This window comes from Phaethon aethereus (genome assembly GCF_964289735.1).
Source record: "Phaethon aethereus genome assembly, chromosome: 13".
Classification (NCBI taxonomy): domain Eukaryota; kingdom Metazoa; phylum Chordata; class Aves; order Phaethontiformes; family Phaethontidae; genus Phaethon; species Phaethon aethereus.
Window position 1 is genome coordinate 20,739,012 of NC_138589.1, and position 60,693 is coordinate 20,799,704.

General features: G+C 55.5%; 1 protein-coding gene across 1 annotated transcript; it reads left to right on the top strand.

Moving 5' to 3' along the window:
• Positions 1-1,454: 1,454 nt before the first annotated feature.
• JPH3 (junctophilin 3) lies at positions 1,455-59,212 on the top strand (the record flags this gene model as incomplete). The annotated part of the gene is made up of 5 exons (XM_082005742.1): positions 1,455-3,210; positions 19,131-19,908; positions 40,554-40,681; positions 45,880-46,799; positions 59,132-59,212. Exons 1-5 carry the CDS (start codon positions 2,829-2,831, stop codon positions 59,210-59,212), a joined length of 2,289 nt encoding a protein of 762 aa, XP_081861868.1. The 5' UTR covers positions 1,455-2,828.
• Positions 59,213-60,693: the final 1,481 nt, after the last annotated feature.

Sequence of the window (60,693 nt, forward strand, 5' to 3'; positions counted from 1 at the left end):
CACTCGTCAGACACAAAGGTGCTGTTCCCAAAATAATACTCATTTTAAAAGCCCGCACCATCCCGACAGCCCTGCACTAGAGCTTGTCGCTAGTAAATCTCATTCTTCTCTCTGCTCCCTCAGCAGATTGTTATTAGTGATTTCTTTTTTACCAGGTACCATTAAACATGCTGTTATTTTAAACACCCATTTTATTGGGAGCAGCATCCCGCGTTCGCACCTTGGTGTGCGCGCAGGCATTAGCCTCTGGTCTCTATACCCCATTGAGCTCCACAGAAGGAATAGCTGGCCATTAGTTAACGTGCCAATTAACATGTAAAACTACTATAACTGTGTGAAACTACTGAGAAAACAACAAAATGGGGCTGGAATTTCTTTTTTTCTCTGCCAAAATTTTTATATGCGTTTAAGCAACATCAGTTGTAGTGTTGTTCTTGGAAAGTTTGGGGGGTTCCAGCCAAAGTCTCTCTCCATGAAAAAAATGGGAGTTTGCAGTCACCAAAAATGCAGTACTTGAGGTGTGGGATTTTTAGGGAAAAAACCCAACAACCCGCCCCAATGTGCAATGAGTACAGTTCCTGCATTCACAAAGGACTCAGTGTAGTTTGAAAAGACTGAAAAAAATGCTTCAGTGGGAAAATTTCCCCCCACTTCTGGTTGCATCTCTTCCCTCCAGCGCTGAGGGAGAGGAGGGTTTTCTTCTTGACGAGGGTGGTTCTGTGTTTCAATGGATGGGTGAGAAAATGCATCAATAGAGGAAAAAAACCTGAGTGGGAAGATGCAGCCTGAAACTAGGTGTGCAACCGAGGCAGGTACTGAGCGTAGCCATCCCTTCCAGTAGGGATGCACGTACCTAAACCCCGTGGGTTTCCATCGCCAGGGTTTATATGGCTCATTTTTTCCCTCGGAGTCCTGGCCGAGCTGGGTCTTGAATCCGAGTCGATGGTCTTGGCTCAAAACTAGTCCTCCAGTAACGCCGGTGGCGATGGCTAGATGCAGATACGAGCCGGTGCGCCTGGCAGTCCTACGGCGGATTTTCCAGAGGAACCATGTTTTGCTTTATAGGCACTCGTGAGCACCTTTCTAATTTTTGTTAAACAGAGCTCCCCCTTTAATACCTCTGTATCGATACCTTTGTGTATAAATACAAATATGTATGTGTATGCATGCACACAGACCTGCACAGACACCCCGATGCCGCAAATATTTGGCACGCGTACAAACAAGGGGATGCGTCGCAGGACTGGGACCCCGCGTGCTCCAGAGGCACGAAGCGACCTGCCGCCACTGCCGGGGGATGATTTCACATCTTTAGCAATCCCAGGGGAAAAAAATAATAACCAAATAAAATAAATCTGCGGACAGGACTGGCGAGGGCTTCCTGCTGTTTTGCCTCTTCCCGGTGGGTGGGAAGGACCCCGACGAGATGCTCTGTGTTGAAGGGAGGGGACCGAGGTGCGCAGCAGCCGGGAGGGGACACAGCCCGGACCGCTGCCGTAAACCCCGAGCGACAGCACGGCCTTTTCATGAATAAATAATTCGTGTTGCAGTTGCAGCGTGCTGGGCCAGGCGCGCAGCAACGCCTGCCCGGAGGCTTGGCGCTGGCGGTGCTGAGCGAGGCCTTTGGCCCTTACCCGTTGTCCCCCCCAACCCACCCGCCTGCAAACCGCGGCCCCCCCCCGCCGCGCCGGGGCTGGCGAAGGACGGCCGCCCCTCGCCGCATGGAGATGCAGCGGGAGAGCGGCGGGAGCGGGGCAGGGGAGAGATGGAGGGTGAAATAAAAACCCGGGTGGGTCCCGGCGCCGCGGCGGGGGGCTGGCGGGGGGCTGCGGCCCAGCCGGGGCGGGAGGCGAAGGCGACGCAGTTCCTGTCTCTTTAAATCCAGCCGGAGCCGGGAGTCGAGGCAGAGCGGAGAGCTCAGCATCCCTGCTCATTAATAAGCAGGATTTATCCCCGTAGGGAACCGGGAAGGAGGGGGGGAGGCCCTCTGCTGCCCCCCCGCAACTCGTCCCCGACCCCCAGCCCCTCACCCCGGCATCCAGCCTCGCTCCGAGCATCCTCCGGCCGAGATGTGGGATCCGCTGGGCGAGGCGAGCGGGTACCCCCGGGAGTGAGGTTTGCGGGGGGGGCGGGGGGGAGAGGCGGAGGAAGAGGAGGGAGAGGGGTGGTGAGGGAGGAGGCGATGGCGGGTTTTTAGGGCGCGGGGTGCGTGCCGCTGCGAGGGCCGGAGCGGGAGAGGCCGGGGGGAGGCACCGCATTGCTGCTGAGCCGCCGCGCCCGGCCCCGCCATGCCGCCGCGCCCGCCCCCCCCGGCCCCGCGCCCCAGCCAGGCCGGGCGGCCGGGCAGCCCGGGGGGCAGGTCCCGGCGGGGGCTGTGAGGCGTCCGGGGTGCGCGCCGCTTCGGGCGGCCTTCCCTTGGCATTTGGCCTCTTTTTTCCTTTTTTTCTTTTTTTTTTTTTTTTTTTTCCTCCCCCCCACCCCCGTTCCCTGCCTTGGATGGTTTTTAGGTGGAGTCGTTTGCACCAAAACCCAATAGCTGCTGCTGTTCTTGCTGCTATTTTTTTTTTTTTTTTTTAATGATACTGTTTCCACAGCAGGGGAAGAGAGAACTGATCCTGAACATACTCCCAGAGAATGAATAATCACAAGAAACTGGCTTAAAGCAGCTCCCTGGATCTGGTGCATGATTTCGATTGAGTTTGATTTGATTTGATTTTTAAATTTATTTTTTTTCCCCAAATCATCGTTCGCATTTTATTTTCTGCATTTCTTTTTTTTTTTTTTTTTTTTTTTCACCTTTTGGGGGATTTGCAAACCGAATTACATGCATGTCCAGTGGGGGAAGGTTTAATTTTGACGATGGAGGGTCGTACTGTGGAGGCTGGGAGGACGGAAAGGCTCATGGCCACGGAATCTGTACCGGCCCGAAGGGTCAAGGTGAATATTCGGGCTCCTGGAGTCACGGCTTTGAGGTGCTGGGGGTCTACACTTGGCCCAGCGGCAACACTTACCAGGGCACCTGGGCGCAGGGCAAGCGCCATGGCATTGGCATGGAGAGCAAGGGGAAGTGGGTGTACAAAGGAGAGTGGACCCACGGATTTAAGGGACGGTACGGGGTCCGAGAATGCGCTGGGAATGGGGCCAAGTACGAAGGCACCTGGAGCAATGGATTACAGGATGGCTACGGGACAGAGACCTACTCGGATGGAGGTAGGTGCTGCATTGATACCTTCCCGGCCGGGGCGGGCGGTGGCGTGGGGGTGCAAGCCTCCGAACGGGGACCCCGGTTTTAGGCTGGAGTCTGTGAGTTTGCAACCTGCTGGCTTGGAGCGAGGGATGCTCACATGTACCCCGCAGAAGATACGGAACCAGCCCAGCACGACATCAGCCCAGCTCTTTGCCACAGGTAGCCCCATATGTTCAGCGGATCTCTGGGCGCGGGGTCCTCCCCCCATCCTCTCCTCGACCAGCCTTTTTTGGGGTGGGGAGGCGGTTGCGCTGCTGGGGGGGGACGCCCCGCTCTCACCCAGGGGGGTCGGAGGACGGGGTGGGCCAGGCCGTCGGGAGACGACCCAAGTTGCACATGGGCTTCGCAGTTCTGGCTGCACCACTGGAACCTGTAGGATTTGCATGGAAGCGAGCCGGGGCAGGGGGGAGGCGAGCGTGCAGGGGGGGATCCTGGGCCGACGGATGCAGCTCTGGAGCCGCAAATGCTTCCAGCGAGGGGCTGGGGTCTTTGCACGCCCCGCAGCCCCTCCGAACGCAGCCCCACGCTTAATAATACCAGGCAAAAGACTTTAATTCAGACAAGAGTCTTACATTCCTAGTTTACGGCTTAATGCTTAGCGTAGGGGCTCAGAGGGATCACCAAAGCTATTCTCTGCCGTCAGCACGGCTTAACGAGATGTTGAGGGGAAACTAGGATTAAATAAAAAACAAGAAAACCCAATCGGAGCGATCGCGGGGCGGGGGGAAATTGCTGGACTAACAAGCTTTAAGGCCGAACTAGGAGAAACAGCTGGTGCTCTGCTGTAAGTGGCTGTATCATCCCCTCTCATGTTTTGTGGCTACTTCCATCTAAATTGCCACCATAATACGCGGCAGGCCTACCTGCCGGCAGCCGGGGGCATTCGGCAGCGCTGCCCCGTTGTTTTGCTGGCGAATGTGTCCATCTAAAGCAGACTCCTTTTGGTTTTTTAAGACATTATCATTTTCCAGGACCGCTACGTTAAGGATATTGCAGCGCTGATAAGCTCCATCGCAGCCTTCCCGAAAGGTGCTGCAAGACCTTTCTCTAGAAAACCCTGTTTGCTGCTTTGTGATTATACAGGGAGGCAAGATTAAACGTTACCTGCAGCTGCTCTTCTATGCTCTTGAAGGGAGAGGTGGAAGAATCTCTTGGGTTTTTTTTTTTTTAATGATAATTTTGTGCTGGTGGCTTTCTCCTAAAGGAAAATATAGCTGCAACCTTTTGTTTCAAGCTGCCTGGAATAACGCTGGGGTCTGAGCTGGAATGTCAGTGTTTGCAAGCCACCGGTAATTCCCCGCAGTCCTTCAGCTGAGAATAAACCTTGGTCAGGGAATAATCGTGGTCTCCCACGTTCAAAGAGGTCGGGGGGTGCACGGGGGGGGTCTCTGCGTGCTCCTAACGCGAGTGCCGTCTCCCTGCTCCCCTCCTGGCACCCAGCCCTCGCGGGGGCCGTCTGCGGGAAGGCAGACAGAAGTCTCGGCAAACTCCGGGTCTCGGAGGGCTGGGTGTTGCGGGGCTGGCCCCATCCCCGAGCGCGCACGTGCCCCCGCCCCGGCACGCTTCCCCGTCAGCTGCGGCGCAGCGGCTCTTCGGGAAAGCTGGGGAGCATCTCCCAATTCGGGGTGGCTTACCAGTGGTTTCACCATTTCTGAGAACCTACCAGAAGCGAAGAGCTTTTTCTTCCATCTTGTCAGGCCAGCTCGGCTTCTTGTTTGGGGACCAAAAAGCTATGTGGTGTGTTTATCGTTTTGGGAGGAGGTAAGGGGGTCAGGAGGAGGCGAGGGCAGGCTCTGTAGCGAAACGCTCCCCCCAGGGGCTCTGCAGACCGCCCGAGGAGGAGGGGACGGCCGTGCTGGGGAAGTGCAGGGTGGGGGTACCTGTGGCCGAGCCCATCCTGCTGCCGGGAGCAGGGACGCCCCGAGCGTGCCCGGCTGGGCTCCCCCACACCAGCTTTCCCCACCTTTCGGGTGGGCGCTCGCCACGGAGTGCCTGAAGCCGGCTGAAACCGCGCTTTCACCAACTCGCTTGCCAGTACCCAGAGGCCGCAGCCCTTTCCCACTTGCCTGTCTCCATTCTGGGTGGAAAACACCAAAGCTGGGCATCTCCAGCCTTTTGGACACCGAACCTCAGTGAACTTTCTGCGTTGGGGCACAAGAAGCTGGTGCGTGCAGGAGCTCTGCTGGAAGGGTGGCTGGGCCGCTGTTGCGCAAGGGGAGGCAACTGTTGGGAAGGATGTTTCTTATTAATCTATTCCAGTTATTACCTTCATCAAACTGAAGTATCCTAGAATCCTCGCCCCAGCATCTGTCACTTGCCACCCACAGATAAATATTCATCCTTTGCATTTATTTTTTTTTTTTTAGCACATCAACCAGGGCTAGGGGATGGGTCCCTAAATGCGCAGCGAGGCTCAGGAAGTGCGATGCCCCAAAATTCATGGGTTTCACTCCGATTTTACCACTTCCTTGCACAATAGTGGGTAAAGGCAAATCCTGACACTCCACCGACCGTTGCCGGCGCTCTCTTGGGGAGTGATATTTTGCGTGACCGACGCACACGTGTTGATGCGTCGGGCTTGGACGTAGGGTACGGCGTGCGGTGGCCTGAGCCACGCTGCCACCCCCCCGCCGTCCCGGCTCTGCTCGCCGCCCCGGGTGCCGTCCGTCCCCCCACGCCGGGTGCTCACGCCTGCCACACGCACACGCAGGCACGCTTCCCCCACACGCAGCTTGCAGATCTCGCACCTCCCACGCGGACACACTCATCGCCGTGCACGCACGCCTCTCCTCCCCACGCCGAGACGCCGCTTCGCCCCTCCGCTCGCATACCCACACGCACGTGGTCTGGCCCCGGCCCGGCGCCAGCGCGCTCTGATCCCCGTGCACGCGCCGGAGGAATGCGAACCGCGTTCGCCGAGCCGTGCGGTTACGTGTCCATCAACGCAAACCCATTGCACGGGGCCCGGATAAGCAAACGCGGCCTCGCTGTTCCCCTAGGAGCCCACACCCTGCCAAATCTCCCCGGCACCGCTGCACCCCCGACCCACATTCCTGCGCCGGCGGCACACGCGTGCACCGCCCTGTCTTTGCCACGCACGGACGCACGCGCTCGCTCGGCCCCCCACCCAAACCGCCACACTGCCGACGTGTCCTCATCCTTCTGCCAAAAATTCCTGCCCCCTCCATCCAGAAGCCCCCTGATATTACATAAACCGGCCTTCTGAGCATCGCTCCGCTCGGGTGCTGGGGTTGCACCGCTCGCTGGCTGGGCCTGATTCGGCCCCGAGCGGGAGCAGGGTCGCACCCTTGCGTGAGATGAAAGGGGCTGCAGCCACGCGGATCGGCACCGGTGAGAGCCGGGGCCGCAGCCGACACCCTTGCCGGAGCTGGTGGAGCCTCTCTGGAGCAGGAGCTTGCAGACCCCCTCCCACGGGAGACCCTCTCCCGAGCAGGTCTGGGGACCAGCAGGCATCTCAGCTGGTTCTTGCCTTTCTGTAGCTCCACAGACGCGTTGAAATCCCCCGTGATCTTACCCTGGGGACAGCCTGAGGCGTAGCTGCGCGCTTGCCGCGGAAATCCTATGGCTGCGCAACGGGTCGTGGGTGCAGCTGCCGAAACCACGCGAGGGTGGAGGAAGGAAGCCCCAAATCTGCTTCTGCCCTTTCTGTCCCTGCCAAAACTGGTTTTCTCCTCCCTCCACCTCTCCCCAGCTGAGCAGTGGGGATCCGAGACCGGAGGGGGGCTCGGGGAGGGGACCAGCCCCTCTCGCAGGTCCCCGCTGGCCGGGCAGCCCGTGGGGAGCGGCTCGCAGCGGTTCCCCGGCCTGGAGGTGTCCGCGGTGCATCGGGGCCACGCCAGGTCCCTCCGGCTGCCACCCCCTCGCCCCATCCCGGGTGCCCACGTGCTCCCCGCAGCCTTTTTTCTCGGGAGGGCTATCCCAAAAGGGACGGGCGGTCGCATCGCAGCGTTCATCTTGTGTAATCCGCCATGCCCACTCACCTAAATGAATCATCCCTTTGATAGGTGAGTGAAATATAATTAGTGTTTTCATTGTTAGCACCGTGCGAGTAGGCAAGTGGGTTCTCTTGGCCTCGGCTGGCAAATTTTCGTGCCTTGGAAGCGACGGGGAGAGGGAAGCGGCGCAGCGGGGGCTGCCGGCGTGGGGTGTCTCGCAGCCCGTCCTGCCCGGGTGGCGGCCGCGGCGGGTCCGTGCCGCGCTGTCCCCACCTCTGCAGCGGCACCGCTGACACCTCCGGCCGCTCTCGTAGCAGCTGCACCAGGAGCTACCAACCGAACGGCTTTAAGTGTGGTGGAGGGGATGAAACACGTGAAATATTCCGCAAAAGCAGGCCCCTTGCCAAGCATGAAGGGTCGTGGCGGAGGGACGGACCCCGGGACGCCGTGGGGGGACCCGCCTGTCCAGGAAGGGGCCGCAGCCCCTCGCCTGAGCCGAGAAGTGGGTTTGGACGAGCCACCACCGCTACGGGTACGCCTCGCGCCTCGCGCCGTACCCGGCTTTTCCACGGGTCCCTCCACGGCTGCAGGGAACCAACTAGCGAGGGCAAACCTCCATGCGGCCTATTCACAGCGCAGATGCCAGAATTACCTTAAAAGTATCAGCTCTCGTCTTGTTTTGCTGCCGGGAAGGAATTGTTGATGCGCTTTAAATAGTGGGTGGCAGCAAGCAAATACAAATGCGGCCTGATCCCCAGTTCTCCGCGTTCCCGCAGAATCCGGACGCAGCTCTAGCCGGTCCTTAATGACGCCCGCTAGGAACCTGGTAATTAAACAAACAAAAGCTATGAACTTTGTCTATGAAGCGTCTTGCCATCTAGGTTTGGTACGGAAGATGCTTGCAGCGCAACAGTGGTTATCGGAGAGGAATAACTGAAGCGTCGGGACACGCCGAAAAATGAATCAAAATACTAAATGAAGTTTCTGACCGGCGTCATTAAAAATGAATGACATGAACTCACGGTAATTACTTATCTCACTGGAACATGCCGCTTAGTTTCAGGTACAGCTCAGGACAGAGGAAGAAAGATTTTGACCCCGGGGAAAAGTACGGGAGAAATTGCCAGGCAGGCTTAGAGCCCAGCTCCGTCTTCTCGAGTACTTTGCCCGGTGCGTGATGCCCCAGGGGACGGTGTGGGACCCCAACCTCGGGGCGGTCTGACCCCCACACGCACCTCTCCCTGACCCATAACAAAGGGTGACTTAAGTCCTGAAGCACAGTTTTACTCTCCTTTTGCTGGGGACGCCGGGGTGGGCTACCTCGGGGGTTCTCACGGCTTTTAATGCAAATCTCAGGGTATTTGCGTGTGATTTGATATCCCACGGGGCTCCTCGTGGTTGGGTGAGATCTGCTCCTGTAGCTGAACATTTTTTTTTTTCCTTGAAGCTCCAGCTTGTAGAATCATGTGATTTTTTGCTAGATTTGCAGCTTCATTTTTAAAGCAAGGTTTCCACCCAGACTATTGCAGAAAAGTCATTCTTACAGGCTTGGAAACCAGCAGCCGAGAGCTAAAAATGCCTTCAATTTAAAAACGCCTTGATTTTAAAATGAACCTGATTAATTTTGAATGCTTTGAATCAGGTAATGCTGATGTAGATGAATGATCTGTATTAATGTAGGCACGACTTGAAGGTACAGAAGCCGCGTAGGATGGGGTTGGTGGTGGTCTTATAAGGGGCAACACTGTGGTTTAGCATCAGTCTCGTGAGATCTGCTGATTTTTGCCTGCTTGGTCTCTGGCTTTGGCATTGCCTGAAATCCTGACCAAGAAAGGATTTTTTTGGCAGGAGTTTGCAATAGTCACAGGAGAGTCTTGGTGCTAGTTTGCCCCTGCAATAAGCTGTTTAACTTACAGTTAAACTATTTGTTAACAAAATGGGAGAGCTTGGAGAAAAAAACCACTTGAATGGCAAGCGCTTATATTTTGGGGTTTGATGTTGGCTTTTCAAAGACAGATTCTGGCCTTGGAATCAAAAATCATTAAAAATTGCGATCGATGCATGAGCATACCATTAGAATAGCCGCTGCTTTCCCAAAATTATTCCCTGCAGAGGTTCCACTTACTCTTAACATACAGCAGAGCATCATGAATTTTCATGAATGAGTGAACAGCCAGAGCAAGATCCCTAAGTTTGCAGATATTTGCACCAAGATGATCGCTATAAAGATATCATTTCCTGCTCAGGGCAACACTTAGGGTCTGCAAGGTCTTTCCCTGGACTGAACAAGGGATTGATCATTTATTTCACAGGCAATAAATGAACCCTGCTCTCGCCTGGCCCCATCCTGTGCCGTCCCTGCTCCTGGTGCAGCCTCGTATCCCCAATCCGTGGGGAGCGCAGCCTCACCCCGCGCGGCTGAGCATCTCCCACGCCTCGCGAGGGACGCAGCCCTCCAAAACCCGGTGCTGGCACGCCGTGCCGTTTGGGAGTGCCGGAGAATTAGCCAGTGCTCCTGCGAGCTCTGCTGAGAAATGGGGTGAGATCGCAGAGTTTGTGACGAGGATTAGAGCTCTGGAGGATTAACGGGCTAAGCATTAGCCCGATTTCACTCTGCTTTGTGAGAGGAGCACATTAGCTGTAATAAAGGTGCTGAGCGATATGTTAATGATGTGTTTTGCATCCCTCATGCTAAAGCCTCATCCTGGTTTTGGCCCCAGTCGGTGCCCAAATCTGCATGGATTCAGTTGCCCTGGGCAACATTACGGGCCCCGGCTATGCTCCCTTGACTTTCCCTGGCTCCAGCGGACCCAGCCCTTCCCATGCCCAGGAAGACTGGAAATTTCTTTCTTTAGTTCTTTCCTTTTGAAGAGCTATATTTCCCCTGACTCCAGGACCTGGTGCTTTAAGAAAAATCGTGACCAGCCTGAGACGCGTTACGAACCCCATCAGAATTAGCGATGGCCAAGGTTTGATTGCCTTTGCAATGGTTTGAAGGGTTTCTCCGGATGCTGGCTGGAAAAGGCAATTACTAACGAAGGCGAAGGGGCTGGGGGAAGCAAGAGATATGGAAGCAATGAGAGGGAGGAGGCGGGGGATGCTCAGGATGGACTCGCGTTTTCCTGCACACGGTGTAGAGCAAATTGAGTTCTTCTCCCTCGAAGCAAACAGCCGAAATGCTTCGGAAGCCGTTGACGGGCGACGCTGAGCGTAGTCGTGGGTCTGGGGCGCCGCTCCTCTCGCAGATGTTATCGGAGCTGAATTTCCGTGTGTGATTTTTCTGGGGCGGCTTCTCCTTAATATTATAAGGGCACATATTCATCACTGGCCAGTCCCTGTGGAAAATGGCTTAATTCCTGCAATTGGGGCTATCTTCAGAGGTAGGACATCAGCCTCGGGGCTTTGCTCCGCTCCCTGCCCTGCCGTAGTTGCGCTGTAGGCTGCGCAAAGTCACTTCGCGCCCGCGGGAGGGGGAGGCACGCGCCTCATTTTGCTGGAGGAGCTCATCCTCCGTCTCGCTCTGTGCCTCAGTTTCCCACCTGGAAATGCAAATAACAGCAGGCTTCGCAATACCGTGATGCACGTTAATGTTTGCCAGTGGGGGAAGTAGCTTCGTTCTGCTGATCTCCTGCTTGCAAACTGTCTTTGGGGCAGGCGTCATGGCAATGAGAATATAAAGGACTCCCCCTCTTTTGGATGGGGTTATATCCCCCAGACAACGCCTTCTCGCCACCTGAGCGTGCCTCTCAGATGGTTTTGCCGATGGAGGGTGGCTGAGCAAGCCCCGTCCTGTGGTATTTCAGCCCCAGTCACTTTACGTTGTCGTTCGCGTCCACAGAGGAGGGGGCAGGTTCCCTGGCTGTGGCGTGAGGCTGTGTGAATCCGTCTCCCCTCTCCGGCGCCCGGCTCTCGCTCCCGCAGGGGTGCCCAGCGAGGCGCGGGTGCCCGGGCCAGCCCTGCACCCATCTCTACCCGCTTGCAAAGTCATCTTCTACGGTACGTCGTCCACACCCGCCGGCGCCACTGGTTTGCGTCCTTCGATGGAGGAAGCCGCGTAGCTGTTAGAAGCGCGAGCTAACCGTGCCGCCGGCTTTGTAACGACGTTATTTGTGAGCCCCAGCAATGGACTCAGTGGCACCCAGCACCCAGGCAGTAGCAAAGCAGCCCACGAGAGCTCTGCAGACCTCTCTCCTCTCTGCTCTGCTCTTCTCCCCGCTCCTTTCCCTCTTCCCCTTCTCTCCTCCACGGATGCCCAGGCTTCACTGTGCCCGTCGTGTTTGCATGCGCCCAGCCTCGCATTAAGCGATGTGACTAACATCCCTCACGTGTTCGTGCCTGCAGATTATATTTGCATACTCAAAAATCCATACTTTATTTCTTCCCTTGTGTAAGCAGTTACCAGAGCATATTTTTGGCAAATGAGCAGCCACAGCAGAAGCATCTGACTGTGTTGTTAGCGTGGCTCGGTGGTGGTCAGAGGCGTGGAGAGCCTTGGCAGGGCTGGGGAGGAGGCGACTTGCCGGCGATGCTGTATCCACGCGGCGTTGCACACATGCACCGTCGCGGTGGGCAATGCAGGTCTATTCCTAGACCTCCAAATCACGCCAGTGTGGGGTTTAGGTGAGCATTTGGGGGATGATCTGCTGCTCTCCAACCGGCAACCCGGGACGGGGAACGCAAGTCACCCGGCGCGACGCCTCGTCCTGCTGCCAGGAGTGGTAGCGCGGGAAGGGCGGCCCTTGGGATGTCTTGGCAGCAAACGTGCACCCATGTGCATGCTCGGGAGCACCCATATGTGCAGACAGCATGTTTGGGGGGCACGTTTTTACCGGAGAGGCCCCCTGACTGCCGCACATCCAACAAGGATGTCCCCGTCATCACAGTGCCAGGACTGAGGCTGAATTAGCATCCTCCAGTCCTCTCTCTTCTCTCACACATCTTCTCCTTGGCGTAGATGTTTCTGAGATGCTAAATGTGATTTTCGTACGAATCCTCCCTGGTTCTTTCTGATATCAACTAGCTGGAAAGGGATATCTGTAAAACTTGCTCCTTGTGTCGCAATTCAAGAGACAGGCCTAATTATTGCCATCAGACATCTTTAATTAATATGCTGCAGAGTCCGGAGATAAGAAGCGGGGTGAGCATACCAGGAAGGATCCTTTGCAAGATAAACTCACAATTTGCAAGGCCTAATTACTTTAGCTTGATTTGGAAACGTGGTGGACGGGCACTCCGGACAACTCAGACCTTGTTCCCAAATTTTGCTCGGTGGTGAAAGCGAGCTGGGAGGTTTGGTTCGTTGCCGTTGCCGAACACAAGTCACCGTAACAGGCGGGTCTGGCTGTGCTTCAAGGATGGGACAGAGGCTACAGAGAAACCTGCCCTCCGAAGCCTGCTGCTGCCATGTTCTGTGAAAGCCGGGGTAGCTGCGCCCGTGCCGCTGATTATTTTAACTAACCTGGAAATACCTTGCATTGACCCATGATGGTGGGTTATTTATTTGTGTGTTTTTTTTTTTTAAGTCGGTGTTAGTGATGGGTAAAGAAAATTTTTCTAAGCATTTGACTTTTCCCGAGGTCATGTTGTGGTAATAATATGATGTGTCCACGGGCCTCAGAATGCTTTACGACATCCTAAATAACCACTCGAATGTCTCCATTAGAGAAACTGAAGCGGAGCAAGGCAGGGCAGGTCTGTGCAAACCTCCCCGCGTGCTTTACCCCGGGTGCTTGCCAAGGCCTTCGTCCTGCAGGACGCGGAACTGACCGTCGCGGTTCGGGAAAAGCCTGTGAGCAGCCTTCAGTCCATAAAGCTTGTACTTAATGGTGTTCCTGGGCTGGAGCCAGAGGGCTCAGCAACCTGCAAAATGCCAGGTCCTTGGGTACACGGGGAGGGAGGAAAGAAAACGCAGCCATTCCAGCCCCAAAAATACTGACGTCTGTCTCCTTCTGATGCCACGGTGGAGATGGATCAGGTTTGTATCCAAGTACGTGATCCCACCTTCAGCCGAGGGAAGCCCCACGCACGTTGCTGGGCTGTGAGCAGCCCATCATCCCCCTTGGGGCTTCCTCTAGTATCATTCGAAGCCCTCCCATTGCTCTGGCGTGCCCTAAGGTGCCGCTGATTTGTCTGAAAGCCAGAGGCCCCTGGGCATCGTTGCTGGTCTTCGCCATCTCTCTGTAAGCAGGAGAGGACTGCGGTGGCAGGCGGCCCCTCGGTTTGGGGCAGCAAGTGGCAAAGCTTTCCACCCGGTGCCACTTCTCACCTTCACCTGCTGCGTGCAACGCTGTAGGCCACCTCCATCTGGGTCAGAAAGGCCATTTTCTAGATGTTTCAGGTCTCCTTTCCCTCTCCGTTTCGCTCTTCTGTGCAAAAGGCGCCTGGTACGGAGACAAATGGCATCAGTGAAGTGACTCTTCTTCTCGCACAAGGTTTCAGGCTGGTGTGCTGCCTGTGGAAAGAGCAAGCCATGAGTTGGTTACCTCTTCCCAGCCATGGTGAAGACCTCATCTGCAAGAGTGAGCAGTCCCCTCCAAGCTCCCGGGCCCACGAGCCTCCACGCGAGCCCCACCGCAGCAGCTGTACCCCGGGGAGATGAGCTGGAGCTGGAGATGGGTCTCCTGCTCCCCTGCTCCCAGGAAAATCCCCCAAAACTCTTTGGCAAAGCCAAGGAAACGAACGGGAACCCGTCGGTCTTTGTGGTGTCTGTAATGCCTCATATCATCCCAGAGCACTTTGCAAATAGGAGCTAATTAGTCTTCCCAATACCCAGCTGAATTGCTGGAGTGTTGCTGCAGTATCCCCGTTTCCAGCAGGGAACACGGAGGCACAGAGGTTGCAGCCAGCCATCTCGCCGCCGGCTTTGCACGGGGTCCCGCTCGCCTCCCCGTTTCTGCAAGGTGCAAACCAGAGTGAACCTTGATTTCAGGGATTTGGGGATTATGGGGACAGCAGGAGCAGCCCTGCAGACTCTCTGCTCTCTTCCCAGAATGAATTTTAGCCTCCCTGAGCCAAATGCTGAGAAAGCGCTGAATAACTGCAACAAATTAGATTACTTTTTGGTACTTGTCATTTCTCAAAACATATGGCCTTCTGCTTGAGCATCAGGAATGATGCTTTGGAGGCCAGTGACTTCCTACTTTCTGCTTTCAGCCTGGCTGGCTCCAGCCAAGGATGGGGCTCCGTACGGTCCTCAAAGCAATGGAAATTCCTGCAGGAGTTTTAAAAGCCATTTGGAAAAAACCCAGCCTTACTCCAAGGGGAGCCAGCCAAAAACCACGCAAAACCCAGGCTTAAAAACACAAGTGGCCAACAACCACATCGCCCATTTTCTTCCCTCCATGTCTCCATCCCATCCCGACTTTCCTCGTCTTTCTTGTGAGCCTGTTTCCTTTCTCACGCTCCCTCTGCTGTTTCCAAAAGAGGAACATTCTTGCCGATCCATCTTTCAGGATGACTTCAGTTATTTTCTCCCACTCTCAGGTGATGCCCTCTCCTTACCCCCGCTCCATGCATGTGCACGCACGTGGCCACATCCCCACCCTTCTTGGCATCACCTTTATCTTGGCCAAATCCTGCTGGAGTGATTACACCAGGAGTCAAGAAATCTTCCCCGGGGTAAAACCGCAGCGAGGAAGAGCACAACCTGCTTATTCCCTCGGGCTCTGATTTTGCTGTGTAATTCCCATTCCCAGGGCGGGATCAGGCCCTCTTTTCAGCAGGATCATGGTGGTGGTGGCTGAGATTTCTTGGCTTGGCTGTCCAATGCTCTCCTACTGTGCATCTGCTCTTGTCCACGACTTCCACCCGGCCCCAGCCCTGACCGCACAGCTCGGCTGCCCGCAGCTGCCTGCACGATGCTGCCCTGACCACGTAATGGATGCTGCATTTTCCCTGATACAATCACTCCATTAATCTCATGCAATTAATGCTTCGGGAAGCATTTTGCCAACGTTGATAGTAAGGAAAGAGTTACAACGCAGAAATGGCTGCTGCTTCGGCTGTATTACCATAGCAAGTCACAAATCACTTAGCTCAGGAGGATTTTCTGTCCATGTCCAAGACTTTCTTGGCTGCTCTTTGTCCTTTTTGCCCAAAAGGGCCACGCAGAAGTGGGATGGACAGTTGTAGCATCTTGGAGGCATCCATAAGAGTGACCTGCATGGCTGGGGGGAAGAGGTTGGCCCCTTTCCCTCCCCAGCAATTCTCCCCCATCACGGTGGCTTTGCCTCTTTTCCGCAGGGCCGCGGCTCGGGCAATGCAATCAGCTTGTGGCCAGGATCGCGGCAGCGCCGGCTGGCTCCCCGCTTCCCGTCCCAACGGAGGCTGGTCCCCCTCTTGCACGCAATTAGAGAGGGCATCTGCTCTTCTGCCCCGATCCTGGGAGGTGCTCAGCTCTCTACGTTTGCACTGAAGGCCTTGAGGACCCCCGTTCAACACCTCAGCCGATCAGACTGGGGACCTTTTGCATCAGACGTGTTCGTCCTGCTACACCCAGCACCATCCTACGGTCCCCACAGCTTGGGCTTCCCGTGGCATGCGCCCTTTTCAGCTCCCTAGCTCTGAAGCAGCTAGAGCCGGTCCATCCTGGCGCCTAAAGTGGAAAATCGTAAAATCCTGTTTCCTCCGCAGGGAGAAAGAGTCTTCCGGCTCCTTGTGAGATTAAGCTTTGTGCATATATCTGCAAATGTTAGGGGACAGAGGTTAAGCTGAGCAGTGACAACGCTTAGCAATGCAGATCAGATGGCTCTGAGACCTTCCAGTATTCATGGCCAAATCCTGGGATATTTAGGGGTTTGAAACATAATGAAGTCAGATGAAGGAAGGAGTGCTGTTTGGGTGAGGAAGGACAGATGAACTCAGCTCCCTGGAAGGAAGCTCTTTGATCTGCTGGTGGCCATGAAAGTGGCCAGTTGTCTTGGTGGCCACTGGGGAGGTGACTGTGCCCTCCAGGAGCAATCCATGCTGCTGCCTCCAGCGGGGAAGCGACCAGGAGAGCAAACGGCACCCCTGAAAGCAGGCTTGGGGCTTGGGTTTTGCTCTCCACTGGGAGTTGCTCCATGATGCTGGGAGGGGAGAAGCAGGACGGGCTGGCTGGCTGGGATGGCTCCTCGAGCCCTTGCATCCTCCGCTTAGAAAAATCCGCCTTGCCAAGGAGATGCGGCGATTGCTCCTGGCAGCCTTGCAATTCTAGGAGTAGGTTCTGAGGCCATGCAAAGACGACGGCTTCCCGGGCACCTCTGCCTTGCTGGCGATGCGCACCGGTGCTCGCTGCAGCTGTAACCTGCTGCGACCGATTTGCCGCCTCTGCTCCAGCGGAGCGATGCTGTCGTGCCGGCGCCGGGAGCGTGTCGTTCTGCGCTTTGCCGCTGCCTCTGGTTCTCAGCAAAGGGCCCTGCGTGCCTTACGGTGCTTCAGTTTAATCCGGTTTGTCTTTCAGCTGCAGATTTGCTAGGAGATGGGGAGGTCAAGGGATTCAGCCAAGGGAAAGGGAGCCCAGGACTGGGGCAGGGCAGGCTTTGACGGATCTCGTGCAGGACCTTTTCTCCCTATCCCCTTGCCCACACTGGCATCCCTCCCTGACACCCATAGAATCCATTTCTAGGGGAGAGGCTGAGCACGGGACATCCCGAGCCATCTTGGGGGCTCCTTTTGCTGGGGTGCTCGGGGAATTCTCTCACCCAGGGGCTGCCCATCACCCCCAGCAGGTTGTGCTGGCGAGATGCTCTGGGAAGGAGCTGGAAAGGGGAGCGAGGTGGTGCCAGGTCTGCAGGGGATGGATGGATGGCTTGGGGGGCTCTTCCCTGCCACAGGCACCGTGCCAGGGTGCCACTGGGCATGGGGAGAGCCGTGGGTGCATGGCTGTTGCCTGTTCTTGGGGACACCAAAGTGGGCTGCAGTGGGGCAAGCCAGACTCACTGCTCCCACCCAACCACAGGACATGTCTGATGTCCCCTCTGAGCTGTTTGCCAGCCGTCTTGCCAGTTATCCCCCATCCTTCTCCTCGCCGGCACTGCCACCACCTCCTTGCCCTGCCCTGCCGGTACCTGCCGTAATCCCAGTGCTCTGCCTCCCTCCCTGGTCCTAATCCTATAAATCCTCAGCAAATCCTGCCCGCCTGGCCCTGCCTCTCCATGTCCCTCCTCCACAGCAGTCTTCGTGGGGTCCCCCAGCTTGGGGCTGGCATTTTTTTGGGGTGCACAGGGCTGCCACCCAGATAATGTAGCACCTCGGGGGGTTGCTTGCACAGGAACATCAGGAAGGGTGCCCGAGGCCCAGGAGAGTTGTGCAAAGTGCTGGTGGCTATTAGGTAGGGCACCCCAGAGAGCACCCCAGAGTGCACCCCAAAATGTAGCTGGTGCTGGTTTCAGGCTCTCAGGAAGCAGTTCCCGTGCTCAGCGCGAGCTGCTCCAGCACGTACCCATCTCCAGAGCTATCGCTGAGCCCGGGGGACTGGCAGTAGGATCAGGATGAGGAATGAAACGGAGCAAAAGGCTGCGTAGCTGCAGGGCTGGGGTCACTCCTTGCAGCGAGAGTGGGGTTTATCTGGGCTGGGGATGAGGACAGCCAACACAGCCCATTTTAACAATCTGCTGGGCTGTTGGAAAGTGTCAAGAGGGAAAGTGCTGCAGCAAGGTGGATAGGTCTCAGGGAACAGTATTTTTGCAGCCAAAAGAGCTGGCTCAGGTGGACCCGACGAGTTGTTCATGTCTACGAATCGTGACCTGATTGCTAAGGGCAAAGAGCCTCTTGTGCAGAGAAGGGGTGGAAAGCCTCTATCAGACTGAGCCTGGTAACCATCCAGGCCGTTTTCATCGGGGCCGTTTTGGTTTGATTCCCACAGGGTTCACTATTCCAGCAAGTCTATTTGAAAGACTCCCTTGGCATGCGGGAGTAGGGCTGGAGGGAAAGGAGAGCCCGATGCTGCAAGGTGCTGCCTGTGCCCGTCCTGGCATGGGACCCCGCTCTGTGCATCGCCGGCCGGGGATGGGAGGCAGCACTGGGACCAGCCGCAGCATCCCAGTAGCACCAGTACCAGGCGAGGAGCCGTCCTCGGTCTCATCAGTCCACCCTGCGAGAGCTTAGGCAGGCGGTGAATCACTGCATCTCCAGCTAGTCCAGAAAAGATTAAGCTGACCTAAGAATAAAAACAAGCCCCTCAGTTCAACTAGCGGGGATAAAATGAGAAAGCGTGCTAATCGCCGAGCTGCAGGAGGGGAAGGGATTATAAACCCCGGGCAGATTACCACCGTGCCGTTCGGTGCGCAGGGCAGGCGTTATGCTCTGGTTGTGCTTCCTGGGCTGGTTGAGTTTCTCGTCCCCCCATCCCCGGGGCTGCGGTGAGGACCTGTGCGCGTTTCATCCCGCTAACGACCGGTTAAGCATCTCCAGTAAGGGCCCACGCAAATGTAGGAGTTCAAACAGGGGCACATTTCCGAGGAGAATAACCAAATGGATCTCTCCCCACGAGGCCTTTATTTCTATACAGCCGCTCCCTTCCGCTAGGCGCCGGATGAAAGGCACTATGTATATAAAAAAATGCATTGTAATATACCATCCACTTTGATCACTCCAGCAGCATGGATGGGATCGGAGTCTGCTCTCGGATAACGATTCCCCTACCCCGTCTCCCCCCTCCCTTCCCTTTCAAATTAGGGGTTGATCTAAGGGGCAGTTTCTCAAAGCATTGCTCCACGCTCGGTGGTGCCTTGGCTGGTTTCTAATATTTCCGTGCTGCGGCTGGCGTGCAGGCCTGCAACCCAAGCAAGACGTTATCTTTTTCCTCCCACAATCCTTGTCACGGAGATGGGCCTGGGATCCAGAGCTGCTCCCGCTAACGAAGGGCTTGCAGAGGTGTTTGATGCCGTTAGCGGTCCACAGGATGCCATGCCATGAAACCCCTCTTTGCTTTTGTCTCCTCTTCCCAGGGACATACCAGGGCCAGTGGGTCGGAGGGATGCGCCAGGGTTACGGGGTCCGGCAGAGCGTTCCCTACGGCATGGCTGCGGTTATCAGGTCACCCCTGAGGACGTCAATCAACTCCCTGCGCAGCGAGCACACCAACGGCACGGCGCTGCACCCCGACTCCTCGCCGGCGGTGGCCGGCAGCCCTGCCGTCTCCCGAGGTGGCTTCGTCCTCATGGCCCACAGCGATGCCGAGATCCTCAAGAGCAAGAAGAAGGGCATCTTCCGGCGGTCGCTGCTGAGCGGGCTCAAGCTTCGTAAGTCTGAGTCCAAGAGCTCCTTGGCCAGCCAGCGGAGCAAGCAGAGCTCTTTCCGGAGCGAAGCCGGGATGAGCACAGTCAGCTCCACCGCCAGCGACATCAACTCCACCATCAGCCTGGGTGAGGGCGAAGCCGAGCTCTCCGTCATCGAAGACGACATCGATGCCACCACCACCGAGATCTATGTTGGCGAGTGGAAGAACGACAAGCGGTCGGGCTTCGGGGTGAGCCAACGCTCGGACGGGCTGAAGTACGAGGGAGAATGGGCCAACAACAAGCGCCACGGCTATGGCTGCATGACCTTCCCCGACGGCACCAAGGAGGAGGGCAAGTACAAGCAGAACATCCTGGTCAGCGGCAAGAGGAAGAACCTCATCCCGCTGCGGGCCAGCAAGATCCGTGAGAAGGTGGATCGGGCCGTCGAGGCGGCCGAGCGGGCGGCCACCATCGCCAAGCAGAAAGCGGAGATCGCGGCATCCAGGTAAGGTGGTTCCCGTCCCGATGCGGTGTTGCGGCGGGGGTCTCGCCCTGACCGCTGCGGTTTGATGGGAGAAGTGGGATGAGACTTTTTGTGGTAGTAGGTGCTCGGGGGGGTATTTTAGGGAAGCTGCTGGAGGCGGACAGGCGTCGCGGTGGGTGCCTGCCAGCGCAGGCAGCGGTAGTTGCAATCTGGACCCCGAAGGGGGAGTGGGCAGCATCCTGCAAAGCCAAGCTGCTGGGCTTGCCCGAGCCTCATGGGTGGTGGTCAAAACGGGGTGGGTCCAAGCTGAATTGTCCCTCTGCTAACTCCGAGCAGGCTGTGGATGCACGACCTTCCCAAACCAGCTGGCGAGGCCGTGCGGGCTCACCCAGAGTGGTGTGTTTGCTGCAGCCTGTTGCCGGGGGTGGTTGCGGCGTGGTGGGACCGCATTTGTGGGTCACGGTGTGGGGCTCGCATGTTGGTAGCTGTCACCTGGGAGGTACTGGGCTGCTTACTCTGTTTCTCCCTAGCATCTTTAGTAAGGATGACACCCTTAGTAGAAGTGCTCCTGAGATGCTGTTTGCCTGTATCCTCTGTCTGACTTTTACAGCCAAGAGGAACCATCCCAGGGTTGGCCTGTGCTAGGAGGATTCCCAGCTATTTCTGTTCCCAAAAGAGGTTTTGAGTGGAAAAGCAGTCAATTCACTGGCTGCAGCTGATGCTTGTGAAGGGTTTGCCCTGTCTGTGGCTCTGCTAGGACGCAGCAGATCTGGGTGCCCGAATAACCCCTACAAGCCTCAAGAAGCCCCCACTCCCCGGGCTGGCTGCAGCCATCACAGAACTGCTCAGTGATTCAGAGCAGGGACCTGAACTGGCTGAAAACCAGCAGGAGGGGAGGGGGAGCGGGGTCATGTCTAATTTAGGCTGCAGTAGGGTCCAACTCCCAACTTAAAGCAGGGCCAACACAAGCGTCTTCTTGCTGACTCCCAAAATGCGCCTGGAGCTTCGTGACTTGCAGCGAGCTCCCAGACAATAGGTGAGCTGAGGAGGAAAGGCTCCTCTGCCGAAATCAGGGCTCTTTGTATCACTTTTTGGGGATGGTTTATTAGAGCATGGTCATTCCTCTCTGGTTTCTGAGCAAGTGCTATATATAGCAGCCAGGATGGGGAAAACGGGCTGGGGTTAGGGGAAAATCCCAGGTACCTCCTCATACCAGTCGCCTGTGCTGGATTAATTGCTGGGTCTGGATCATTTGTATGCAGAGTCACACCTGAAATCTTTATCAGCATGTCTGCCGATGACTTATCTGCAATGTGAATGAGACTCCCAGGCCTGCTTTGGGAGCATATTTGGGCTTGATGATGTTTTTGAGCTGATGTTGTACCAAATTGTTGTCAAAGCTTTGGAGGAAAAAAAAAAAAAATCCCACTAGATTGCCAGGTAGAAAACAGACTGCAGAGCAGCGGAAAGACCAGATCTTTCCCTATCATCTGGGGATGTGAATGCCTTGGTACAAAGGCCTGAATCCTGGAGATGGGGATCTCTAGTCTGCTGTGGGATGCCAGGTCCGAGAACCCGAGCATCCTCTGTCCCCAGGTGGTAATGGTCCTAGAAATCCACGGGGGTGGGAGCTGGAAGAGATATGACCCCCCCTCCATGTTGGAAATAAATACTTTAACGAGGTCTTGGCATATAATGTTCCACTTTCTAATTATGAGAAAGAAGGAAAAAAATGAAATTGGATAGCAATGCCAGGGCATGGATACCTTCCTCCCCTGTACCGGCCGGAGTAATGTGGTCCTGAGCTCTGCTGGAGAGCAGCAGCAGCAGTGCTGGGAGGCAGGATGCAGCCCGTGACCACGCGTGTCCGTGGAGGGAGAGAAAAGCTGTGGGATTTGGGGACCACCCAGAGGACCCCTTTAATCATCAGTGAAGATGTAAAGAAGTAAATGAACGGGAGTGCACTGCTTCAAGGATCCTCCGTCAGAGACCGACCTCTGATTTCTCACAGAAAACGCTCCGTCGGTGACCTGACATCTCCATCCTGCAGCCCAGCTTCCTCCACCGTTTGCGCTTGGTCTTAACTCATCTGTTCTCAACCAGAGATGCGGGGAAGAAAGCAAGCGCCGGGAACCCAGGGCGTTGCTCTTTCTATGGCACAGCCATCGCCTCCGGTGCACGAGGCTCGCTGGTGTGTTGAAAAGCCCTTTATCGATCTGCTGCACAGCCCGTCTCTCGCTGCGCGAGCTGGGGACAGACAGACTCCGACGTGACGTGCGCTGTGCATTAGTGCTGGGTTACCAACCGCAAATGACATCCGTCCGAGGAATTTTTGCTGCCAGTGTTAATGGTTTATGTTGAAACCCCGAAACCGATCTCAGCGAAGAGCCAAACCGTTCGGCTGCGGCCGGGAAGGATCGCGGGATTTAGGCTTTGCTGGAGACGCGGGGCAGGTGGGATTAGGCGGGCGTACAGGCTCAGCCCCAAGCCTTGGAGGGTGACTTGGATTTGCAGTGCGGCTGCACGCGGGAAAACACCTCAAAATGCAAGCAGGGAGAGCTGCTTTGCCTGCAACCCGCGATCCTTCGGCTCGAGCTCTTCCCCGTTGTGCGGGTTTTTGCACAGACGGTCTCTCCTCGGCTGCGTCCCAGCAGGCAGAACCAGAACAGAGCAAGGTTTTACAGACCCAGAACCAGCTAGAAAGGCTGTCGTGCAATTAGTCCGATTAATTTTAAAGCTTCTAAATGAATAAACGCTCCCCTGCAGTGCCCGCACCCAATCGCGTCGTCCAAAGGGAAAGGAACGCGCAAAATAGGCAGTGGGTGCGTTGGTAGAAGCGTCCTGGTCCTCGTTTCGGGGGCTTTGGGGCTCAGGGGTGCAATATCCCCTGTCTAATACCAACGTGAGCTCTGGCTCTGGGGATTTTATAACAGCACTGGTGTGTGTCTGTGTACGTGTGTCTGTGTATTCTCTTCTGTCTAATAATATGGCTGAGTTCACTCTGCAGCCTTTCCCTTGGTGGGGGAAAATATGTGCCCACCCACGTATTTCATTAAATTTGTAGGAATTCAGTATTTTTGAAAACTCTGCCGCTCTGTCAGATTTGGTTGGAATTGGCCAACACGTTCAAAAGTTATTAGTGTGGGAGTGATGGCATATAGATATATAAACAGCACAATCACATAAGTAAGCCCCATTTCCTAAGGAAAGTAGGCTAAAAACATAGTGTACTGAAGACAAGTAAATTGGATTCTTGAAGTTGCTTTAGTCTGAACAAAGTACAATGTTATCTGTGACACAGAAAAGTAAGCTCATAGTTTTTAGGTTCGGTAGATGATTCTCCTAAATTTTCTTCGATGCGATTAAGATGAAATAACACTTTCTTTCCTCTTATATCTCCCATTTGCTGAAATAGTTTGTGTAAAGTCGGTGGGCGAGAAGGGCTATGAATCAGGTCTGAAAAACCACCGTCGATACCAACTGTTGGTTTTCTGAGGTAGCCAGGGAGGGAGGCCTTTTTCAGCCTGTTTACAATGAAGGTGCGGGCTGTCCTCTTTGTGCTATGGGGTGCTCCGTTCCCCTCTGGTGAGCCAAGAGCCATCTCTCTTTTTGCTGCTACCCTGCGAGGATGAAGGATGCCCTGGGGTCACCGGCTCCCATCTCATTAGTGGTATCGTTGACCCCCAAGGCAAACTGTCCATAGGCACTGCTGGGTCATGGTCAACTAGAATATAATACCCGGGCAAGAAAGGTGAGCCAGAAGGCTCATCGTCACCCCTTGGCTTTCGGCACAGCTGCTGGACATGGAGGATAGATGCACGTGGAGCATCGGGGGATGCTCAGGACCGACTCCAGCTCCCTGCGATGGATGATGGTAGCTTTAATGCAAGGCAAGACAGACCCTGATTCTCTCCAGGGTTTCCTTCTGCTACCACAGTTCAAGATTTTGTAATTAGTGGCCGGAGCTCCTTATGAGGGGAAGGGACGTCACCGGTGCTAGGGATCTGAGTTCCAGAGGCGGGCGGCATTTGGCAAGCGCTCGGCTCCTCTCCAGCACAAGCTTCATGGGGCCCCATTGCTCAGCACCTTAAATAACAGCTCCTCAGAGCAGCCGATGCCCGAGCACCCCAGAGGGGATGCTGTTCTCAGGTTAGTCCTAAGTAATGCACTCCCAGGTATAATTATAGCCAAGCCATTCACCAACAATGAGAAAAATATAATTAAACTCAATAGTCTCAGGAGGAGTCAGGCTACAAATTAGCACAGTGCCATTCAACTTCAGAAGGGGAAACTGGAGAAAAAAAGAAAAAGGAAGCGAATAAAGGCGACCTGGCAGCGGGGACGGGCAAAGGGAAATGTTTGGACTCAGCATGGATGCTCCTTCAGGATGCTGCAGTGAGGGCGAAGCATCCGTCCACGTCTGACATACAATGGGGAGCAGGAAGGCAAGAAAAGCCCTGGAGAGCTGAAATGCAAAGTGCAGAAGGTTGCTCGAGCCAAACAGGTATTTTCTTCAGAAAAATGGAAATGCAGCCCAGGCAAAACCCACAGAAAGGAATAGATTCTGCAGTTCTGATCCCAAACATTTTAAGTTGCGGTAATGTCACTACCGGCAGTACGCCGAGCCATAATAATGCTGCTTAATGCTCTCTCAGGCCTGTGCCTGCAGCTTTGCAATTGTGCTTAGCTGCATTTGATTTAAGGTTTCTGCTGGCTCTTCTGATGCCTGGGGGAGGTGGCTGCGGGGCTCCCGCATTAGTCTCGCCCTAATCCCCGCCTCGTGCTGCCGGAGGGGCTTTCGCTGCGGATGGAGAAGGGGGAGGAGGAGGGACGTGGGGTAAGGGGAACGCTGTGGCCCCAAAAGGGTTACGTGTCCCCTTCCTTGGGTCGGGACGGCGGGGACGAGCCGGCAGCAGACGGAAGCTGAAATGGGTCACGGCTGAACTGGCTGCGGGGATGGGGCTGAGCGAACGATTCGGGGATCAGACCAAGCGTGTCGGGGCCTCCCACCGCCTTGTCCAGCCCCTCTTCGGGCACCTCTGGGTCTGGGGTGCGGGTTGCTCTGCTTATGGCCCCTCGGGGGAGCGCTGCTCCTTTCGCCTCCGAGGCCATGGAAGAGTTCAGCATCTGCAGCTGCCTGCAGCACGGTGTTTGCCAGCTGGAGCTTGGGGCTGTGCAGAAGTCATCTCTACCCAATTAGTTTGGGACCGATGGGGTCACTAACGGCATCACCTGGTACCCGCTGGGTCTCGTGCACGCTCCCGCCATTCCTTCTCCATCTTTTCCTTGAGGGGTGCAGAGGATAGAGCGACAGGGAGAAAAGCACAGAGGGGATGGCTGGAGGTGACTCGAAGGCTGAAACCAGCTGGGGCAGGAGGTAATTCTCTTTATGGCAGCGTTTTCTTTTTCCTCCCTGCCCTCCTTCCCTCCCAAACAACTCCTGTGCAATGCAGAGAGGAGCAAAGCCCGGGGCTGGCAGCCTCCAAAGGGCTTTACCATGGACGGAGAGCTGAGCAGGGCCGTGGCAGAGCACCCGGCTTTTCCTCCTGCCAGCTCCTTCCCTCCGCCACCTCCTGCCCAGCCACATGCTGCCGCGTGTGGGCAGGGGTCAGGCGATACCACGGCGGCCGAGATTAGGATCAGCTGTGATTCCTCCCGTTCGTGCGCCGCTGCCAGCCGGGATGGCGCGGGCACCTCTGCCTCATGGCAAGCACGATTTCCACCTCTGGTCCCGGATGCTCGAGGAGCGGTGGATCCCCGGACAGCATCCTAAAGCACCGCGTCCTTACCCATTGCCAGCTCTTGTGGGACCTGCTGTCTGCACCGTGACTGTTTAAGTCCTCCTGCAATGCCAATTTAATAACTTCCTGCTCAGACAGGGCTTACAGCGTTAAGCCCTTTTGCGGCCGTGTCAAAAGTCAGGACTAGCCGGCACGCTCATACGGGGCCAGCTCCGTGTGTCCCCGGCTGCCACCTCGCTGAGGTGGAGGGGTGCATCCATGCGCAGACGTGAACGGGATGGAAAATTAAGCACCTTTCATAGGAAGGATGCTTTATGAAGTAATCCAACTGGAAAAACCTCAGCGGGATCTTTTTTAGCTTCTAGGAGAGCAGCTCGGCATGGGTTTCGCTAGTGTCTCCCCTTTCATTGCTCCCCCATCCCTCTAGCACAACCACCGCTCCCGACCCAGTGGCTCCCACCGCCTCCCCTGTCCGCTGGACTGAATGTGAGCTAAAACTCCCTGGCTCCGTGGCCCAGGCACACGACATGCTTTCATTTCATCATTTCCATCATTGCTAGGTCGTGATGCAATGCCATGGGCAGAGTGGAGATTCACAGCCCGTTGGATTCGCTGTGATCGCCGCCGGCTCGGCCCTCCTCCCCGTGCTCGTCGGGGAAGATCTCCAAAATCCACGCGGTCCCGGCAGATACGGCAAAGCGCGGGTGGAGGGGCTGGTTTTGCCGTAGAGTGAAGCAGGAGAGGGGTCTTGGGGGATGCGGGAGGAAGCGAAATGCCCGGCAGCAGAGCCGTGGTGGGAGAGCTGTGCCGGCGCAGGAACGTGATCTGCCAGTGCTGGTTCTGTGGCTGCTTTTGCAGTGGGACCAGATGGAAACGGGCAGGGATGGCACCGGCCAGCAGCGAGGCAGGAAGGATGGGAGGGTGATTCACTCCTGGCAGCCGACGCTTCCACGGGAAGGGGCTGCCCCAGAGAGCTGGGCAGGAGGCGGGGGGCAGCACGGGCGGCCAAAGGGGAGGCTGCATCTTCTTCCTCCTCCTCCTCCTCCTCCTCCTCCTCCTCCTCCTCCTCCTCCTCCTCTCCGGCATTGCACGGCAGCCCATCGCAGCCCGGATCATCTGCCTGGTTTCTAATCCAAGCCTGTTACCGGCTTAGCGCATGGGCTGAGCGGCCAGCACTGCTGTCCCGCTGGGGCTGGCCCCGCTGCAGAATTAGCCCTTCCCGGGAGATGCTGCAGGATGATTTCAGCCCCCTGGGCTGTGTTGGATCCCCCCACTAACACAATCACCTCCTGACTGCCTGCACAGCACAGGGAAGAGGGAATGAGCTGAAGAAGAGGATGCTGAAGCCTCTTCACGCTGACGTCTGCTAGCTTTCGGGTGGAGCAGCCCTTCATCAGAGAGGGAAAAAAAAAGAAAAAGCCAACAACAACAAAAAAGCCAGCCTTATTTTCCCTTCTGCTGCTTTTCCTATTCAATGAGCAGAAACTGCAGCGTTGCTTTGCTCAGCGATCTTCGGGAGGGAAGGGAGAGATCCTTCCACAGCCTGCGCAGCTGCCTGGCAGGCGGGCTGGCTCGCAGCCCCATCGCTCTCCTCCATCCTCATCCTCACCCTCCGTGGGGTGCTCAGAGACTAGTGGGGGGGCACACGCCGTAGCACCCCAGCCCCCTGCCACCGTGTCCTGCCACCCTGAACCCCCCAGCCGTGTTGGTGGGAGCTGTTGCCCCGTGTCCCTGCCCACTCCCACGCTGCGCCCCGGCACACCAAAGCTTTGATAGCGGAGGAGAGCCGAGGGGAAGTTTTGGGGTCCCTACACAACAGCTACGCTGCCTTCCCATCTGGCGAGAGAGGCCTGGGTGCTTTTTTCCTCTCCCAGCTCCCATTTTGGGTTTCCTGGCATGCGTTCCTCTGGCTGCGCTGCTCCCGCCCCAGCCACCCGCCCACCTTGCTTTTCACTCTTGCTCTTCAGTGCAGCAACAGCCCCAACACCCCCAAGCTCCTGTCCCCCCCCAAAGCCCCTTCCTCCCTGGAGCGAGGCGAAAGCAGTATCAGGAGCGCAACCGAGATGACAACGCAGAGCTGGGCAAAAATATTGAGTGTTTTCCTTTCTGCTGTTCATGAGCATCGCTTCACCCCACAGCCAGAGATTGGGGTGCTGGGGGGACCGGCAGTGCCGTGGGGGGAGCGCAGCGGCCGGGCTGGGGGCTCCCAGTCCCGTGGTGCTCTTGCAGTCTGAAAAGCCTCAAGCAATGAGGTTTCTGCAGCCTCCTCCGTGCAGGACGAATGACAAGCTGTCGTGGCTTCCTAATCCAGGAAATTAAAGGATTTGACCATAGACCCTGCTAAGTGCATTTCCCCCCTGAAAATCCCAGGGGGACTTAACCCGTGGATCCAACCAATTCTCCCTTTAAAGCTGTGACTAAGAAAGGTCCCAATTCTTCAGGGTGCTGAGTGCGCTAAAACCCCATCGCAGTGGTAACGCGGCCATGTCCAGCGCTTGCCCCACTGTCCGGCGAGACCTTCTTTTAACTTTTATCCCACCTCTTCCGCGGGCAGCAGCCCTTTGCTGCCTGCTCGCTGCCAGCTGGGACGGCAGAGCCTCACTGCAACCATGACCTGAATCCGCCCCGTCCCATCCCCCTGTGTCACTTTCCAGGGACATGGCACGTTATTTGGGGACTGTTGATTTTCCCAGTTCAGCATCAGGAGCACCCCATGGGAGACAGGCTGGGTGCACCCCAATGGGAGCCGGGTGGGCTCCATGCCGGCAGCGCCAGCTCCTGTTCATGGACCTCGACGGCAGAAGGAAGCAGGGAAGCAGGCCATATAGCTTTGCTGAATTTATTCTGCTCGATCAAAGGACGTCTGGTATCCATCCTCAAAGCAAAACCTTTGGAGATGGTGAATCCAAGCAAGGCTGGGTCAGTGGACACCCCACCACAAAGCATCCTCGTGAGCCTTGATGGCTCGATGCTGCTGCCCTGAACCTGGAGCAGCAGTTCCGCAGGGTCAGGCTCCCTTACGGAGAAGAAATAGGTTCATGGGCTCAAAGCTGGATGCAGCGGTCACAGTGGCTGTCCCACAGCCACCCCGCTGGCAGGCGGCCGTGGCTGGTCCCCATCCAACATGAGAAGATCCCCAGGGAGCTTCAAACAGCCGTGGCAGGTAGCAGCTCTTCTCCAACCCTCCGGTCCTGGGGACAAACCCTCCGTGAAAGCAGTGTCAAAGACGAGACCCAGGGATGAGGTGCTTTTCCAAGGGGGGAGGTGTGGGGCAGGGGCCAGTAGCCCTCCGGCTCACCTGAACCATATAAATGGCCTCTCTGGGGAAACAGGCTGCAGCCTTCTCTCCGTTATCTGGCTGTGTCTCTCTCTGATCTGTCTCTCATCACCATAGCACGGAGGTGAAGCATAAATAATTAAAAGCCCAGATTCTCTCCTGGCAGAGCCAGGCTCTGAGTCCCTTCCCCTGTGGTGCTGCTGGCTGCTTAAGTGGAAATTTTCATGGGCTTTGCCTTGGAGGCAGCGCGGACCTGCAAACCCGGGGCCGTCCGCTGGCCTCGGGGCACGCTGGCGTTTGGGGACCAGAAGGGGCACCCGCTGCCCCAGCGGGTCCCCAGCGGCAGCATCCCATCTGGGACATCCCATGGGATGCTCGGGGTGCGCTGGGACGAGCAGCACCCACCAGCTTGAGGGTCAAAGCCGGGTGCAGGCAGGCAGCGGGGCTGAGCGGGCAAACCCCGCTGCAGACCCTGCAGCTCATGCACGGCCCCCCCATCTTGAGATGCCTCATGAGAAGTGGGAGTTTTGGGGATGGGGGCTGGCTTCTGGGCTCCTGGGTGCTCAAAACCCCGCAAGCGACAGGGAGGAGAAACCCATGCAGGCAGCAGGGATGAGGGAAGCAGCTCCTTCTGGGTGGGCTCTGAAGTTTGAGGCAGGCAGGAGCTGCTCGTTGCTGTGGCAACCGGGATGATATATATGTATATATTTTTTTTTATTATTCCCCTCCACCCCCCTCAGTCGGCAGGGCTGCGGCCAGCACTCGCACTGCAGAGGGGTCTGCCCACCCCTGCCTGGCTGCCCAGGGCTAAGCACAGCCCCGGAGGTACCCCCAGCCCCTCTCCCTCCTGCCTACACCCACCGGGGCTGCAGAGGTTGTGGGGGACTGGATGCCGTGTGCCACGCGGCTGGGTCAGCCCCAGGGAGTGCTCAGAACGATAAGAAATTTCACCGACCACTCCTGTCCCCTCCATCCCTTCCCGTGGGGACCGGAGCTGCGGAGACCGGTGACAGCAGCCTGGCACTGAACATATTTCTGCAGCATTTTACCATCTGATGTTGCTTTTAGTAGGGCTGATTCGGTGGGTACCGTTCCCAGCTGAGATTCTGTGCAGGTCTATGTCCAGCCAAACGGCGCAGGGCTCGTCTGCACCGGGGGATGGTGGTACCCTGCATTTGGGGCACAGCCAAGCGAGGTCCCCGTCCCCACTCGGCACCTTCCCAGGTGGCATTAAGCAAGGGGGTTAAGGGGGTGCTGCCTGTGGCGTGCTTTCATTTGGCAGCATTTTTGCTCTGGTTGGCATTTCCTCAGCGTTCCTGCAGGTTCCTGATGTGCAGACGTGGGAGCTGGACGTGGCAGCTGGGGATGGAGACACTGCTGCCATGTCCCGCACATGGCTCTCTCCAACCAGCTACTTTGGGGGCAGTTGCCCCTTACAGCGGAGAGAAGCTTCCCCATTATCACTAGGTCCTTCCTGGCGAGGCCGAATGTGCCAAGAGGTGCCCACCTTCAGCATCTCACTCCAGGTTGGGAATCAGCCTCCTCCCAGCTGTGTGGAGCAAGACATGGATGTATTTGCTTTCCAAGCATCTCTTAGGGCCCTGGTGGTAGAAATACATTTTTCCATCACTCAGAGGACCAGACCATTTTAACCCATCTCTTAGAAACCTGTCACAGCACCCAGAAAAGAGTCCTGTCTCCTCACAGGGCTGGAGGCGGTGGCGAAGTCCCAGAGGGCAAGGCTGGCTATCAACCACCTCTCCTCCAACAGCTGGAGAGCATCCGTCAGTGCTCCTGAGGCCATTTCAGCTCCATGTCTTGGCCTGAGTCCCGACTCTGCTGGAATTAAAATATTAAGTTAAGTTAAATGAGTTTGTCGTTGACCTGGATGAGGTTTTTTTGCAGTTTGCTCGGAACTGGGGTGGGTTTTGCTGTTGGATGTTGGCTGGTTAAAACAGTGCATGGCCAGAGGTGCGTCACAGATCGTCCCCATCCACTAGCCCATCACCAGGGGAAAGGAGGACCATGAGCTCAACGTTGTGTTGCCTCTTTCAGGCTTTAATGGCTCCAACAGCAGAAAAAAAAAATTGCCTGGAAAGTTCATTTGCCAAATGTCTGTTTTGCTTGAGGTGACCAAAACTTGTGAAACCGCCAGAGCGTTTCAGCCAAAACCCAAACGGGGTGAAGGGTCGGGAAAGGAAAAAAGACTTTTCCTTGCGGTTCTGTTGTATTTTGCCTCTGAACTTGGTTTGACTTGTTCTTTTTTAGGCATCAGAATGAAACTGAAATTAAATGGACAGATCTGCTTTGCTTGCTTGTAATCTTCTCCCTCACCTGGAGTTTTTTGCTCGAATTCCTCAAATTCTCTTATTCTGAGCACTTTTCCCTTGGCCGTAGGGAAAGGCCCCTAACACTTCCCAAAGGGTTGGGCTGTGCCGATGGCTCCTGGAAGGGATCTAGGGGCTTCCCTGGAGGCAGAGCAGAGGCTCCCTCAGCTCCCTTCGTCCGTAGCCTGGGTGAGTTTCTCTCTCTGTGAAGCGTTTTGCACCTTTGGCATTGAGGTTTCCAGCCCACCCTTCATCGCATGTGTCGCATCAGCCAACCAAGGAGATCAGTGTGAAAAACAGGGAGGAATGGGCTGTTTTGGGAAGCCTTCTGGTGATGGAGGCCAAGGTGGGATGCTGATGGTCCACCAAATCCTCCAGCTTTTGACCTGGAGCCTGGGGCAGGTCATGGGCAGGAGGAGGCACCTGGTATCCTCCAGGTCACACTGAGCCAGGCTTTTTCTAACAACCTTCATCCATCCCGCAAAGGTTGCTCCAGATTTGTGGCTGGGCTGGGGGTGATCATGTCCCAACCATGCCTCTACCCTCCTCCCCTCAATAAATCCAGGAGGATGGGTAAAGTTATACCAAGCCGCCTATCCAGACCCACCACGGTCAAGCCTCTCATCGAAAACCTGGCGTTTCACCGGCGTAAGGAGCAGCCCCACCCCCCCCCCCCCCCGCAGGAACGGGCTCGCAAGGGTTTTGGTGGTGCTGCCTTTGGTGACAGCCTTGCCCGGAGACAAGGCGATACAACTGGAATGCAGGATCCAGCCTGAAGTCATTACCGTCAGCAGCATGTACAGCCAAACCCAACGCTACACATGTCCAACCGGGCTGAGTTATGGCTGCTCGGGGAGCCATAACTTGGCCTGTTGTGCGTTTAAAAATCTCCACCCGAATGCGGCATTGATGTAGGGCTTTTCTGCTGTTCTGTTTTTGCATTTAATACAGACAGTATAGATCTGCAGTGTGCAGATGATCCAGCGCTGCCCAGGTTCCTTGGAGATTTTGTGCCTTCGCTTGCTTTTTCTTGGGTTTTTTCTTCTTTTGTGTTTTTTTCTTTTCCAAGGGTTGTTAGTGGTTTCTTCCAACCTGTTTTTGCCTCCTGCCTGAAAGCGGCAGGCTCGTTTGTAATGCGCTATTTTTGCGCCGGATTAGAGGAGCATTTGTGGTGTGGTTGGGCCTCTGGGACGTGTGCGTGGAGGATGTGTGCGAGGAGGGGGACATCAGCATTTCCCATTTCCATTATGTACATTTTCCATTATGCACATGACAATTATCCAGTAAAATCATGGAAACCTGCCCCATCCGAGCCGTGACAGCTGGCAAGCAGGCAGCATCCCCCCTGCTCATTCCTTTCCTTTCCTTGAAGGTAACTCTTCCCAAAGCTTGCTCCATGCGGGTTCCTGCAGGTTTTGCACAACCACCCGTCGCTTTCCAGAAGATGACGACGCTCCCAGCGTCGCTGCCATTATCTCATGCCTTCCCCAACTTATAAGAAAAAGGGAAACTCCATCCCTGGAGCTGGAGATGATTGCTCTTGCTGCCTCTGCGTCTGATCTGGGAGAGGGGACTGCCCCGAGCTCAGCTGCACCCCGGGGGCAGCTACCTGCCCCATCGCTGCCGTGTTTGAGCCAGCAAAGTGCCAAGTCTGGAGTGAGGCCAAACCTGTGCCCTGCGGTCGGTCAGGCTGGGACGGCGGTGGGGACGATGGCATCAAAGCTCTCCTTCTTCCTAGGCAAAGCCTGGCTCCTGCCCGCGGGTCTGGGCTGGCGGGCACCGAAGCACCGGGACCAGCAGGTACTGCCTGGCCACGTCGCTCACCTGCGTCCTCCGTAGCTTCATTACGAGTGCCAGATGGCAGGAGATGAGGCTCCCGATCCAGATGTTATTTATCCTGCAAGCTGTAAATAACAAATAACATCTCGGGGCAGCCTGCGCGTTGTCTCAGGCGCGAAAGACCCAGCAGCTTTGCCCTTGCTGGGGGGCAAAACATTAAAAGGAAGGAAACCCACCGGAGGGAAATGCACGGGTCTGCCTGGATCTGCTTATTTTGCGTGTCCCTTGGCTGGAGAAAGGTGCTGGCAGCATCCTGGCCAACGGTGGCAGATGTGCCTTTGGGCACCAGCCCTGCCTGGCCCAGCCCTCTGAAGTCAATGGGGTTTGATTTACGCGTGCCACGGCTGGTACTTTTTGTTGAGCAACGCCAGGGATAAAATAAACAAGCACGAGCAGCCCCACGAGCTGTTCGGGATGATGGCGATAAGGGGAGCTGGAGAGGATCACGGTGCTACAGCCCCTCCGCCGCGCTCAGCCTTCTCCGTTGGGAAGGACCCAGCTCAGGGTCCTGGGGGACGTGCGGGGACGGGAGCTGCCAAGGCGGATGCTGCCTTCGCTGGGCTGCGGTTTGGGCCACGTTTCTCCAGGATTTTGGAGATGTGACATTTGATTGTGGCCCATTCCTGTCCCCTAAGTCACCGTGACTTTGCACCATTACGCGTTGTGAATTCAGATGTCCACCAAAACTCGTTTTGTCTACTTAAAGGCAAGGCACAAGACAGAAGGACACAGCCTGGGATATTTTTTTCCCGTATTTGGATTAAAAAAAAAATGGTATTTCAGTGCGAAATGGCAAATGATGCCTTGGTGAATTCACTCTCCATTTGTAAGCTCCAAAAATATAAAGGTAGAGAAGGATCTGGCACAGGTGCCTGGAGCAATGAGCTAGATGGGAACTGGCTCCCTCTCCTTTCCATGAATTTTGGAGACCCTGCGCGTGCCATGCCCCAGCTGGGACATGGGCGCCTGCTCTCCGCGAGGTCTCCCGGCTGGCTTGGGAATAGGATCCCCTCGTAACGTTGTATTTCCCAGTGTAAAACCACAGGGAAACTCAGATTTGGGCTTTTGACCACAACATTTTCCATGCTTCACGGTATTCTGCTTGCTTGGGCAATAACAAACTCATGCATCAAGGTATTTTTGTCAGAATTAAAGAGCTTGACTATATATTTTTTTTTTAATTCGGAACTTTTCGCTTGAAATGTGACTTTCAGAGGAATTTTTTCGGAGCCTGCAATAACCATCTTCTCTGCCCCGTGCCATCCCAGCCATCCCCAACCCTTCCCTCCCGCTCTCTTCCTGCTCATTGCTCCCCGCCAGTACAGAGCTCCGGCAGGGGTAGTCCTTCCTCCCATCCCAAAATCTCCATCCAGAGCCAGGAAGTCTGGAAGCAGGCACAGGGAAGCCAGGCTTTCTCTTTGCTATGCACAGCACCTGCTTTCTGTCTGGCCGCAAAGAGCCAGAGCAGGCGTTTTTGGCTGCATTACGTCATGTCAGAGGTCACATTAGCCGTTTTTTCTCTTGATTAAGAATTCCAGCGATGGGGGGGGGGCGGAAAAAAGCAGATGGAGGAAGCGGGCAAGGCAAATATGCTTGCAATGAGCAGGTAAATGGGAATTTATGCACAGATAGCTAATTGGTGCGTCTAATATTCCACCCCCTGAGTACCGGCACTGTATTACTGCCTTCACAAATCACTCAAGGCAAGCCTAGTGCAATAACAGCCCAGCCAGGAGAGCTGTGGGAAGCGTCGAGCTGGAATTAAGAGCGGGTTTTATCGGGGCAATAAATGCCAGATAGGGAAAATAACAAACAAGTGGTTAATTGCTGCCGTCTCCCCACTCCCTGAGGGAGACGTCTAGACAGAGCCCGGCCCCGGGTCGCGGTTACCCCGGCCCTTGCCGCCAGGTTACCGCGCCGCTCTTTGGGGGCCAGGGAGGTGCTGGGTGCGGACGCCGTGCCCCAGGAAGGGTGCTGAGCCGAAGCCCGTGCCAGGGCCACGGAGGCAGGACGGGTGCTGCAGCTCTCCCCGGCTCTGCCCTACCTCAGAGATGCTCCCGCGGAGGTGGAAGCCAGACAGTCTGCAGCGGCTGTTAATAACGCCGTCCCAATTCGTCCCCTCGAGGAGAGCGCGAGGACCCGCCGAGCCTCCCCTCTTTGCGGGCAGGGTCTGAGATGCCGCCCTGAGCAGGCAGAGCCCCTCGTCCCTGCCCGGCGCCAGTGGCAGCCACCGAGCCCACGCTCCTTCGCTCGCCCTCTCCCCTCGGCCCTGGCGTTCGGGTACCAGCGTCGATCGCTCGGGGACGTTTGCTTTGCGTTTCTTGGTGTGTCTCGGCTTGATGCCATTAGGGCCGGATCCCGCTCCCCGCTGCGCCGCTGGGAGCATTGCGGCGCTTCGGGACATGGTTTAGTGGGCTTGGTGGTGTTGGACTTGATGATCTTAAAGGTCTTTTCCAACCTTAACGATTCCGTGATTCTATGATGAAATAACCCCTGGCGAGTCGACCCGGTTGAGGGACTCGTGCTCATGCAAGCCTGGTTTTTACACATGGGGTGGTTGGTCTGAAAATCTCCTTTTCCTCCCTCATCCAACCATCCCTTCCCAGGATGAAGTGCATCCCGTTTCCCCCAGCCAGCCCCCAGCCACGGCTGCTTTTCAAGTGCGAAACAGAGCAAAGCACCGAGTCTTAAATGCCCTGCAAATGCTCCCTCTGAATTTTTCCTGACGTATTTTCTTGCAGCTCGTGTACGTTTTAACTGAATTTTGCCATTTAAAAAATACATGAACCTCTGTAATGGAGGGAGAAAACACTTCCTATAGGAAGATAAAGATGCATTTTTCAAAAAAAAAAACAAAAAACCAAAAAGCTGCCTGATTACATATTGACCTGAGAGACAAAGTGAATCCGATGGAGCCAGCCTGGCCCCTTAGGAAAACTTGAGGCTGTTTATTATGTCCCAGGATGAGCTCACTGGCGGGTTAACTCCATCCTCGCCGCTTGTGAGTGCCCATGAGCCAGTGGCGCTCATCTGCCAAGCGGAGCCTTCAGCGAAGACCGCACATGGCGGGTTTGATGTTTTCCGTGAAAACGGGGAACGCGGGGTTTGCTCCTTTGGAGGGGGGGAAAGCTGCACGGAAGAAGGCTTTAATAATAGTTTTAATAATTTTCGTTCGATTTCAGCTTTCTTACTTCATTTCTAAGCTCTGGAGAGTTAGATTTAGTCTGTCCATCTCTCCTGCCCCTCCATCTGAGCTAAGAAAAGGAAAACAAGTGGGAGAAGACGGCGAACACCTTTGTAGTTACCAGGAGCTTCGTTTTTTTGAGCTCCCTTGCAGGAGGGTTGATTTGTGGGTGTACAGGCAATATAGGAAAGATTAAGATCTAACAATCCTTTTGAAAGCAGCTCGGGACTGAGCAAAGGGTTTAGGGTTTGTTGCAATCTCACGTGTGCTCCTGGCGAGGAGTTGGGACTATCTGGAGAGCTCAGGAGAGGTTTCCATCAGCTCTCAACATGGGATGGAGGAGGGCTGGGGGTCTCCGTTCCTGCAGCAGGATCCCGACAATAAAGCAACAGTTTCCTACTCCTCTGTCAAGCCTAAATCCCACTGAGGAGGGGATCCCTCGGCCAAGCTTTGCGTTCACGGGGGCATCAGAGAAGCAAGGAGTTTGCTTGCAAAAGAACAGAAATCCCCTGGCAAGAGCTGCCACGTGAATTGTGGAAAACAGACCTTCTTTTCCAGAAATCTTGCCCATAGGATGCTTTTTTGCATTTAAACCATCAATAACGCGGATTTCCCCCTGTGTCCAGCACATAGCTTCCTTGGGCCCCAAACATACTTTTGCTCAGAGTCTGCTACCTCGTTTTCATTGCAGAAGAGCGTATTTTTCATATAGGAATGCAAGAAAAAAAAGGAACAAGGATGGCAAGTCCCTCAGCTGGTTCCAGCTCCCTTTGCACCATCACTGCGCTCGAAGCTGGACGGAGGAGGACTCTGAAATGGAAGAGGTTTCTTGTGACACCGGGTGCCACCCCCGCAATGACAGGCACCTCATTTACAACTCCCCAACAGACTCACCTCTGTTCGGAAATGTTTCTGGTGTTCTGTAAACTTGCTCTAATTTCCAGCCTAATTTTTAAGCAGTTGTCTCACTCGTTCTCCTGCCAAAGCAGCCCGTTAACCTAAACACCACGCAAGCCTTGCCTGGTTTTCATTTTGCTTCCTTTCCTCCTGAAACCATCAGGTCCCACAGATTTTGCTGAGAGCTCACCCCTTTTTGGCTGAACCGGCCCCAAGCATGGGATTTGCAGCAGAAGCGCTCGCATCAGCTCCTCGCTCACGCAAAGCCAGGCCAGCGTTGCTGTTGGCATTCCTCAAAAGCCAAGTTCTTCCTTGCAAATCAGTTTATTCCAGCTTCTTATAGATTAGCTGGAGCTGATAAACTTGGCATTACGAACCACCCGCAGGTATCAGCCCTTCCCTTGTCAGTCCCGGCCAAATCACAAGAGATCTGCAAAGCTTTACAGAAATCTGTTTGGTTGCGTTTTTTCCCCGCCTCCTGCCAGCTCTTCTTGCCAGTTTGACCACTTGCCCGGTCATCCTCCGAGAAGAGTGAGTCAGCTTGGCAAAAAATTAATAAATAAAATATTCCAAGCCAGTCCCAGTTCTGCCCTGACCCAAACCGGACCCTTGGGTCTCAAGAGCTAGAAACCACCCCCGCCATCACCCCTCTGGCTCTTCCCAATCCCATCCTTGCCAAAACGCCCTCCCCCAGTTCAGCTTGGATGGTGAAGTGCCCTAAAACGTGATTTAGAGGTCATAACCATCCCCCTGCGCCGGGGTGTGCTGATGGTCAGACAGCTCCGGCCGACCGCCTCACCCCGGGACGTGTCCCCTGCTTGCCCACCGACGGCAGAAGGAACCCCGACGAGCACCTTCCAGCAGATGTGCGAGTTTGAGTCGGCTCGGACGAGGCGAGAGGGGCACCGTGCTCTTGCAAACAAGCTCGTTACGGGATGGCGGACGCCACGGGAGGCATCGAAGGAGCGATGCAAGAGCATCCGCTTAATCCCTCCCACCCCCCAGCATCCCCAGCCTCCTCCTCCAGCTGTGATGAATCCACGGGGAAGGACCCAGCCGTGTTTTGGCTGTGGTTTCCAGGATGGCGTCTCTGTCCGGGAAAGATTTACGGCAGCGCTTACGCCAGGAGGAGAAGAGTGATTAGGTCAGGCCCCGTCTGTGGAGAAAGACCCGCTTTCCAAGGAAAAAAACTCGAGCAATTAACCGGGGAATTAAGATTTAGCGCACGCTACGGCAGCAGGCGTGTGTAAAGCAGGCAGCTGTTAAATTTAGTATGTGACAAAGTCACGCGAACGCTAACTGGATTACTTGCATTTATTTGGGAATACTTATGTATTTTATTATGCAACGTATAGATCACCATAATTCTGCTTTTCGCTCTGACGGCGCCTCTCCTCCAAGCGTCTTAGAGAGCATTACAAACAATTAAGCCTGCCTGCACCTCTGCGCAGCGCTCGACGTTATATCCGCTTTGTGGGTACTGAGTATGTTTTAGATCGGAGATGGCTCAATTAATGTGATTTTTAACTCTTTCTGGGCCAAAACCCCTCGTTGCTGCTCTTCCTGGGCTGAGCGTGGAGTCCACGGAGGTGAACTAGTCCCGAAGGAGCTGGAGTGAGTTTTCCAGGGAGGGAGAGCCATCCGCTCCGTGCGCGTGCTGCAGTATGGGAGGGATGGTCCCTTCCCTGAACAGCTTCCAGGCCGAGGAGACGGCGGAGGGATGGGCGGATGGAGGGTCTTCGGCAGCCGACGTCCAGACCACTGAGGAACTCCCGTGGAAGATGCCAGCCGTTTTAACAACCTCAGAGAGTCGGGATCTCAATTCCAAGCCTCAGGTGGCACCGTCCTTGGCACCGGGGTTGTTCGACCGGTGGATCCGATGCCCCAGCTTTTCCCCCCGACCGCGTTTGTGCCAAAAACGGGAGCAGTTCGTGCCTCCTCTCCCATCAGCTTGCTGCAGCTCCTGCTCGGAGCATCCCAGCTGCGTCTAAAAGAGCTGGAATACCTGCCCGGGCATGGGGCTGTACCATGCTGGCCCACCCCTCCGACCCCGCGCCGGTGTGGAGCAGAGGGAGCGCTGGAGCCAGGGTGGGTAAAAAAACATTTAAACTCGATTTTCAGTTGCACGGGTCGTTGGAGGACCTGCGGGACGTGCAACAGCATCACCGCAGCCCCTCCACCATCTTCAGCAGCTCGGGGAGAACAAGTCATACCCACTCCCTTGGCTACTCCAGCCAATTGATATAAATAAAGCACTTATTACAGCAAAGAAAACTTGTCAGCACTTGAAAACAAGGGACAGGTCGGCTCCGGGAGCAGGGACCAGGCGTCTCGCCCGGGCTTAAAGAGGTGACGGCACGCAGACGCACGCACACCCGGTTTCGTGTCGCCGGCTTGTGCCGCACGATGCAATGCCAGGCACATTACTAGCCCTATTTTCCATTTATAGGAGCCTGTCAGAAATGGCACTCCTCTCCGAGCAGATGTCGAAAATTAGAGGAATTCAGAGAGCGGCAGGAAAAAAAAAAAAAGATTAAAGGAGATGGAGGGCCTGATTTTGGAGGGAAAAAAAATCAGCTGAGCTATTTATAAGGCTGTCTGCACCAGGGTGGGTAGGAACTGGCATTTTTTTAAAGTGCCTCAGTAGCTCAGCTAAGGGGAAGGGGCAAACCAGCCCCTGAAGGATGCTCGCGGGAGCGCTGCGGCGGGGCTGCACAGGAGGGTGTAAATCCTGAGCGACGGGATGAAACACCAGCAAACACGAGGCTCTGGGGAATCGCCGGTAGCGGGTGAGTGTGGGGGACAGTCGCTCACCCAGAGCGAAAAAAGCCGCCCCGATACAGGCGCGTTAAGGGGGGCTAGAGGCAGTGCTGGTGGCGAGCCCCCGCTCCTACCTCGCTGCAAACCGCGCTGGTACTTACATCCAGCGTTTTACGCAAAAGGTGTGGTGACGGGGTGGAAATCTTCACTTTTTCATCCAACGGCGAATGGTTTTGGTTTAAAAAAAAACCCCAAAACCCACCGGCTTTAAATGCAGGCCTTCGGCCGCGGAGGTTCACGGGAGGCGGCAGCCGTCTGCCGGGCTGGGGACCCCGCAGAGGGATGCGTGATGGAGGGGACCAGCCTGCTCCGGGGTGATGCCCCCCGGGGGGGGGAACCCGTCCTGGCCCTGTTCCAAATCGCCTGGGCAGCTTGCAGACTGAGGAGCAGTTCACGACCGCGTTATCGACGTAACATCACCCGCTCCCCAACGAGCCCCAGCTGCCGCCGGCGGCTCCTCCGTCGCAGCCAAAGGGGGTCGGAGGAAAAGGGTTTTGCGGGGGCAGTTCGGGTTTCTCCGTGCCTTGGTCGGCAGAGGGAAGCTGCCTAACGCGGTCCTTGTCTCTCTGGTTGCCTTGCAGGACCTCTCACTCCAGGGCCAAGGCGGAGGCGGCCGTGACAGCGGCGCAGAAAGCTCAGGAGGAAGCGCGGATCGCCAGGATCACTGCCAAAGAGTTTTCGCCTTCCTTCCAGCACAGGAGAACGGTCAGTGCGTGCGCTGCGCCGGCCGCCTCGCGGACGCGGCTTTCGCCCCATGCTGTCCTCTGCCCCCGCTCAGCCCTGCAGAGACCCAAAACCCCCCAAAATGAGCCCTGCGCAGAGGCTCGGTCTGTGCTCGCAGCTCCCGGTCCCCACCAGGACTCTCGGGGTGGGGAAACCGCCCCGTAACACCAGTTTTTGGGTGTTTTAGCACAAGGCTTTCAATATTCAACACTTCTACCCGGTGCAGTCCTGGCATTACAGGGATCTCCTCTTTTCACACCAAAACACCCCCATTTTTTAAATTCGTAGTCCTTGATGGTTGCAGAGAAAAAAAAACCCAACAGGAGCTCCGAAAGCAAAATGCAAACAACAAACAATCCCAGAGGTGGTCCCTGACGTGGTGATTTTTGATGTGGTGGTCAACACCCCATAGCTTTTACGGTTCATTATTTCTCTTGAACGCTTGGGCTTGCAGAGCTGGGGCAGCGCGCGCGTGGTCCCTAGTCCTTCACTCGGGCGTGCAAATCAGTCGTGCGTCCGTGCAGAGGCGTCGGGGAAACGCGCGTTCGAGGTTTGCCTGGTGGCCCTTCCTTCCCGCGACGTTTCTTGCCGGTTTGTCCGAATTTTCACTCGTTGGGCAAGAGGCTCGGGCTCAGCAAAGGCTCAGGGAGGAGGAAGCCGAAGTAAAGCCGTGGTCGGGCAGGGTCTGCGGCCGGCGGGCACCCGGGCAGGATTTGCCCTGCGAAGGCTGCACCTATCTGGGAGCGAGAGGGGCTGCTGCGAGTGGGAGTGGAAAGCTCCAAGTCCCCACGGCAGTAATTAACATAGTCATTAATATATGTGAATGGTTTTATTCAAAAGTTTTCCTGCCCCAAACCCTTGTTAGGAGGCGTCTATCATTATTTCTCCCCTTCCATCTCTCTAACTGAAGATTACTCATTTCAGCTTAATTGCTCCAGGGCCGGTGCCGGTGACTCACGTCGGCCATGCCATTCCCTGAGGCCCGGGAAAAGGGATCGGTGCATCTTTTTGACCCAGCCAGCCCATGCACGCAGCCTCACTTAACCGCGGCGCGGAGGCTGCAGGGGCAGCTGGGGCATCCCGCGGCTCGGCAGCGAGGAGCCAGGCGGGTTTGAGGTCTGGCTGCGGCCGTCAAGCTGCCTGAGCCGGGCTGGTGTGCGCAGCACCCCCCGCCCGAGACACGGCCGCGTGCGGATGGGCATTTCGGGGGGCAGAACCCCTCGCAGCCGAGCCCCGTGCAGCGCTCTGCTCGCGGGAAGAAGGCGCAGCCCCTTCAAACACCCCGCGGCGTTTCTCCTCCTGCAGAGGTCCAATTTGTAGCCCAGAGATCTGAGCTTTTTCGCAGGGCTGCGTGGTCCCAGGGGCTTCTTCAGCCCTGAGATATTCCTCATCTCCGTTTCCTCTTGCCCAGAGACTTTGCTGTTTTAAATCGCCTCTTGAAGAGATATTTTTGGGTAATACATTTTTTACCAGCTTCTAGACGGGGGACATGGTGCTTGAGTTGTGTTGGGGCTTGCGTTTCCGGCGCTCACGTCTGGGTGGGTTGCATGTGAGTGGAAGGGGAGTGGGGAGGCGTTTCCACTTAAAGCACATTAAAAAACAAACACGCCATCCAAGACATCTCGGAGAAACCCGGGAGCGCCCGCGGACCAAGTCAGGCAGATAATAGCCGCGAGCGGCCGCGCCACCTCACAGGCACCAGCAACCCCCGGCTGCAGCCGGCAGCAGGGATGGGGCGAGCTGCGGCCACGCCGCGCCGCGCGGCAGGGGCCGGAGGTGCCCGCCTGGCAGAGCGCGAGGCGCGGCTTGCCGCCCGCCTGCCGCGGCGTGGTGGGCGCTGGATGTGCCCCCCAGCACGGCGCTCTGGGTGCTGGGTGTGCCCGCTTTGCGTAGTGTTGTGGGTGCTGCGGACCACCCACCTTCGCAGCATCACGGGGGTTTTCATGCCCACCTCAGCGTCCACCCCGCAGCCATCCTGGCCCGAGGGTGTCCCCGCAGCGCAGCCCCTCTTTGAACAGACAGGGACTCCAGCCCGGCACGCGCCGGCTCCGGCAAGCCCAGGCACGCCACCGCAGTGCCGCGAGGCCTTTACCTGGAAAAAGCAAAAAAATATCCCTGCTCAGTACGCTGCAGCACCCTCTCCGCTGTGGTTTGCCACCTCTGTCTGCTGGGGGCATCTTCCCCGTCCCCACCACGCTCGCTGCGGTTGTGCCTCCCTGGTTCCCGGCTCTGGCCATGGCTGCCAGCGGCGTCGGCCCACGGGCTGGATGGTGCCGGTGAAGTGACTCTCCCAAGGCGACAGCAGAGCGTTGGTGGCAGAGGAAGGAGCTCAGCACTGCTCCCGAATCCTGTATGTGGGTCCCCAGGGGCACCGCAGCACCCGGGGGCACGGGCTTGGCTTTGAAGACGCCAGCTGCCTCAATCCTGCTGGAAATCCAGATTTGGTGCTCTGCATCCTCCTTCACGCTCTCAGAACCGTTCTTCCAGGAACATCACGTGCTCCAAGACTAATTTTAGCTCAGAATAATTGTTGCACATCCTCCGGTGTCGAAAGCCGGCAAGACGGCACCGTGCATCTGTTGAGCTCCTCCACAAGGCAATGCCCGCGTCCCTGCGGGGCGCCGGGGCTGGAGATGAGCCGTGCCCCAGCACCGCCGGCCCCTGCTCGCCTGTGAGCCCCAGCCAAGGGCTGCAAAACTCGGGGGATTAACCCATGGAGAGGAGGAATTAGCTCAGCTCGTTGCAGGTCTGAGTGGGAAAGATTTGGGAAAGATTTAGGAAAGTTTTAGTGCTTAATAACATGGTCTCCCGTGGGGGTCTCTGGAGTGAGGATGATGCAGCATCACTGGGACCGGGGAAGACCGGAGTTGGAGCTAAGGTGCAGGAGCAGCGGGTGTAGCGAGGCTGTGGCTGGTTGTGCCCGTTGGAGATTGGCTTTGGGGTCATCGGAGCCGGTGGGAAGCTTGCAAGTCCCGGCACCTCCAGCCTGAGACGAGCAGGGACACCCCAATTCTTGGGTGAGCCTGTTTCGATACCTTTACAGCTTTCTCATGGGAAGCCATTGATTTCTTCCCTGCCTCAGTTTCCCACCTGTGAAATGGGAAGGTGGCTGGAATGGGAACGTCTCAACAACAGCCACAAAATCAGTCTGTGTTTTACCCCAGAGACAGTTATTCTGCATGGAAATGGAGGGGGTGAGCTTCACCTTTCTCCCTCACCACAGTTTCCTACCGGTACAAGGATTGCTCAAGGGCTCCAGATAAATCCCCTTTATTTAGGGGAGGTTCAGTCTCCCACAGACAAACAGGGACACGGGGCATGAACCAAAACTGAACTATCTGAGTATTGTCCCAAAGCACAAACAGATTTTTCCATGGCAAATACTACCAAAAAAATTGACAGTCATTAGAAAACTGATTTCCCATTGAGAAACTGCTTCTGTAGGAAATTTCCAAGCAGCCTTGTTACTATTTACCTCCCCTGCAAGCGCTTCGGTGGGGACATCTGTCCCCATGCTCCCGGCATCCCCCGCATGTATCCGGACCACAGCGTGGTGGGACGCGGGGACGGCTGCGGGCGAGGACACGTCCCGGCGGCAGCAGCTCCCCGAGAAGATGCGATAGTGAAGATTACTCAGCAGAAGCGGAGAGATTAGAGCAGGCGCTTCAGAGCATTTATTTTTAAACCATGGTAAGAAATTGAGTTCTTCCTTTTTGGGACTCTTTTCTTGTCTAGCCATGGCAATTGCAATTAGATGCATTTCAGGGGCGTTAGGCAGTTAATATATTTATCAAATTATTCACGCAATTTAGCATGCCTTTAGCTGGGAACAGCTATGCCTTGAGAGGGTAAAATGAGAATTAACCACTATTAGCTTGCACCCCCTTGAAATAATTTGGTGTTTCATCAGTGATTAATAAGTTGCAGGGTTTTTTTATTGTCCGGAGACGCGACATGTTTCTTGCCAGCTGGTCACCTCCAGCAGAAGACACCCAACTGCTCTTGAAGTCCCCGTCCCCACGTCCCTGCCCCTAGGGAGACGCCGTCTGGGGTGAGCCCGGGGCTCACGGGGATCGAGTGGGGAAACCTCCATGCCCTGCTCAGCTCCACGTACGGGAAGGCCGTTTGACGTATGGTTTGTGGGGGCTTTTTCTTGATGGGGGACCCCGCCAACGCAGCACGCCTGCCCAGACGAGGTCAGCTCCCTGTCAGGACTTCGGGGTGAGATTCCCCTTCCCAAACCGCGCGGCTGCAAAGCCGGAGCGTTTCCCATGCGGGGAGGGGTGTGAAGGCTGCCGGTAGCGAGCCGGGCACGGGCTGATCCCAGCAGCGCCCGGCACGCCCGGACGGCGGGCGCGGGGCGGCCACGTCTCCGATTCCCCCTCTCGCGTCTGCAAGCTGTGTTTGGAGCTGACGGAAAAAGGGGGTCAGGTGGATGCCCCAAAAAGCGTCAGTGGGCAGGGGCGTGACCCCCCGGCGCAGGAACGGTGCCATGGAGCAACGCAGGCTGCTTTTGAGCCGGGCTGCGAGCTGCTGCATCCCTGCCACCCACCAGGCAAGGCAGGGCTGCAGGCAGAGCGCAGGCAGCGCCGTAAGCGGCTTCCCCACATCTCCAGGGCTGCAAAACTGTTCCGAGTCCTTGTAACACATACGTACGGTTCTCCACGCACGTCCCCAGGCAAGCCGGGTGCCGGCCCGCGGCGGGGCAGGCGGGAGCTGCGGGTGCTGGAGGAGCAGCCGCCCCTGAGCCTGTTTGAATGGGCTGGAAATGCGAGCCACGGCAGTGCCAGGCGGTTTCTGAAAGGGGTGGTAGCCCTTGGGCTTCCAGCAGCGGAGAAACACAACCGTCGTGCAGAACGCCTCTGTCTCGGCCGCGCCGGCAGCTGATGCCGAGCCATCCCCCGTGCCGGGCTGCAGCCGCTTCCACCGCGTGGCTCTGCGGGTGCTGGGGCGATGGCAGGTTTGGGCTAAAACCAGCGATGCCTTTTCTCTTGGTCTAATAGCAGAGGCCGTTTATTGTGCTACACCACTGCTGTCCTGACCTCGCCCCGCCGCTTCCCTGCTGTCCAACACTCTCAGCCCGATTCTTTGACACGAAAGACCTGGTGGGCGCCCACAGAATAGAAATAATCCTGTTGCATTTCTCTCTCCCTCTCTCTTTTCTCTTAACGACCACACAAAAAGGGCTCGAATGCCAGAGGCCGAAGCGCCAGAACTCGAGCGATGACATTGAGGTCCTCTCCACCGGGACGCCTCTCCAACAAGAGAGCCCCGAGCTGTACCGCAAAGGGACCACCCCGTCCGACCTGACCCCCGACGACAGCCCGCTGCAGAGCTTCCCCGCCAGTCCCTCCTCCACGCCGCCCCTGGGCCCTTCCTGCAGGAACAAGAGCGCTCACTTCTCCAGGCAGGTCTCGGTGGATGAAGAGAGGGGTGGGGAGATCCAGATGTTGCTGGAGGGACGCGGCGGGGATTACTTGCGCCCCAACAGCTGGAGCGAAGAGAAGGCTGGCGGGACTCGTGGCGTGAGAAGCGGGACGCTGCGCAGCGGTCAGCTGGGGTCAGCCTCCGTCCCTGAAGACTACAGAGGTCGGAGCGGAGGACACAAACATTCAGCCTCCAACCACAAGCAAAGAGAGAGGTGGACAGATTCCCCAGCCACGGTTTCATGGACTTCCCACCACAGGTCCCACAACCACAGCTCAGGGAGCTCCAAACTGCTTGAGCTGGATGAGGAGAAGATGAGCAATTATGAGATGGAGATGAAGCCCCTCATGAGAATGGATTCTTATATGCAAGAGATTCACACCCAAAAAAGACACTATAGCAAAGGGGGACCCTGCAGGAGCATGGCTGATGACCACCGCGGGGAAGACCGGGGCTTCGGGGTTCAGAGACTGAGGTCTAAGTCCCAGAACAAAGAGAATTTCAGGCCAGCTTCCTCTGCCGAGCCCACGGTGCAGAAACTGGAAAACCTGAGATTTGGGGACAAAGCTGAACCTCGGCTACTAAGGTGGGACTTAACCTTCTCCCCACCACAGAAATCCTTACCTGTTGCACTAGAATCTGAAGAGGACAATGGGGATGCGCTCAAATCCAGTACGGTAAGTAGGCAAAATTGTGTGTTGAAATCTGGCCGAGAAAGCCGGTGCAGAGCTGTTGTGGTACCGCAGCGGAGTGGAAAGGGAGGTGGCTCTGCTGGCAGAGCCGACCGCCGAATTACCGTGGGTTTGTGCCTTGAATCCCCCCTCCTCCCTTCTCCCATCCTGCATAATAGCGGGTGCTGGGAGTTGCTGTGGGGTTTTCTCCGCAGGCTGTCTTGGTGGGAACAGCAGTTTTTTCGCCAGAGAATGAGCGGCAGGTTTGAGTTTGTTTTGCAACCCAGCCCCAGGGCCAGCAATAAAAATACAATATTGCTGGGATTTTGAGCATTCACCCGGTGGAAAAGCTGCAGGAGTAGGCAAGGTGTTGGTGATGCTTCCTCGTGGGTAGGTTATGGCAACAGAAATTCACGCTGGCCCAAGAGCGTGGCGGGACCCTGTTGCGACACCAGGGCTTGAGTCCTGGTAGCTGGGCATTGCGTCAGCCCGCAGCAGCTCTCCGTCACTCTGCCGCTATGTGGTGGCACTGCCTGTTGAAGCAGTGTCCTTGTCACCACCTTGTACTGGAGACCTGACCCAGCGGGAGGAGGGAACTATGGTCACGGAGCAGGGGACATGGCAAAGGGGTTGCCTTCCTGAGCTGAGCACTGCTCAGGTTTTCCTGTACTGGTCTGCACGATGCAATGCAGCTCGTGTTTTTTGGTGTGTGGATGCCGCTGAGCCAGGAGCGGGTACAAGGACCTCGGGGAGGGGACGCAATGCAAAAGGGTCCTGGCAAGCTGAGAGGATGCCATTCAGGAAGGATGCCTGGGCAGGGGAAGCACCGGGCAAGTGCAGCAAGGGTAGTGGGCTCTGCAGATGAGGGTGGTAGAGCCGATAACAGCCAAACGTCAGTCTGTACCACCGCTCTACTGTGAAGAGCACAAGTACGCTTTCTAAGCAGGAGCATAGCTTGTGGGACTTGGAGGAAAACTCCCTGTGAGACGTCCAGTCCTGGGCTCCGCTCTGTTTTAGGAGACAAGGACACGTTGGGCATTAACAGCTGGCTGCTGGGAAGAGCTGGAGGTGTTCAGGCTAGAGAAGAGGAAGACAGAGCGACCTTCAAACACATAGAACTGCTGCTGCGAAATGGAAGGGAATAATCTGTTCTCGATGAACAGAATTAATGGGCTTAAATTCAAGCATTAGAAGCCGTGGTCAGCCATTAGCTGTCTAGTGAGTTGAGGGCTGCAATGAATGGCCTGGGGAGGCTGTGGTGGCTGGCGGGGAGGAGGTGGTCTGGGACCTGGTTGGGCATCTGCAGCTCAGATAGAACTTGGGCAGAGCCTTGGGAGAAGGCTGAGCTGGGTGATTTTCAGGTCAGTTCCAGCCCCGTTTTGTGATGATTCCCAGACTTAGCACTGGGAGCAGCTTCCTCACCTCTTCTCCCCATTGGTTTGGCATTGCTAGGAGAGGTGATGGGCATCTGATGGGGGCAGTGGGGAAGCCACCACCGCTCCCAGTTGCCCCTTGTCGAGGCAGTGCCCGACACAGGGCAGGGCTGGAGGGGTCTCGTGCTGCTGGATGTCCCACAGCCCAGGCCAGACCTACACAGGAGAAACAGAAAGTCTGTAACCCTCAGGTGGAGACATTTCAGGCTCTGGCAGAAGGAAGGAGCTATATCTCCCTGCCAGGGTAGCAGAAGATGATGCTTGGTTGGCTGGGAGACGGGGATCGTGAAACTGAAATGACGTTTGTTGGTCACGCTGAAAGTTTGGGCTGGAGGCACCGCGGTCCATAGCGTGTGGTTACCGTTGCCATACCTACAGCATCCCTCCTCCTCCGGCCGCTGCCGGCGGCGCTGCCAGCAGAGCAAAGGTGTCGGCACCTGCAGCGAGGGATGAGAGCGAGCGGCTGGGAGAGAGGAGGGAGCGGTGGCATCTGCGGCCCACGAGCAGCCGGGATGCAGGAAGGACCAAACTACAGATCTGCCACGGTTTCCCTCCTGTGGCTGTGGATAAATGCCCCCCCCACCGCCCCGGAGCTTTCTGGCTTCCCATTCACCCTGCGAGCGCCGGCGCAGGCTCGAAAGCACTCACCCGGCGTTTAAGAGCCGAGCACAGTGTGTTTGCTGCTGGGCTGCACCGTAGGGCACACCTTGCCGGTCCAGAGGAAAAAGGAAGAGCTCCCGGCGAAGCCAGGCCTGCGCACACGCCGCTGGGAGTGCGAAACCACCATTCCTCCTCGCTGAGAGCCAGGCGGTCCCTGGGGACGTCGCTGGCACCAGCAGTCCTGGCGTCTCTCCCCACCCCAGCCCAACTCGGATGCGTTGCCGAGGCTCCCACCTCGCAGGCAGACCCCAGCCCGCGTGCCGGAGCCATCGCACGTAACCCCCCGCCCCGGGGAGGAGGGCTCGAGCTGCGAGGCTGGAGGTAAATAGCCACTAACTAACGCAACGTAATGTTAATGGCTCTTCCGAGCGAATCCCAGGCGGTAACGAAGGGGCACAGCCTGCGTGGAAAGGCGCGCAGAAAAGCCATTAGGATGCACATCATACTTTTTAAGTGCTGTAGCTGTGAAGCAGCATGTTCAGTTTTCTCACATTCATAACCGAGGGTGGAACAGATGGCGAAGGTTTGGGAGGAAGCTAATGTAATACAGAGGAAGAGATAATATGTGGATTTAAATAACCCACAATGCCAGCAACAATTTGTTCTAGCAAGAATTGCAGTGTGCTAGCAGGGAGTTGTTCCAGTGGCCTGGCGGGGAGGGGGGTGGTCGGAGAGGAGCAAGGGAAGGAGGTGGAAGAGAGGGATGGGAGATGCAGTGATGTGCGTTCCAACCTCCTGCCCAACGCCGTGACCTTGCCGGCACCTGCCATCACGGATCTCAAAGCGTTTCAAAGTTTGGCGAGCGTAGTCAGTCCCCGAGGAAGAGGAAGGGAGGGCTAAAGGGGAAGGGCTTATCCCACAGTCCCCCCATCCACCTCCCTCTGTTGCGTGCTCGGTGATGCGGGGCGCTCACGGGCTCACAAAAAACCACTGCACCCTGCTTGTGCTCCAGATTTTTTGACGCAGAATTAAGGCTCCCCGACTTCCCCAAAGCCCCATTTCTCACGCAAGCCCCGAATACCCCTCCCCTTCCGACCGCCAGCAGCTCGCCTCCAGCGCGCAGGCGAACCGCAGCTCCCGGGGAAGGCCGGCTGTGCGCACGCGTATGCGTGCACGCGTGTGCGCCCACGCCGCTTCAGCTTGCATGACAGCCTGCTTCCCCGTGATCCACGGCACTGCCATCTGTGAAGCTGCTCACTGAAAAGGGCATTTCTCATCTCCCAGCCAGCTGGGATGTTTCAGAAAGGTGCCTTCCAATGACCGGGAAGGATGCTCTTAGACAAGGAGGGCTATTTTTGCCCTACCTGGAGGACTCCTGCGCAGAACGGAGGTCACCCTCACAGGCTAGCTTGTTTTAAAAATAATCTGCCATAAACCAACTCTACGCATGCCATCAGTGAGCCCCGTGGGCTGGCTCTGCGTTGGAGTGCCTGCTCCGGCTTTGGGAGCAAACGCACCTCCGTCACCGCTCGCGGGCACGGGGCGCGGATGCAGGTCTTGCGAAAACACAGTCTTAAAATTATTCCTGCTCTTGATTTCTATCTTAAAAATGAGGCTGGAGCAGCTGGGGCCTGTGGGGTCCCTCAGTGTCCAACCTCTCGCAGTGCGTGCCCAGGTGGGGATGCAGACCACTGTAGAGGAGTCAGATGTACAGGTTGCTGTAAGAGCTACAGGGACTTTGCTTTTCTCAGCCTTTTTTCAGCAGTCCCTTAAAAAGAGGCTCCCCGAACCCCATTTTATTGGGGCTGCACATCAGTAATTGAAAATTGCTCTTATAAAGGTCATTTCTTGAGGCCACTGCTCAATAACATTGACGAAATTCAGCACTGCTTGGTGTTCGCTATCAGGGGACTTTGGGGTTTCAGGGTCATCCAGCTGGCGCTACAGCCACACCAACACTTTAAAATTACATTTAAAGCCACCTGATCTTCCCGTGTCTCTGTGTGCACTGACCCCTGCGTGCACAGAACAAACTCACATCCCTTGCGATTCTTGTCATCGTTTGGGCAGATGAAAACAGGAACCAACACGCCAGGTCCGGTGTCGGTGTTGTCGGATTAAGGGACTTAATGTGAACATCACCGTCCTTCCTGGCCTTAAAGGCCCACGAGGCACAAAGCTCAAGCCTGTGCCTGAATGCTTCACAGGTTCCTAGAGCCTTTGAGAAGATCTAAAATGGGAAAGGAAAAAAGGAATTGTTCAGACACTGGAAGGGGAAAGAGGCTTTCTAAAATGCCAGCAACTCTTTTATCCATCAGCACAAAACACACCACATTTTTAGGGTTGGGGTTAAAAAAAAAAGAATACGTCTCCTTTTCTGCAGGTGCTGAACATCTGCAGCTTCTATAAGGGAAAAGAAGTGTTTTAGGCACAGAGGTCCTCAGCACGCCTGCGAGAAGGGCCAGTGTTCAGGCACGAACGGAGCCTGATTCATCTGCCTGTCCTCATTTAGCAGGAGCAGTCACGGGCGTTTAGATGAAGACTTCTAGGGACACGTTGTGGTCTCACTAAAGGCACCCTGGAGGCGTGAGTAGGCTCGAGACTTGGCCCGTTAAAATCGCCCTGTCTCATCTCACCGAGAAAGCCCGACAGTAGGGCAGCAGCCAAAAAAACCCCTCCAAACCCACCACCCCAGCCACCCCTGACATTTTCTTCCATCGTCACGTGCTGTCGGATAAAATCTCAGTGGTCTCAGCTGTTTGCTCACGGTGCTGCTGCTTATTGCAAACGAAGCAGGGGAAACAGTCGCAGCAAATGGAGTTTGCAAAGACATCTGCTGGGTTCGGGATCTCAGCGAGACCCCCTTTTCGCCTCCGGGTACCCACCGGGAAGGCCGGGGGGGGGATTCCAGCAGCTGCAGCATCTTCCTCGCTCGCTTTCTGCGCAAGGGGCGTATTTTCCATCAAGATATTCTGAGCAGGTTTTGCTGTCGCTGGGGAAAGCGAGGAGGAGGCAGCCAATCTGCAGCCAGCGCAGGGCTCTGCCGGAGCGCGCCGCAGAGCCGGCGCCGGGGCCGAGGGAGGGTGCCCGGGCAGGGGGCTCAGCCTGGGCTTTGATGGAGCAAGGTGGGAGGGATGGAGCGCAGCAACTTGCCCCAGAAATGGCACCTCCCTGCCGATGCGGGCGACGGACACTCCCTTTCCCGGTGGCTGTAGGGTTATTCTTGAGGGGATTGACCTCAGGGTGGAGCGTTTTCCTCAGAAAAGTTAGGCTCCTTTAGCCCTAAAGGGTGTAAAATGAGAAAAATAACAGTTGGCTGTTTTCTCTGTCCCGAACGGGCCCCGTTTGAATGGTGAAGCTTCACTTGCATCTCAGACCGGGTTCAGTGCTGTGCACGGAGATGCTCCCGTCTACCTGCCTTTGGACCAGTCTGCTGGGAAAAGGGCCTGGGGACTTTTTTGTGGTTACCTTCCTTGGGGCTAAATCCTGTGGCTTATCCCTGTGGTCATGTCAGGCTTCTCACTTCAGGTTTTTCCATTATTTTCTTTTCCCCATCAGGAGCCTTCCCCAGGTCTCCTAACGCAGGCGTGTCTGGGTTTTCGTTACTTCTCTCATCCCAACCGAACAGGTTCAAACCCCAATCCCAAATGGCTGTGGCACGTACACACATCCATACAAGTATAAGCTATAATTACATGGGAATAAGGAGGAGGATCGGTCCTGCAGACACCCCGTTGCCATCGCACCTCTAGAGATGAGGCAGGTCTGAGCATCACCCCTGGGACGAGCCGTCACATGCGCGAAGCAAACGGTTTGGGGTTGTTTCTTTTTAAAACAAATAATAGTCGGAAGCTGTTCCTCCTCTAATCTCTTTCATGTACAGACGTCGCAGGCATTACTTGTAGCAACACGAGGTAAATAATGTTCAGAGAGAATCGTAGTGTGTAACCTGACAGCGTCCTTTTAAAACCCTTTTCATCTCGGGGGCCCTTTGATGTACCTGAAGAGAGCACCTTGCTGACTTTGCTCTTGTCATCCTGGATTCATTTTAGGGTTTGGAGCCCAACTCCACATCTTCTTCTAGCTTTGAAAAAGTTGGGGTTAAATGCCAGCGCTTGACCGCGTGAGAAGCAAAAAACTTAAAAACATACACACAGCTCCAAACCTCCAGCTCGCTCCCGGCTATGCAGGCACCTGTAATGGGGGGACTGCACCAGAGGTGACAAAACAGTTCATTAAGAGACACCATCTCGGGATACATCCTCGCATTCGCTTTAGCCACTGTTTTCTGCAGAAGCAGGTTTTTCCATACCACCCCACTCTCAGAATCACAGAATCATTAAGGTTGGAAAAGACCTTTAAGATCATCAAGTCCAACCATCAACCCAACACCCCCATGCCCACTAAACCATGTCCCAAAGTGCCACATCTACATGTTTTTTTGAACACTTCCAGAGATGGTGACTCCACCACCTCCCTGGGCAGCCTGTGCCAACGCTTGGCCACTCTCTCAGTAAACAAATTTTTCCTAATATCCAATCTAAACCTCTCCTGGTGCAACTTGAGGCCATTTCCTCTCGTCCTGTCGCTGGTTACTTGGGAGAAGAGACCAACCCCCACCTCACCACAACCCCCTTTCAGGTAGCTGTAGAGAGCGATGAGGGCTCCCCTCAGCCTCCTCTTCTCCAGACTGAACACCCCCAGTTCCCTCAGCCGCCCCTCATCAGACTTGTGCTCCAGACCCCTCCCCAGCTCCGTTTCCTTCTCTGGACACACTCCAGCACCTCAATGTCCTTCTTGTAGTGAGGGGCCCAAAACTGAACACAGGATTCGAGGTGCGGCCTCACCAGTGCCGAGTACAGGGGCACAATCACTTCCCTGCTCCTGCTGGCCACACTATTCCTGATACAGGCCAGGACACTGTTGGGCTTCTTGGCCACCTGGGCACGCTGCCGGCTCATGTTCAGCTGGCTGTCAACCAGCACCCCCAGGTCCCTTTCCGCCGGGCAGCTCTCCAGCCACTCCTCCCCAAGCCTGTAGCGTTGCGTGGGGTTGTTGTGGCCAAAGTGCAGGACCCGGCACTTGGCCTTATTAAACCTCATACTGTTGGCCTCAGCCCATCGATCCAGCCTGTCCAGATCCCTCTGCAGAGCCCTCCTACCCTCCAGCAGATCAACACTCCCACTCAGCTTGGTGTCATCTGCAAACTTACTGAGGGAGCACTCGATCCCCTCATCCAGATCATCGATAAAGATACTGAACAAGACCGGCCCCAGAAGCGAGCCCTGGGGAACACGGCTTGCGACCGGCCGCCAGCCGGATTTAACGCCGTTCACCACAACTCTCTGGGCTCGGCCATCCAGCCAGTTCCTCACCCAGCGAAGAGTAGCATCCTGGTATCAAGTTCCTCTTACATGGGCACATTCGGCATCTCCTGGGCTCCCTTCCTCAAGTCGCGGGAGATGCAGTAATAGGCTGGAAAAGGCGAAGTGAACCCCTTATGTTTCTTTTGCTAAATGCTCCTTAACCGTTTCACAGCAGCCTGTTCCTGGCAATTATGTGACAATTCAGCACAAATGTCATGGAGCTGCTAAGTTTGCAGCACTTTCCGCAGTGCTGAGGCTGGGAAACAATGCATATATATTTTTTGCTGATCCAAGACCTCAGTAATTACACTTAATAGATCCCAGAGGGATTCCTAGGTAACCTGCACTATGGTTTCCATGGCAGAGAGACAGAGCTTGTACCCCGCGATAACAGATAATAATGGATTGTTAATGCTGAAATTAATTATGCTACAATTGTATTTGTAAACCAGCTGTCCCTTGTATTCCCAGTAAGACTCTTGAGTTGCCACACAACTGTTAAAGGATAGAAACAAACAAGCCGGAGGGGCAGAAATGGTGGTGCTGGGCTGCAGCCACCCTCAGAGCTGCAGTGTGCAAAAAACCCCAGGCTGGAAGAAACCTTCACTCATTGCTTCTACAGTTATGATTATCATTACTAGTCCCGTGCCATAACAAGGCTTTATTCACATTTTAGTGTTTCCATAGGTTTGGGTCTATGTCCCAGCTCTCTAATCTTTGGAGGAAATCTTAAAAGTCCTTGGAGACTATCTTCATTTGCACAGAAGCAGCCTTTCGCCTAGCTAATACCGGTGTACGTTGCCCATCCTTGGCAGGTGTTTTCTTCCTCATATGAAGGAGCCATGGGATCTTATTATAAAAAAAATAAAAAATCCCAGCCCCAGAGCTGCCTCGCTTTGCTGATGAAATTTGCCATCCCCCAATACGCTGGATGATGCTTAGGCACACCAGGGCTTGATTTAATTTTTCCTTTCCTGGAGCCAGGCTGGTAAACCGCTCTGGGTGGAATTCATCTCACGTCACTTGGTCTTCAGACAGCCTCGATGGTTAGCGCAGACTAGATGTCTAACATTTAGACAGCTAAAATTGGGTGAGAGGACGCTGCCAACTGGCGTCTGCTTCCCAGTAAAGCAGGTTCTGGACTTGTGGGCACTGTGCTGGGAGGCAGGACGGTGTTTCGCAGCGGAGCCCCGTCTCCTGAATGACGGGCAGGGTAGTTTAAACAGATCTCTGCAGTTCTTGGTGGCCTGCTTTAGCACTTCTATTTCAGGGCTAAAGATTTAAAAAAAAAAAAAAAAAAAAAGGTAAACCAGAAACGTTTTCCAGGCTGCTTGCTGTCTGTGACACACACATGGAAAATCAGCTTGACCTCCAGCTTTCTAGCACCCCAGAGCCTGCGATACCACTGGCCTCGGGGGTTTCTTTGGGCTTTTCTCTAAGTCTCAAGAAGGCCAAAGATGAGATAAAGCAACATGCGAAGTTGCAAATCAAGGGCTATTCCTCTTCTTTCTAAAGGTGTGTGGCTGATGGCAGAGGGCTAGCATGTGGCGTGGGGAGTTGTAAAAGCTGCTAGTTCTAAAATGCTGGCTGCAGCTGCAGTCAAAGGGAGTTCACTGACATGTTGCCAGGCTGGGTTTAGCAAAACGTCTCTTCCAAAGCACAAACCCAGCAGTGATTCATCTTCTGCCTGGTCACTGAGCAGGAATCACCCCTTAGGAACAGATGACACATATCCCAGGACATCCTTGCCGTCAAAGGGGAGAAGGGCAAGCGTTTCCTCTGAGCAGAGGTTAAGGCACAAAGACCTTACAAGTTAGAAATAAGCCAGACATAAGCATTTAGAAGTGCAGCAGGATTCATAATTGGAGCTAAACCAGAAGCTTTGGAGTCGCAAAGCTGCTTATCCACCAGCTGCCGCAGGCAGGACTCCAGCCCCTGCCAGGATACGCCGGCGTCTCACCGGGGATAGCAGCCGTACCTGCAGTTGCTGCGCGGAGAGCCCTTGTTGGAGGCAGCGCAGGGAAGAGGGTGTTCACAAGAGGGATCTGTAAAAAGGAAGCAGCGTTTGTAGGTTGTCAGACAGTCGGATTTGAGCTGCTCAGTTTGCAGAGACCCATCCCCTCCCAGGTCATCCCGTTTCTGGGATGCCTTTGCTGGCCAGTGTGGAAGACCCTGCGTATGGGGTGGCGTGGAGCAGAGGGTGCAGGATGCAAACAGGCGCAGACCGAACCAGGGAGCCGAGCGACACCTCCGTGCATGGGAATCCGGTCGCTGTCGATGCGGGCGGGTAGGTGCACGTTGCTTAGTGGGTTGACTCCCCCCAGTTTTCTAGGTGAGGGCATGACTTCGACGTACTGGTGCATAAATGAAGGGCGTGCTCCCTCCCTGGACACCATCCCATCAGCATCCTCTGAACACAAGTACCAACGGGTTGTGGGTTTGGTCAGTCCAACGGGTCCATCCCGAAGTGTCCATGTTTGTGAGGGTAAAGCTCAACCACCAGGGAATTAAGAGGCAGCCAGTCCTGCTCTGTGCTTTTCGTCAGGGAGGAGAAAGCAGCCTCCAGATTACGCCGGGCTCATGTCAGCTGGTCTACAGCTTTGCCTCCTTCATGGTATTGAAACGATCTGGAAGGCTGAACAGCGCAGGGGCGGAAACGGTCGCTGCCTCTTTGGCAGGGAAAGCAAACAGCGAGTTGACCAAGGCTGAAGCGAGTACGAGCGAGAGCAGCGAAGTCCTCCCCCGGCTGCGAGGTGGAGGGAACCGAACGCGTTTTGTGTCTCCGCGGTGCCCTGCCAACAGAAACAATGACGGTGATAATCACTTGCAACCTGTTATTATATTAACACCGGCTCAAAAAATCGTAAAACCCAATAATCTTCCGAAATGAAGCTAAACCCCCCCAAATATAAATAACACGCCGCGTCGCAGCGCTTGGCAGCGGCAAGGCCGGGGCCGGGGGGGAGGAGCGGCAACAGGGGGGTGGTTTCTGCCTTTGGAAGGCTTTGCGTGGTGCGGGCGGAGAGATGTGCTGGAAGCGCTCAGGCGTGGATACCTGGCTGCCAGGAGAGGCTCTCCGCAATCCCTCCTTTTGGTTGGCTTCCTTTGACCCTGTTGCTAAGCTACAAATACGCCTTTCCAGCAAGCTCCAGCATCCTCGCTCCCACCCACTCCCAAACGCGAACTGAATCAGCCTGCTCAGAAGAGAAACGCTCTCTGGCCGGCGAGGAGCTGGTTGGCTTTTTTTTTTTTCCCCAGCAGCTCTGCAGAGTGGGACAAGGACTTGCTTAGAAAGGGTGCCCACCCTTGCCCCATGCCAACCCAAGAGCCACGGGAGCTTTGTTACGGGGACAGGAGCGCAGAGAAAAGCATTCCTACCATCCCAGGTGATTCAAGCTGGCACAGCTTTGTTGCAGCAAGAATAGACGAGGATACCAGCTACTCCGAGAAATAGCTACCACCTACCTGCACACACGCTTGCTCACCCTGATGCCAGCCATGTTAACGCTTTAGGACAGAAAATGGGGGGGACGAGGTGGCAGGGGGGATGTTTTTCGGACCGGTGTTCTGCAGGAAGATGCGTTGGAGGGTTGTCTGCAGTCCCGATGCTGAGCGGTCTCTTCCCATCAATCCTGGGATACTAATAGGATCCAGCAGCCACATCCTCATCAGGTCCAACACAAGTTATCCGGGCTGCCTTTATGCTCAGTGGGAAATAATGGATGCTTCTGAGGTGCGCCCAACCCAGCCTACGGTGGGTGGCTGGCACGGGCCAGCTGCGACGCGGGTTGCTGCAACGGTTTCCACATAGTCCTCAGGAGCTTAATTTGCTCCCTATGAACCCCAGGAAAGGTTATTAGCGCTTTCCCAAAATGGTGCCTTGCCATGGACCGCTGTGTGCTGGCCTGACTTTCGCTGTTATCAGGATACCCGTACGAACAAACACGTTTACTGGGAAAAGTCCTTTGAAGACTCCTCCAAACCATGCCCAAACAACTATATGATCCAATATAACCTTTTCTTTTTTCCCTTTTCATTGATCACCCTGGGTAAGCAACCGATTTTAGTTATTCTTTTAAGGCCCGATTTCCTATGTTCGTGACACGGGGGAGTCCATAGGCAATGGCCGTCTAAATCGATGGGGCCGGGGGGTTTACATCCAGGTGTCTGCTTGGCAGATGCTGGGTCCGGGGCTCACACTGGGACTTACCTGCCATTTGTGCTCACGCATGACAGTCAACAGAGTCTGCCCCAAGACTTGCAGGTGTACATGTCTACCGAGGCGAACAGGTGGGAAGTAAGAGTTCACAGAATCACAGAATAATTAAGATTTGAAAAGACCTTTAGGATCATCGAGTCAAGTCGATTCATCAAGTTGAAGCGGCTCAGAAAAGCAGGCGTCCAGCAGCTCCGCTCTCACCCAGGCGTAAGGGGGACAGTGCTACCGGGGATGCTGCGGGTCCCAGGAACGCCTTAGGCTATGGGTCAGCGTGGGGAGGGAGCAGAGGGGCTCCTGGCAGAGCCCGGTTCATTTCTGTCGGGGAAACAGGAGAGGGATTTTGTCCGCCGCCGCGGAACCGCCGGGCTGCCTTAGGAGGACGTGGTGCTTCGACGAAAGGCCATGGGGGGACGTCACAGTGACGGAGGCAACAGATCTGGGGTTAGTCCCTGCTTCCGCTGCTGGCTCACCTCGAAGGGGAGCTCTGCGCTCACGCCTTCCTCACTGAGGCAGCAGCCTGCAAAACCGCAGCGAGGGTTACCAAGCGCTTCGGGACCGTTTGTGGAGGGTGTAAATCGGCCGCTGGGGGTCTGCTCGTCTGCAGACCTGCCCGCCCTGCAGTGTCCCGGAGCCAGCACAGCTCCCGGCGCCTGCGACGAGCCAAGCCTGGAGAGACTTTCAACGCACCTTCTAACTGCTCTCCTTCTCTTTCTCTTCCAGGGCTCAGCTCCTATCCTGGTAGTCATGGTGATCTTACTAAATATTGGAGTCGCCATTTTGTTTATTAACTTTTTCATCTAATTCAAGACTGTCTTGTTTGCAAAAATAACAGTTACATGTATGAATGGGGGGAAAAAAAACAAAACAAAACAACCAAACAACAACAACAAAAAGGGAAAAATCATAACTCGAACTGTCCTACGACAATTTCCAAGTCTTTTCACAGAAGAACAACAAATGATCGAGTCTCACTCACAGTTTGCCTTTTTTCCTGGGTAATGTTTTTTGGATTTTAGCCAAAATTCTTTGCTTGTATAACACTATGCTGTGTGGCATGGCAAAATGCTATCAACACTCTGCCCCCCCAACACTGGAAAGGATGAGAAGGAATCCCAACAAAATAAAACCTCATTTCCCTTCCCCTCACCCCCCAAAAATATATTCGTAAAAACAGTAATGAACCCCAAACTGGAGACTTAGATTGAGGGGACCATGGGGGAGGTTTTGTGCGAAGTATGTACGGGTCCTGGGATGCTCCAGGCTGAGTTTCCCACGGAAATCCACAACAGCTTTAGCGATTAAGTAAATGGGAGAGAAAAGCAACATCAGGCAACCAGTACTTTTCTTCCTTCTCCCTTCACAAATGGAGGAACGTTGCTGTAAGAAGGAGAGAAGGAGCACGGGGAAGGCGTGAACCCTGTCTAGATGTGAAATATGGGAGAAGGGCAACAGGCCCCATGTTGTTACTTGTTTTTAAAACAAAGCAGCAATTGGTGTTTTGCTAAATTTCTTGGGGCAAAGGGGAATAGGAACACAAGGTGTGAGCAGCAGCCCCACCACCCTCCTGCCTTCACTCCTCCTCCCCAAGCTGCTCCCTGCCATGGCAAGGCTGGAAAACCACCCAGTGCAACTTTTAATTCACAGCAAATTTCTCCCGGGTAAAAACATGTACCTGGATTCCCCCAAAAAACTTGCAGGCACCTTCAGCAACACGGATCGAGTAGCTGCCGGTCATCGTGCCGTGCTCGCCGACACGCGAGGAGCGGCGTTACTCGAGCATCCCATCCCAAACACATGCGCGCACAGAGATACCGGGGAGCAGAATGGTGGGGAGGGACTGGGGAGAGAGGGCTCAATTCCGATCCACTTAGGATTAACAAAATAAAGCAAAATAAAAGATAAAACTGTTTTTCAAAGGCATCTGGGGAGGAGCACCGGAGCATGTCCCAGAGAGGAGGGAGAGGGTGGTGGGTTTGTCTCTTACATCTTGCTGTGGACTGTTTCAGACATCATGCTTGGGCTCTGAGCATGTAGTATTTTGCACTTTGTAATGCAGGATGTATATTCCAGCTTCCAACATGTCCCTGTAAAAAAAAAAAAAAAGAAAAAAAAAGAAAAAAAAAGAAAAAACCAAACATCATTGGCAATGGCAGCCTCTAAGGATGTATTCTTTTCTTTTTTTTTTCTATGTCACTTAATTTGTTCATTTATACCATCTTTGTAATATGCCTGCCTTGATTTTCTCCCCTCCCCTGTCCCCACTGATAATATGCATACTCATT